General features: G+C 35.2%; 2 protein-coding genes, 1 long non-coding RNA gene and 1 pseudogene across 4 annotated transcripts; 2 read left to right on the top strand and 2 right to left on the bottom strand.

Annotated features, from left to right (window-relative positions):
* The first annotated feature begins 1,008 nt into the window (after positions 1-1,008).
* LOC105179297 (NADPH-dependent 1-acyldihydroxyacetone phosphate reductase) lies at positions 1,009-8,647 on the top strand. Of its 2 annotated transcripts, none has more exons than XM_020691276.1 (3): positions 1,009-1,398; positions 1,839-1,998; positions 8,099-8,647. In XM_020691276.1, exons 1-3 carry the CDS (start codon positions 1,062-1,064, stop codon positions 8,448-8,450), a joined length of 849 nt encoding a protein of 282 aa, XP_020546935.1. In that variant the 5' UTR covers positions 1,009-1,061; the 3' UTR covers positions 8,451-8,647. The 2 variants fall into 2 exon arrangements, with proteins under 2 accessions (XP_020546935.1, XP_011101208.1); XM_011102906.2 differs by having other exon boundaries at positions 1,016-1,398; positions 8,114-8,644.
* Positions 8,648-11,074: 2,427 nt separating this feature from the next.
* Positions 11,075-20,455, bottom strand: LOC105179296. Its single transcript, XR_849259.2, has 4 exons — positions 20,180-20,455; positions 18,072-18,498; positions 17,320-17,490; positions 11,075-11,211 (listed from the first exon to the last, which is right to left on the bottom strand). It is a non-coding gene; the product is annotated as an uncharacterized LOC105179296 (long non-coding RNA).
* Positions 20,456-33,541: 13,086 nt separating this feature from the next.
* On the bottom strand, positions 33,542-36,054 carry LOC105179302 (annotated as a pseudogene).
* Positions 36,055-63,799: 27,745 nt separating this feature from the next.
* Positions 63,800-64,460, top strand: LOC105179301 (mitogen-activated protein kinase kinase kinase 3-like; the record flags this gene model as incomplete). Its single annotated transcript, XM_020691278.1, has 1 exon — positions 63,800-64,460. A coding segment is annotated over one exon (624 nt), but the record flags the coding sequence as incomplete, so codon positions are not given.
* Positions 64,461-72,089: the final 7,629 nt, after the last annotated feature.

The raw sequence follows: 72,089 nt of genomic DNA, 5'->3' as shown, positions 1-72,089 counted from the left end.
ATAAAATTAATGTAAAAAATTAATTGTTTATCATGATTAATTAATATTTTCTATAATTTTTAGCTTCGATCAAAATTATATCAATGACTTTATATTTTGACCTCACTTGCAAAACAACGATTGATATGTCGATGACTAATTTGTATTCATCATAGTTTTTTTTTTAACCACAACAATTAGCTGTATTGAAGAATCATCTTTTCTTTAGTGTGATTACTTATATAAATTACATAAATTCGTTATAGATGAATTTTCGAGATAAATACCAATGCTACTAGATTCTAGAAAAGTTGGCATATTTCTGTTCATAATATTTTTAATATCATTCAATATATTCATAATATAAAAGAAATATCCAACACATCGGCAATTTTCAAATAAAAAAAATAAATTATTATAAAATAAATGAACACCCACGTTCTTGGTATTCAAATTCAGAGACATCTTCCCCTTTCATAAAATTTAGTAATTTCTGATACGCCACATGTTTACGTAACTTTTATAAATACCATTTAAAATAAAATATTTTTATATTTTATTATTTAAAAAGGTATATTTAAAATAATAAGTTAATATCAAATTTATAAAAAAATAAGGATAGAAAAAAATGAAAGATTATTTAAAAAAAGAAATGAAATAATTATTGAGGTAGGAAGTCAAATAAAAATTTAAAAATATCAAATTAAATATAAATAAAACCTACCCAAAAACGAAGAGACACCAAAGATGTGTTCTTTATTAATATCAATATAGTTAAATAAATAAAATTTAAAGTCTTCTAATTAATTGTGGAGTCCCGATTTACTAGTTGAATAATACCTCATTTACATACACGTCCAAATTCTTTAAAAAAAATAACTAATATAGAGTCAGAGACTACACTAAAGACTCAAACTGTATATTTCTAAAAGAATATGAGAAAAAGTGTAATAAGTCTTGTAATATTGACCCAAAAATTGAATTAACCTAATTTTTGGGGGGTGAATTGATATTTTCCAGTAATAGTTACCATGTCATTTGCCCTTATCCTTATCCAGCAGTAGCAATCCCTGTGAAGTATCATGGGCACCGACGAGAAGCAAGTGGTTGTGATAACGGGGTGTTCCATCGGAGGTATAGGCCACGCACTCGCCCTCGAGTTCGCCGCCCGGGACTTCCTCGTGGTAGCGACTGCCCGTTCGCTTTCCTCCGTCTCCGACCTACAGAGAGACCCAAGGTTCTTCCTTCAAGAGCTCGACGTGTCCTCCGACAAGAGCGTCCGCCATGCTCTCTCCACTGTTCTGAAGAAGTTCGAGCGCATCGATGTCGTGGTGAACAACGCTGGAGTCCCGTGCGTGGGGCCCCTCGCTGAAGTGCCACTGTCCGCCATTGAACAGACCTTCAATACCAATGTTTATGGTGATCAAAAGAGTGTTTAATCTTTGAGAATTTTACTATCTTAATTTCTTTGTCTCTGTGGTGTTTGGATGCTCACTCTGCCTTCTTTATTTTTATAGCTTGTTGGAACCCATATCTGATGATTCTGCTTCAAGAAGTTTAGGTAGATATATGTTTGCGGAAAATTGGGTGCACTTTTGGTTAAAAAAAAATAGTTAGAATTAATTAGCAAATAAAATTTTTATGGATCTATATTATTTGATCCAAAATTAAAAATTGGTTGGTAAGTTTGCTTGATCAATATTGTAGTTAAGGATGTAGGATATATTTAAGCTTTTGCACTATTTCATTGTAGTAAGTTCCTTCGCTTGTAGCCCTCTGTCTTGCATTTCGATGGATTCTAGCATGTGTAGTTGTCTGTTTTGCCTGATGATAATGTCTGTATTCCTCTTAATTTTAAGGTGCATTAAGGTTGATTCAAGCTGTAGTACCTCACATGGCATCGAGGAAGAAGGGCAAAATCGTTAATGTTGGAAGCGTCACGGCTTTGGCCCCTTTGCCATGGGCAGGTGGTTATACTGCATCCAAAGCTGCTCTACATGCAGTTACTGATACTCTCAGGTGTGTCTGAATGTTTCCTATCTCCAAATTCGTCCATAAATATTTTGTCTGAGCTTCCATTTCTATTCAAGATACGAAACACCTTCCTCCTGTGTAAGCAACGACAAGACTGTAGCTTGATCACTTGAGTAGCCTTATAGGGTGTAAAATTGGCAACGGAAACTATGGACAAATTCATTGAAGAAAATGAAAGGAGAATCAAAATCCGCAAGAAAAGAAGTTTCATTCAAAAGCTCAAGTTTCTTCTCAGTTCTTCTTGTTCTATTTGATGAAGAAGACGTACACAGATATATATAGAGTTGCTATTCTCAACTAACTAAAACTAACTTGCCTTTTAACAAATAAAGGCGTGCGTGCGCTTTTAAGAACAGAACAATTTCTAATACAATACACAACTAATAAAGTCGCTAGCAACTAATAGAAGCGCAACTTTGTTTTATTACGTTTCTTCTTATCACGATAATGAGTCAAGCCATCCTTCAGCAACTGAGTAACAATGAGCATCCAAACCGATATAAACCTCCATTGAGCATCCAAATAGTGAGCAACAGTGGAGCTTGTCACTATGTTGACAAGACCTAACTTGGATATCAAATAGTCGAATCTAGGACCTGGTAAAGCTTTTGCGAATAAATTTGCAGGCTGCAATTTTGAAGAGATATGCATTGGTGAAATAAATCCTTGCTTGTATTTATCCCTAACTAAATGCCACTCAATTTCGATATGCTTTGTTCTCTCATGGAAGACTGGACTAGCTGTAATGTAGAGAGCAGCTTGATTGTCACTGTAGAATTGAATAGGTGTAGGTGGATGTATTTGAAGGTCTTGAAGCTGATTATGGATCCATATCAGTTCACGAGTAGTAGTGATAATACTTCTGTATTCTGCTTCGACAGATGATTTTGAGACCGTTGTTTGTTTCTTTGTTTTCCATGAAACTAAGACCTTTCTAAGAAAAATGCAGTAACCTGTAAGTGATCTGCTTGTGTCTTTGCAGCTTGCCCAATCAGCATCCAAAAAACTTGCAACTCAAACTCATCGTGTGCACTGAATAAAAGACCTCTATTTGTTGTACCTTTCAGATACTTAACTAGGTGAATAGCTACGTCCCAATGTGACTTATTAGGATGCTGCATATGTTGGCTTAATTGTTGAGTTCCATGGCATATATCAGGCCTTGTGAACCCCAAATACAGTAGCCTTCCTAATAATCTCCTGTAAGCCTCTGGATTCTGCATTTGCTCTCCTTCAGTGTTTCTTAGTTTGATCCCTGCTGGAAGAGGTGTGTTTGTAGACTTTGCTTGAGATAATTCCACATCAGCAATAATGTCATTTATGTATTGGTTTGTGACAGCATAATCCCATCTCTTAACCTGCAGATTTCCAAACCAAGGAAAAATCCGGCTTCTTCCAGATCTTTAATAGTGAACAGGTTATGCAGATAACTTTTAATGTCTGCTATAGTCTTCTTGCATGGTCCTGCAAGCAGGGCATCATTGATATATACTAGAAGACAGAATAATCCATTTTCAGTTTGTTTTGTGAATAAACAATGATCAAGCTTGGATTGTATGAATCCATAATTCACTAATTGGGATGTAGACTCTTGATTCCATTGCCTAGAGGCTTGTTTAAGCACATAAAGTGATCTTTTAAGTTTACACACATGATCCTTAGGGACTGAATACCCTTCATGTGGTATCATATAAATCTCTTCATCCAAAAAATCATGCAAGAAGGCATTGTTAATGTCTAATTGGTGTAAATACTAGTTATGTTTTGCTGCTATTGCAAGTAAAACTCTTATTGTAACAGCCTTTGCAACAGGTGAAAAGCTGTCTAGGTAGTCTACACCTTCTATTTGGTTATATCCCTTGGCAACTAGCCTACCTTAATATCTATCTATGGTACCATCTTGTTTCAACTTAAGTTTATAGATCCACTTGCATCCTATAGGTCTTTTATCCTTTGGTAATATGGTTATTTCCCAAGTTTTGTTATCTTCTAGTGCTTTTATTTCATTTGTCATACCATCTACCCATTCCCATTTCTTGATAGCTTCATTAAAATTACTAGGTTCCATGGGATTTTCTACAGGGTGTATGTAGACATTTGTGTATATGAGGAGAATGAATGATAGAAGGCATGTCTAAATCAGATTCTGTCTGGGAGGGAGATGTAGTCTTGAAACCTTATAGGTTCAGATGTTTGTTTAGAAGATCTTCTAAGGATAGTGATATTATCTTGTTTCTCATCTATATGATCATGAACTTCAGTATCTATTATTCTTTCTGGTTCTTTAGCAACCTCTGTGTCATCCCGGTTATTTTCAGATAGAATCATTGGCAATTAACATGTTATAGGATCATTAATTTTTTAGCAAAAGGGAACACATCCTCATGAAAGATGATATCCCTAGAAACCATCATGCATTTTTTTGTCATGTCATACACTTTATAACCCCTTTGATTGGGAGCATATCCTAAGAAGACACATTTCATGGCTCTTATGTCAAATATGGATTTGTTAGCCATATTGTTGGTGGCAAAACACATACAACCAAAGATTTTAAGAGAAGAATAATCTGCAGGCTTATTAAATAAGATTTCATAAGGAGTTTTCCAATTCAATATAGGAGTTGGTGTTCTATTTATGAAGAAAGTAGAAGTTAAAATGGCCTCAGCCAAAAACATTTTAGGTACGTTAGCTTGAAACATTAAGCACCTAGCTACTTGCAAGAGATGTTTATGCTTTCATTCCACAATGGCATTTTGTTGCGGGGTGTATGTGCATGTAGTTTGGTGGATAATCCCCTCATTTTTAAAGAAGTTTTGACATTGTTCCCCATGAATTCAGAGTCATTATCACTCCTAATTTTCTTAATTCTAATGTTGAATTATGTCAAGATCATCTTGTGAAAGGTTTCTAACAGTTCTAAAGTTTGAGATTTCTGTTGCATGAGATAAGTCCAGGTTCATCTAGAGTAATCATCTACTATAGTGAACATATAAGTACATTTAGGTAGAATACTCATTGTAATCACCCTATAGGTCAACATGTAGAAGCTCAAAACAATGTTTGGAGATAGAAGTACTGATAGAAAAGGGTAATCTCTGCTGTTTAGCTTGTGGGCATATTTCACATGTGAAATCATGATTCTTATCAAGTTTTGGTAATCCAGTATGCAAGAGTACATTGTGGGACAAATGTCCTCATCTTTTGTGCCATATTTCTAATGATACATGAGAAGTATGAAGACCAAGTTCACTATGATTGTGGATGGTTTCTTCTATGATTTTTTTGTTAAATGACTGTGAGTTCAAGACGTAAAGTTTCCCTACTAAGCAGGCCACTGAAATGACTTCTTTAGTCTTGTGGTCCTGCATAACACAACAAGATTCAATAAATTTAATCTTAATACGAAGGCTACCACATAATTTGCTGACAAAAAGTAAGTTGAATTGTAAACCAGGGACATATAGTGTATCTTTTAAGGTAATTTTGTTGTTAAGTCTAATGTCTCCTGATTTTTCAACCTTATGTCTAGTTCCATCAGCCAAGTGTATAAAGATATTGGATAGATTGGTTCTTTTATTAGTAAACATTAATTCGTCATTGCTCATATGAGATGTGGAACCACTATCAATAATCCAAGTATTAGAATTTCTGGTATTAAAAGAATCAGGTTCTGCAGTTTTACCTATGAAATCATATTTGTCTTCATCTGTTATTGTCAATGTTTGGGGCTTTAGTTCTCCAAGAATCTTGTGAAATTCGATTCTCAACATCGCAGTTTTGGCTTTTCCATCCACACCACCAGTTCCAGTATTTTTCATGTCAATGGCTGCAGCTGCTTTATTTGCTGTAAGTGCAGTGCCTTTTCTCTATTCCACAAACGTCTGGTACCAGTCAGGGTATCCATGTATCTCAAAACATGCTTCCTTGAGATGCCCTGACTTCCCCCATTCCTTACATATCTGCAGTCTCTTGTCTGGAAAATTTTTCTTTCTTTGGAATTTTTTCTGAAATTCTGGCTTTTTGTACACCTGCATTGCCATATTCTGGGACGTATTTGGCTGCTTCTTTCTGTTTTTCAACTCTGAGAATCATTGCATAAGCTCTACTAACTCCAGGCATTTGATCCATCATGAGGATTTGATTCCTCTCGTGGTCATGTATTTCATTCAATCCCATAAGGAATTGAATGGTTTGATAATGGCTTTTGATGTCCACGGTTTCTTTTGCCGCCCCACAGGTACATTTTGGAGTGTAGGTTATGCAAGCTAACTCATCCCACAGTTTCTTTAATTTTGAAAAGTAGGCAGAAACTGTTAAAGATCCTTGTGACACACCAAGTTCTTTCTTCAATCGATATTCCAATGGACCATGACTCTGTCCAAATCTGCTTTCAAGATCCACAACTCTCTTGATGTGTTAGTACACATAAAACTCTCAACTATGTCTCGTAAGATTGAGTTCAGAATTCATGAAGTCACCATGGAATCTGTTCTGTCCCACTGCTCCATTTCTTTCGTATTTTCTTCAGGTTTCTTTGTATCTTCACTGATGAAACTCAATTTCATCTTGGCTCTTAGAGCCAATTTTATTAATCTGCTCCAGGATAGAAAATTGGTTCCATCTAGAAGTGTAGTGACTAACCTCAACCCTGAATTGTCACTGGGTTGTAATTTGAGTGCTTCTGCATCATCAACCATTCTTGAAGCCTTTTCTGATTCTTGAAATCGACAAGGCAGTGATCTTGATTTTCTTGGTTTCAAAGCGAAAGGAATCAGAAACCATCAATGATGGCTCTGATACCATGTAAAATTGGCAATGGAAACTATGGAGAAATTCGTTAAAGAAAATGAATGGAGAATTAAAATCAGCAAGAAAAGAAGTTTCATTCAAAAGCTCAAGTTTCTTCTTTGTTCTTCTTGTTCTGTTTCAAGAAGACGTACACAAATATATATAGAGTTACTATTCTCAACTAACTAAAACTAACTCGCCTTTTAACTGATAAAGGCGTGTGTGCGCTTTTAAGAACAGAACAAGTTCTAATACAATACACAACTAATAAAGTCACGAGCAACTAATGGAAGCGCAACTTTGTTTTATTACGTTTCTTCTTGTTACGGCAATGAGTCAAGCTATCCTTCAGCAGCTGAGTAACAGTGATATAAACCTCCATTGATGCTGTAATTTTACATAGGGTCCATCATATCTACATCTCATGAGGTTTGCCTCAATTAATATATATCTCAATTAGATTGAAAACCACAATCACCCCATTTAAAGTTCGTAAAACCTTATAATATTTGATGGAGAATTGGGCAAGTATAAAGATATCTTTGTTCCGATGTGATTTGGGTAATGTGCAAAATATCTTCCTATGAAAAAAAATATATCAAATTCTCTCTCTGTATTTTGAAAATTAAAGCAATTTATCCTCTTAGGAGGGCGTCTGTAATACACTCGCTCCTATTGCGAGTGTGCATAGTTTTTTCTCCAAAAAAATTATTTTTATATTAAATATCTAATTTAAAATATATACAAATATTTATAAAAAGAATGAATATACTATTTTATATATAATATATAATAGTTTTAATAATATCTACATTTTTATTTAATAATAAAAATAATAAAATCAACCCCTATCCACCAACCTTCAAACCAGCCACTGCCCTTCCACTTCCCAACATAGTTGGTTTACATGCGAGTCAGATCGATCTTTTTGTTTCAATATTTCAAAAAAGAAGCATTGAACCCGTTCTGCCTTGTTGTGGTCATCACTATTGCATTTTGCAACTGTTTTCATATTTTTGCTTGTATACTACTTATTTTTCCCATACTTGCTAACTATAAGAGCCCAAATACTAAACTATTAGTGTGTTTTGCTTTCTCTGTAGATCTAGCACAAACACTGTCATTCTTTGTTACTTAATTATGAGTTTAGGAAGATAAAGGATCATTTGTGTTGCACATGTAAATCCTATTTGATGGACTATTAGTAAGAGTTAAACGAATTATGTTGAAAATATGATCATAAAAGTTAGCAAAATATATTGTCCAAGAGGACATTGAGACAACTGAGAATCAGTAAATATTTGTGCAGACTGGAACTACGACCCTTTGGGATTGATGTGATCAATGTTGTACCTGGTGCTGTGAAGTCCAACATAGGAAACTCTTCCATAGCAACATACAATAGGCTGCCAGAATCGAAGTTGTACAAGAAGTTTGAAGAAGCAATTCGAGCAAGAGCAATGCTTTCCCAGAACATTAAATCAACGCTTGCAGAAGAGTTTGCAAAGAAGACGGTCGACGCAGTGCTGAAGCAGAATCCACCTGCTTGGCTTTCCTTAGGCCATCTGTCCGGAGCAATGGCAATCTTGCACCATATGCCCCTTTCCATCAGAGATTTCCTCGTCAGGAAGAAATTCAACTGTTGATATATCTTGCTATGTCCCGCAATAACTTGGCTAGTTTCCTCTTATAACCCCGTGATATATGATGCAGATCCGTAGAATTTGAATTTTCAATTTTCAGATTATATTATATTTTTTATTTTATTTAATATGTAAAAATTATGTTATGTATTCTATATCAAGAAAAATGAGACGTAGTGTGCATCTATAGTATATATAATTGAAGAGCATCCTACCGGTATTTTTAATTTATTGATGTGTTACTTTTTTATTTTTTTTATACTGAATAAATGTTTTTAACTTTTCCACTCATCATGATTTTTCATAACTACCTTTTGATAGTTTTTTTTCTCTCATTCATTTATATTTTAAATATGTATTATATTATATATTTTAGATAATTTTTAACTCTATAAAATTTAAATAATATAATTTTTAAAAATATTTTATTTTAAATATTTTATAATAATTATGCACATACTTAGAATGAGTCGCACTCACGAATATATTAAATGAGGTATAAGATATAATAGTGTGAAAAACAATTCATTCCCATGTGTTGTCAAAAAAGATCAAAAAGACTCCCTTATACTAAAAAAATAGCAAAAGAACCCTCTTTGGAAAAATGAACAGACAAAATACCCCCTTGGACTGGAGTTGTGGTACACGCGCCAATAATATGTGGATTTTTTGTTTTGTACATGTATAACGACAAAAATGTCCTTGTTTACTACCCACCGTTAGTTATTATTTTATATGAATCAATGGTTTATATTTAAGTAATACAAATCAAAGGGCCAAATTTGTCAAACTAAAATCGAACGGTTTAGATTTCACTTAACGAGACTATGATTTATATTTTATTTGATCAAAATGAATGGCTCAGATTGTATTTAATTTGAATCAAGGCTTTAAATTTAAAATTGTATATATAGTATATATGTATATAGTTAAAATTATATATATGTAATATATATACAATTAAAAGATATATATCTAATATATATAGAAAGAGAAAGAAGAGGAGGAGGAGGAGGGGGAAGCGATGGGAAGAGACGACAGCTGAGCGGGAGGCTAGGAGCTATGAGCGCGGAGGGGGAGGGGGAGGAGGAGGCGGTGGAAGGGAAAAGGGGAGGAGAGAGGGGGAAGCAAAGCTGTTCAGAAATTGAGTGATTTGAACGTAGAATTCAATGAAGGAGAACGTCATTCTCAAGTGCAGAAATCAAGATTTCATTCCAAAGAAAAAATGTACAGTTTCTATTAAATACAAGGGAGAAGACGATGAACAGAAACTCAACTAACCACTTACCCAAACCACTAATCCACACCAGCACTAGGTGGCATACACGTCATGCCCCGTCAACAACTTATAAAGGCAGGAATTACAATTACAAAGAAAACAAGAAAACGTTAACACGCATCTTCTTCCATGGATGATTTCTCCTCTGTTCCTGGTCTGCTACCACTATGATCAACCAGCCACAATCAACCAGGATGCCATTCAATATTCACAACAAAGGCTGCGTCAGAGAGGGGGGAAGATGGCAGTGGCAACGAAGACTGAAGAAGACAACGGTGGTGGCAACTGAGGACGAGGGAAGGGGGGCTGCCTTGGGTGAAGGGAGAAAGCTACAAGGTTATTTTTTTTATCTTTTTCCTTTTACATTTTAAATGTAATTTGAATTATAATTCTTATTTTTTTTTTGTAATTTTTAATTATTTTATATTAAATATCAAGTATTTCATAATTTTTGGTTATCTTTATTAATATATATATATATATGTATAAATAAAAGAAATAGAATCTTCATCATTGATTTTAACTAGTTAAGAGTCGACGGTCCATAATAAAGGGTAATAAATATGATTATCTAATTAAAAAATAAAAATACCTGAAAATGGAATTGTGTACCCCAAATCCTACCCCACAAGGGTATTTTCCCTATTTAATTTTTTCATAGGTGAGATTTTTGCTAATTTATTTATCATAGGGAGATATTTTTTTATCTTTTTTCATAATATAATAAGGTAAATTGCTTTTTACCCAAATATAATATATAAAATTTGAAATAAAAAATTCAATTTGAGGAAAAAATACAAAAATAACAGCATAATACCTTTGTATTTTGCCAGTATTATAGAGGCATTGAACAAGGACCATTGAAGTGGCAACAATAATATTGTTATTGTGTACAGTTTTGATGAATATACTAGTTGAAGGGGTGACAGGTATTTATGAATCTTCCGTGCTTGTCCCATAAAGGTTTGATGAATTTGTTTATGTTTGCCTAGACATGTGCTTGCATGAAAGACAGAAAATTATCGTTGTGCTTGTTTTCATTTTCATGGAGATGGACCGAAACATAATAAATATTTTGATAGATTTGACCCAGCTTAACTTGGTGTGTTTTAGTTGGTATTGGACATTTTATCCTTTGTTTGGTACTTATTATGCAGTCAATTTCCATTTTTTCTCCTTTGTCTAAAACAAACCTTACCCCTAAATCCGAGTCAGATATCACTCCATCCCATTTCTATGTGGTCCACCTAGCAAAACCCCCTCCGGCAAGCGCACGCCTTTGCCAGTCGCCTGATGTTGTCTAGATAGATGTCGCCCGCGAGACATGTTTGGCTTGTATAGTCCACATCCAGTGGTTTCAAATGTCACAGCTCGCGGCCGCTGTCCGCGATGCCCAAGAACGCGTTGCAATCCGTGAAAGTGGCACTCCCCCTGATCCGGGTCGCAGGTCATCGGCTACCTCGCGTCCTCCAAAAAGTCTGGTACCTGAGAAAAGAGAGCAGATCATTAGGCTTGTTGGGACATCCTCAACTAAAACCCTCTGATGCCTAAATCATTGAAGGAATTCGAGATAGAATAAGCAAGCTAAATGCAATCTCAAGCAAACTAGTATGGTATTCATTGTAATTAATATCTTACCATAAATGAACTGTATATGGGGTATTTATATAATATCTGAATGGATCCACTTGCATGCTTGGAGTGGTTCATTCACATTGCACCACGTGTCCTGATCTTGATTCATAAGGTGTTAGAATAATCAATGGTCCCTCGTAATGGATCTTGGAGCCAAATTGTGGATACGGGTCAGGTTTTGGGACCAGACTTGGATGTGCAGGTAAACATCCTAAAGTGGGTCGTTCGGTCAGGTCGCATATCCAGGTCGGCTCCACAACCCGACCCAGAATCATAGTTCGCAGATCCCGGGGGTAGAACCTGTTAATAAATATCTACTCTAAGGTGTATGTATGTCATTTTCATTAATAATTACTTAAATCCCCGTCAATACTCGCTCAATTGTTCTTACTGTGTGAAACCCACTAAAAGAATTTAAACAATCACTCATTCTGAACCCCTGGATCTGTTTATAGTCCTTCGCATCCCACCATCCATTTTAGCGCGCCTTTCCACCTTCCATCGCCTATATATATGCCGACCTATTGACTTGTTCCATAAACCCTTCATGTGAGCTGCTTGCCTAGGTGTGATCTGTTGAGCTTAAGAGGCCCGTTCTCTAGGTATCTTTCACGATCTCCTTCCCTTAATTCTTTTTCATTATATCTTCAAATCCTGGTTCGAGCTCAGAGTCTAGCCCCAAATCCAATTCTTCGAGGTCGACCGCAACTTCGCCCCAACCAATTCCTCATGGAGTAGGTCCTTGCGTTGTTCCTCCGACTAAGGCTGGTCCTTCAGTCGTTCCTCTAACTAGGGTAGAAACCGACTTAGAAATAGTAGATCCGAGTGATAAAAACATAGAACAGTATGAAGTTATGATGTCTAGGAACCTTTAGGTTGGAGTCGTTAGATCTTCATACATTTCTCCCAGAGCGATTAGCAAAAAGTGTTATATTCCCAATGAATTTGAGATAATTCTTCCTCATTCTTCTGTTAGAATGCATCGACCTCCTAAGGGCTTTTGCATAATATCTACGGTTCACCTCGAAGCAGGTCTTCGTTTTTCCACTTACTCAACCCACATCCAAAATATTAGGTCGCTTAGACATATGCCCTATGAAGCTAGCCCCAAATTCGATTCTTCATATACTCATGTTTATATTAGTTATGCGTTATTGTCATCACGAGCCTAGTTTTGATAACTTCTAGTCCCTTGATAAGTTTGTGACCTCGAAGATGTCCGGGGATCCGTGCTTCTTCTATGTTACTGCTAAGTCAAACTGTAAATTTTTAGATAAGCTCAAATCTAATGTAAGCCCTTGGACAGATAATTTCTTTTTTATCCGTCCTCCACTTGGTCAATCTTAGCCTTTTTCCCTACGAATGGCGCGGCACAAAGCCCGAACCCAAGATTTATGGGGGGAGCTGGTGTTAGGATAGATGACCAAAAGACCAATTAGATTGGCCTTGATGTATTCTACTATAACAATTAATCGGTATTATGTAATATTATTTTAAGTGAATAAAATGAGTATTCGTTTGTTGTGCTCATATTGTATGTTTGCATCTGTTTGAACAACATAACAAAGCTCACAGACCAATTGGCAACCGTGCAGTTAGGTCGGGTATTAGATGGTGGTTATGAAACCAATTTTCAAACGGTTAGGTCTGAAACGTTCCAGGTCGAGAACCTCGAGATTGGGCATCGAGAGTCCTATTGAGACTTGCACTAAGAGTCGCATTCAATTAGTGAGTACCGTGTTTCATCGGTAACAAACATGGGGTGTTTATGTCTTAGTAGGTCAATCGACTAGGTGTCCGAATCAACTGAACTAACTCGCAGGGATCATCATATGGAAGCATTGGAGGCTTGGTCGGTACGACTTGAATCCCCGGTTCCAATACTACAGGAGTAGTCCTCACACTTAAGGAACCACAACAATCACATGCATACGATGACTGTATCTTGGATATGTGCGAGAGGTGATTGTGTTGCAGACATGATCATCATAAACCTCGTCGAGTGCAATCGGAGTATGTATCGAGGATGGTGAGTTCCAAGAAAAGGATCCATCCCCTATCAATATCTGGTAGAATTGTCTCCTATGTACTTGAAGACGCGCTTACACCTTATGAACCTGTGGCCATAGTGGTTTATCGAATAGGTAAGGAGGTTGCTATGTTAATCAATTAAGCGTTGCGCAGTCTCAAGTATTAAAGCATAGAAGCCTAGTTTAGGATGGAAATCGATACCTAATCCCATGCCTTAGACTAAGGCCGGGAGACGGTAGATCGAAGAATCGTATCTATATGGAATCGAGAGCTTAAATATTTACACGGACATTCACCTGGTCTCTAGTGCCATGGACCGTTGCTAAACGGCCACCCATAATAACGGGCTTTCTTGATTAAGAGTTAATCAAGCATTATTAATTAAATTAGATTTAACTAATAATAATTTTAGACACTACCCCGAGTTTAGGTGAAAGATGAACCTAAAGAGTCACAGACAAATCATCGGGAATGGACAAAGAATTAATTTGAAATTAATTCCATAAGTTATTAGATTACCTTATTATTTAATAAGTTGGATCTTGATAACTAATGAAGACAATAAGGGTTTATGTATTTAATTAGATTCAATACATATTAGGAAAATAAATTAGAATAATATTCCCAATACATACTAACATTTTTACATAATAATGTAAATAATCACAAAATTAATCTGGTCCAATTTCTCCAATATTAATATTTTTACATAATAATAAAAAGAATTAGTATATTCTTTTTTCTTAACATATTAATGTCTATAATCCAACGAGCTTTAAACTAATACTTTTATATAATTTTTGTAGATAATGTCTATTGGTACACCGTCTCTATCGCGTGGTCGTGGTCGTGGCCGCGGTTGTGGCCCTGTACTGCCACTAGTACCATTAGATGCTTCTCATATTGGGGAAGCATTCCCTTGACCACCCACACCCCTGATACGCTCGCACTGTCCCCTGTCCCGCAGACTCCAGATGATGCTGGTATATCTGGTGCTGCACACCCCAGCGGCTGCTCCACCACCACCACCATTAATCCCCCCACTATCAGCGCACCAGTACATCAGCCTCGATAACGCAAGGTAAGTTTGTTAAATAATCTTTCTATTATGAATAATTTTATCCTGAAAATGTTAATTAATTATTTAATATCAAACTAAATTAAGATCTGACCTACAGTTCCACAAGCGTATCAATGTGGTCGTGCGGGAACATTTCCCCCACCTGTGGTCGTGTCTGAAGCAAGTGCCGGAGCACTAGCATTTTTGGTTTGACAGCATGAAGGTAATTAGTTTTAAATTAATTTTTTTTAATCTAATATAAAATCTAATTGTTTAATTTGTTTAACTAGTGTTTTAAAAAATTTTATTACTACAGATGACCTCCTGGTGGGACTGTGATGATGAGTCCACATTCTGGGTCTTTCACAGGTCGGCTGGGAAGTACATCCGGAAGACTTTTTCCATCACCTGGTCTAGCCTGGTCAAGCCACTATGGCTGGCCAACGAGGTCTGGCTCCAGCTCCAGATGTATTGGGCCAGCAAGGACTTCCAGTAGGAGTTCTCCAAGAATAAGGTGAACCCCACAGCGTCCTCGATGGTGTACTGAGGGGGTCTTCCTCAATCGACATGCACAAGAGCAAGTTGATAAGTAAATAAAAATTATTTATGTATTAAATTATTATTTTTAATTATGATGTTAATTAGTTAACTACTTTTTTCTTATACAGGAGACAGAGCTTTGTAGGCAGCCCAAGTAGATGGAATTATTTGAGCGGTGCTATAAGAAGAAAGAGGACGATGGCGGCGGAGGTCACGGAAAGTAGCTAAATATTTAATATTATTCTTTTAATAATTAATTCTTGATTTAATAAAGTACTAATAGTTTTGTTTATTTTGCAGGAGATGTTCCAGAAGATGCTGGAGGATCGTCAACCACAGCCCATGGTCAACGATCTCGATGCTCCCGTCGAGTTCGAGGCTTCGGTGGCGATGATGGAGGAACAGATGTGGTTGGCTGCAGTCAGGGGCAAGAACAAGGGTCGAGTATTCGCCGCACATTCACATCACCATCACCACCGCTACCACCAGATCCAGCCATGGAGGACTGCATCGGCCATCTCGAGATAATGATGGGTGACATGATGGACATGATGCAGGCCTCCTCGTCCACTGTAGCACGGCCTCTGACGATCCCCAGGCTGAGAATCAGGACGACGCTGATGAGGACCATTTAGATTAGATTTTATATTTTTTTTCATTTTTGTAATTACATAATTTTTCATATTGATATAATATTTTAAACTATTAATTATTTCATAATGTTGATTAAATTCCATCATTTTATATTTATTCTATTAATTAAATTTGTAGATAAAATTAATTCAAATTTCATTAAGTTAATTGTAAATTTATTAAAATGTATAAATTTATTTATTTTTCAAATTTATTAAATATATTAATAATTTATATAAAATTGTAAAACTCAAAACTTATGAATGGGTTTAGCAATGCTTTAAAAAGTATTACAAATTTAATAAATACTCATTCCTAATCATGTTCCAACGACTGCCCCAAAAAGTGTTCCTAAATTGGACAAATCATTCCAAATTAATATATAACCATTTCAATTAGAATTATTAATCAGTATCTAATATGTGTTCCAAGTGATTGAAAGTATATTAAGTTAATTACTTAGAAATATGAAGAACAACGCTAAATTGGAATGTATTGACTAGATCAGCAAAAGAGGAGCAAGAAAGCTGGAAAGCTTGAAGAAGGGTAGTTAGTAGTTTATTGCATAGTTTTCTCTACACATTTCATCTTCCTACAAGCATATTTGTACTAGATGGTGGAAGTTTCTTGATTATACATTTGTGATTGTAACTAATGGCTTACTCAACAAACCATGAATATCCAAAAGATTTGTCAAAGTTATTGAGGTTATTTTTAGGTTTCTTTAAATATCTAAAATATTACTAAAAAACACAACAATTTTAATACTCCCTCTTAATGTGTTTATGTGACGTCTACATAATTTCATACATAATTAAGACATTAATTAATAATTTTTAAGAAAATTTAATCATAAAGAGTTATAAATTAAAATTGAAATATATTAAAACTTCAATGGAGCAAATTGAAACTCTAAAGCTCAGACCACAGGCATTTGGCACACATGTTTTGTAATAAAGTACCACATTTGCAGTATAAACACTGCCAATCATCTGTTGGCACAGTAAATGTATCCGTGTCTTGCGCCATAGCTACATAATTTGGAAAAAAACAGAACAAAATAATTGAGGGGGATATTATGTAAAAGACAAATATATAACATCTTTGCATCACATAATTTATTACAAAAAACCCTCATAACTAAGTATCACATGAAAACCGCAGATAATAACATCTACAGTTGCATTAGGATTACATTCAAATCAAGGACTCCAATGGGACCTTAATAGAATTAAACAAACCCATTTTATTGTCATCAACAATTCTGTTGTATTATACCAATTTACATCAGTTCAGTCACATAACTTTACTTGTTCCATCTTTTAACACAAAATAGCATAAAAACATGGTACTCTCATTACTAAAAGTATCAGCCAAATTCAAATGAATTATTAAACAATCAGTTCAGTAAGAAACTTATTCGAGCCTCCACCTTTGATTTGTACCATACAACCATTAGAAGAATCAAGCAACGATTAACTCTCAGCAGCCGACTCCATCTATTATAACAAAACTATTACCTATATCCGCAGCAGAAAACATACCTAAACATATCACTAAATTACAAATAAAAAGAAACACTAGAAAAATAAAAGAAGCCGATTGTAAAAAGAAAAAAAAGAAACATTACGCACAAAACCACGTAATAGAGAATAGAAGAACAACAAAGAGAGCTACTACAAGAGAATACCTACCTTTTTGTGAGCCTTTTTTGCAGAAATCCGATTGATGGTAGCTAGGGAAATTACAGAGAGTTGGCTTCGCGCAACAACGATTAACAAATCTTATTAATTGACTCACTTGAGGAGTGATGACGAATAAAGACTCTGGCGGTAGAACTCAGGAGGCGGTTGATCGCGTGCCGGCTGCAGACAGAGAGGTAGGAGTTGAATAATGATGTGCAATGAGAAAACAGGAAGGGGACGCAATATTTGCTTGCTGAGACGTCACTTTAGGTTTGCTTTGTTGGACTGTTGAAACAAGACTTTTTAGAGCAATGGTTGAATTGGGCTAGACAACAGTATTGGGCTTCAACCATTATGTTTTTGGGCTCGGCCCGTTTCAACTTTCTAGAATATTAATCGGGTTGGGCCTGTGACTACTATACTAGCCCACAGTTGGCATGAATGTAATTGCAATTGTTTAATTTCGTATATCTATACTATATAAAAAGAAAAAATATTTTTTTCACACAAACGGCAGTTAAGGCCCCGCAATACCAATTTTATTGTATTCCTAATTATACCCCTAAGTTGATTTTCTTTTTTTCTTTGTTGCTTTCTTTCTTTCTTTTTTCGGTAAAGGTAAATTTCATTAAAGTAAAGCAAAGGTACAGAGTGTATAAAGCAAATGGCGATCTTAGTATGTCATGATATCCACCATACTCTATACAAAGTAATAGTACTATGAGGTAGTTCAACACTCAGTATAAGGAGTCTAATCTCACCAAGAATAATCCGAGCGAGGGATAATGCATCACGATCAGTTGTTGATATCTCCGTCGATTCTATTCTTGTCAAATGTGATACACAAGGAATGCCAAAAGACTGCGATAAGCAGCATTGATAACATGCTTCCCCCTCCATCTCCGTGCAGCAATCAATACGTCAATGGTTCATCCTCTAGTGGTCTAAGAGAAGCGGATCTCACGTCGCAACAGTCGAACACACTGTCTAGTGTATGGGCAACAAAAGAATAGGTGTTGCTGAGTCTCAAGGGTGCCACTGGAACATAATACGCACTCACCATGGAGGTGATGAAGCCACGGCCGATCCATGATGGAGAGTCTCTCATGCAATGCTAATCATAGTAGAAAGGTGTTTTGGGGAATCTTGAAAGGCCCATAAATAGTGAAGATCAACCTACTTTTGGGCCTGAATGCCGAAAAATATCATAAACTGTTTTATTAGCATAAGAACCGCCATCAAGGAAAATAGAATCTCAAACACCGCTAGTCGGGGGTAAATCCTGTGTGACATCGAGCATGGAAGTATCCCTCATCCGAGTGCTTTCTTTCTTTCTTTCTTTTTTCTTTTACAAATATAATATGTTGGTTTAGATATATTTTTTCTTATTCGTAATATAGTTTAAAATATAAAATATTGTTTATTATATACACGCAGGGATGGTCTGCCACGATGGTTAGTTTTTATAAAACAAAACACATTGATCGTACCAACTTTTATTGTCCCATTTTACCCTTTTCATTAACTTTAGTCTTTCAAACAAAATTGCTCATAATAATAATTTTAATACTTTTTAATTATTTTATGATTATAATTTTTTTCGACTCAATCCACCACTCCATTTTTCGCTCTCATTTTCTCCATAGTTTTTGTCCTCACAAACTTCCAAAATTTTAATGAACCATATTACAATTAACTTTTTCTCTCGCACATTCTCCATATTTATTTTTTCTTACAATCTTTCATATTTCTAATAAACTCATAATTATAATTTATTTTGTCTCTCTTACTTTACACCATATTTCTTTTTTTTTTCTACATATTTCTTTCTTTTCCATCACTTCACTACGTTTGAGTTGTTTATAGTTTTTTTTTCTCTATCTCATACTCTAATTTTCTATATGCTCACAAAAATCGTGTACACCAACAAATAGTTTTATATTAAAAAAGGGATTGGTGATTGAAAGAATATCAAGTTGATTATTTAGAAATATGAAAACAAGGCTAGACTAGAAGGTGTTGGATAGACCAATAAAAGAGGAGCAAGAAAGCTAGAAAGCTTGGAGAGGATAGTTAGTAGTTTATTGTATAGTTTTTCTCTACACATTTCATCTTCCTACAAGCCTATTCGTACTAGATAGTGGATGGTTCTTGATCATACATTTGTAATTATAATTAATAACTTGCTCAACAAATCATAACTATCTAGAAGATTTCTAAAAATTATCTAAAATATTTTTAGGCTTTTTTAAATATCTAAAATATTACTAAAAAGCACATTAATTTTAATACTACCTCTTAATGTGTTTATGTGACATCCATATAATTTCATACCTAATTGAGACACTAATAATAATTATTAAAAAAATTTAATCATAGAGAACTATAAATTAAAATAATAATATATTAAAACTTGAATGGAGCAAATTGAAACTCATTAAAACTCGGACCACAGGCATTTGACACACATGTTCGCCGCATTTGGTGGCATTACCAATTTTATTGTATTACCAATTATACTCCCATTACTAAAGTATCAACAAAATCCAAAAGTATTATTAAACAATTAGTTCAGTAAAGAACTTATTAGAGTCTCCACTTTTGATCTGTACCACACAACCATTAAAATAATCAAGCAACGACTAATCCTCAACAGCCGACTCCAACTATTATAACAAAATTATTACCTATATCCCCAATAGAAAACTTACCCAAACATATCACTAAACTCCAAATAAAAAAACAAACCACCAGAAAAATTAAAGAAGTCCGATGAAAAAAGAAAGAGGAAAAGGGGAAAAAATAAAAAGAAACATTATGCACAGTGATAGAAGCAACACAAAGAGAGCTACCACAAGAGATGACCTACCTTTTTGCGTGCCTTTTTTGCAAAAATCCAATTGATAGTAGCTCGGGAAATAACTGAGAGTTAGCTTCGCAGCGACCTTGTGTTTTAGGTGCGGTGTTCGTGGAACGACGATTAACAAATCCTATTAATTGATTGACTTGAGGAGTGATGTTGGATGAGGACTCCGGCAGTAGAATTCAGGCGATAGTTGATCTCGCGCCGGCTGCAAACAGAGAGGGAGGAATTGAATAATGATTTGAAATGAGAAAGGGGAAAGGGATAGCGGTATTTGTTTGTCGAGAAGTCGGTTTAGGTTTGCATTTTGGGCTATTGAAACAAGATGTTTTAGAGAAATTGCTGAATTGGGCTGGACAACTGTTTTGGATTTCAACCATTATGTTTTAGGCTCGACCCATTTCAACATCCTAGAATATTAGTTGGGTTGGTTTGTGACTAATAAACTAGCCCAATGCCCTCAGTTGGCATGAATATAATTGCAATTATTTAATTTCGTATATCTATATATATATAAAAAAAAAGGCATTTTTCTCTCACAACGGCGGTTAAGATGCTGCAGCATCAATTTTATTGTTAGACCAATTATACCCTTGAGTTGATTTTCTTTTTTCCTTTATTGCTTTCTTTCTTTATTCCGTTTTTCTTTAAAGAAATATAATGTATTGGTTTAATATATTTTTTCTTATTCATAATATAGTTTAAAACGTAAAATATTATTTATTATATGCGCGCAGGGACAGCATGCCACGACGATGAGTTATTATATAAGAAAATCCATTGATCGTACCAATATTTATTGTCACATTTTACCGTTCATTCACTTTATATTTTTTTTTGGGTAAATATAATTTTCATTAAGTAAAATAGTTGTACAACAAGGTGTTCATCAGTTGGTTTCTCCCTCGGCTGTCCAATGGGTACGCCATAATCTATATAAAGCACTTGTACTAACAGAACTGGCAAGATTAATGCTAAGAATCATATGTCTGACATCATCCACGATCAAGATAGCTAATGTGACAGGCGTCCTCTCTATATGCTCAAATCGCCGGATGTTCCTTTCCCTCCAAATGTGATAAACGTATGAGGCAAGTAAGGCTCGAAACGCTATGTTGATGATATGCTTACCTCTCTATTTCTGTGAAGCCCACTGAATGTCTGTTCCCAATCCCGGTTAGGCTATATAAATCGAACCAGTCTTCATACCTCTGTAAGGCATCTCCTGCTAAAGCGACACCGAAACAACAGGTGAGTGTGTGTCTCCGTCACCCCCTCGTTACATGACACACAGTTTCCAAGATGGGAAAGCCAAGGCTCATCCGTCGTGGATAGTTTGCCAAGGATTGCCATCCACAAGATAAATAAATGGCGAGGGATCTTCAAAGAGCCCGAAAGTAGTGCAGCCCAAGCTATTTTCGTCCCCGACGACTTCCATAATCTGTAAAAGCCTTGTGCTGTGTGGGTCTGCCCTTCTCAAAACGCCATGTGATACGATCATTCCCTCTAAGGATTGGCGGCAGTGCCTCTGTAATCTCTAAGCACTCAATGTCAATGATGATGGGCCAGTGTCATTACCCCTCCTTGCTAACACTGCTAAGCTTCATTTCGCCCAGTAGCTCAAGAAGATCTAGTCCATGTGGGAAGCTATCAATGAGGGGGCCGAGGTGGTGCCATGGGTCCTTCCAAAGATAGAAGCTCCGTCCATCACCAATTTGGTAGTCTGCCATAGGTCGAAGCACACTGTGTAGTCATAGCATCTTCCTCCAGCCCCACGATCCCCCACGATCACTAACAGTCCAAACGGAGGTATCCCGTAACCTCCCGTGGTAAAGCCACTCCATCCAGATAGAAGTCATGTCACACCGGCTGACGTCACACAATTTTTTGCACATTAGGACACGATTAAGAGTGCCAATATGTTTAAGCCTTAGTCCACCCTCCTCCTTCGGCTTACATACCTCCTGCCATGCTACTATTGCATAGCCACTCGTTCCCATGCCTTATCCTCGGCAATGTCAAACACTGCCTGCTTCACGTTATCCAGAGTGAATGGCAGTAATAATTGGCGAGTCTTATCATCTGTAAGTACATGTCTCGTCCACGGTCTAATATATCTTATATCCACTGATACTCGCTGTCTGGTACCGCCTAAAAGACTCTGATAGTATGAGACAAACTCATGGATAATCTCCCCTGGCTCTGTGTGGACAGTACCCTACTCATCATTAATCTGCAAGATTATCCTTGCCACCCGTCTCTGAGCACTCTTGCGGAAGAAAACCCGGGAGCATCGGTCACCTCCCTTCATCCTCTGCATCTTGGCTCTCTACTGCAGCATAATTTGTTCAAGTTTCGCCGCTTTGGCATACACTAGGCAACAACAATGTTCTAAGCACCAGTAGAGCTCATTATGTCTGTTAGAGCCCAACAGGTTTTGTGCTTCTTCAAGAAATTCTTTAGCCAATTGGACATTGAGCATCAAATTCCCCTTACTCCTCCTCTGCTATTGGAATACAGGTTTCAGGGCCTTAAGTTTACGTGTGACCGCAAACATAGGCACGCCGACCACCTCATGTTGCCAAATATTTTGCACACTGGGGATGAAATTAAGCGAAAAGAGTTAGGTAGTTATCAAAGCGAAACATACCTCTGAATTGCCGTTGTCTATCTCCATATAAGACTAATGGAGAGTGATTAGAAGTCCGTGGCGTAAGGCTATACTAAGATGAAGTAGGAAACTGTGCCAACCATCTATCATTAATGAGAAGCCGATCCAACCGCTTCCATAAACTCCGCGGGCTCAAACTGCGATTATGCCATGTATACCATTCACCTTGCATAGGCAATGGCATCAATCCAGCCTCCTGAATACCAGCATTAAATTCTTCCATGTCCGTCCTTATATCTCCAGAAATGCCACATACCTCATTAAGATCTCGAACTGCATTGAAATCTGCCCTCACCAGCCACGGATCCAAAGAGCCCGACGGTCAACCACCTTAGATGCACCATAAACAACAGTAAACATAATGGATTCATTGACAACCCTAGTAGTTACACAATAGTGCATAAATTGTTCTCTCAAATCAAGTACATGGACATCAATAACATTATTATCCCATGCAAGGCATATACGATTTCCAATAGAAGAATAATCGACAAACCATTTTCATTGAGGTAACAGAAAAAACTGTATATGCATAACATTATTAATGCGAACGCGAGTTTCTAAAATGCCCACAAAATATAACGCTAAATTCCGAGACAAGGTCCTTTAATACGAGTTGATGGTCCTATTTATTCAGCCCACGATATTTTATACAACGGCATTCAACATGGATCACTACTAACGAGGTTGCATGTATTAGAACCCCTAGCAGGCTCATATGTGTCATCAAGTAAATGTAAAACGTCAAAGGCATTATAGGTGACCACTGCCTTACCCTTATTGTTATGATTGGAGACATTGCGTCCAGCAGGGACATTGCTCGCCTTGGGTCTCGATACCTCAACAACCTCACAATCTGGACCTTGTGATCTTCTATCCTTTTTCCAAACCGTGGCCGGTGGCTATCGGGGAGCGTTTCTTTTGGCACGTATACAGTTACCGGTGGCTGAGTAGGTTTGTTGGATTTATTCAGAGAACAATCCTTCGCAGTATGTCCCAATGCCATTCAACCTGTACATTTCGTTGGGAGCCATTCATATTCAACATCAACTTTGCAAGATGTCTCCCCTCCATCTTCATCAGGTGTCATGATGATAATATGTTTTGGCAGCTTTTGTGTAACATCAAGCATCACGCATACACGAGCGAAATCTAGTCTCGTGCATGCTCTCGTTATCTCATCTGGGTAAAGGGGCGTACCCACTTCACTCACAACGGTACTCAATCCTTCCGTTGTCCAGAATTCCATCGGAAGGTGCCTAAGTTTGATCCAGACAAGCACCTGTGTATGCTTCAACTTCCTCATAGCCATGCCCGGTTCACATTTCTGGAGTACTACCGGTTGTCCTTGAAACAGCTACGGACCCCTCTCTATCACCTCTTGCATCTCAATAACAGGTTTAAACTAAAAGAAAAAGAAGCCATTAACAGTCACTGTGATCGCACGTAAAGCTGGCTAAACCGAGTGAGCAAATTCCTTCAACTTGATAATACAGTCGTTTCCCCAAAATATATCCTACTGTTGTAGATTTCCATCATTTAGACCCATCACAAACTGTGTCCAAAGACGGACGAACCAAAACCTCCCCGTTTTGCATTGTTGGGGTAATGTATGATGGGGTTTTATGGGATGTATTATTGAATGCTTAAGCAATTTTTCGAACTTGCATGCAGCGGTATATTCCCAACAAAAATACCCGTGTGATCAGGACGTACCTTCGGGATCAAGTGATCACCAAGCGATGAGTCCGACAACTCGCCATCGCCATTCATCAGAGAAGTCATCGGCAGCAGCTATTTTGGAGCTGCAGTCACCATCGAAGAAGTCTGAATAGTTACAGGTGGTGATGCAATGTCAACAACAGTCGCCGAAAACTGGGCAGACGTTCAACGCGCCTCCATCGCAGAAATCCGATTGGAACACGCCGCTGCTAGAAACTGAAATGACGCAGCCTTCAACCCATTATTTTCAGTCGTCTGAAACCTACTCGCCGGCGTCAGAAGCCGTCTGCAAGCCTGCCTGAATCCTCGAGCAAGAGGATGAGCGTCCACTTTCGTCACAGTCGCCGGTGTTCGAGCAACAGCCCCAAATTTCATCTCCCACCATTTCTTCAGGTCCTTGAGAGCTTCCATGGCATAGGTATCTCCTTTGTCAACAACCTTGTTTGCAAGGATGAGGATTCCTCGAGGTTAAATTCAAGCGAATGAACAGTCGCCGATTTTTCTCCATTCACGTTGCACATGGCAGTGCCAAACCCTAAATCCGAAGGCAACGAACCAGCAGTCAAAACTCCATCTTTTCCGGCCAAACAACTTCTTCTCCATCCCCAAAGCCTATTAGGCAAGTAGAAGACGAAACGTCGCCTGTTGTAGCCTCCAAACAGTCCCCCGACTGTCCGTATTCCGCGGTAGAAAGTGGCGGTTCATGATGAAACTCCACCATGGCAGTCTCCCTTTGTTGTCCTCCATCCTCCTCCACTTCACAGTCAACCGCCGGCGAGTCGCCGCAGTCTCCCGAGTCGCCTGCCGGTGAAGAATGAGCTAGGAAAATATTTGTGTTAGTGTGTGTATTTTTTGGTGTGCTAGTGTGTGAGAGAGAAGAGAGAATTTTGAGTGTCCATTGTCTCTACATTTTTTCTTGTTATTTACCTCCTCATTCAATTTATTATTTCAAAAAAAACTTGATCATAAATAATTTTAAAGGAGGTATAATACAACAGTGCTCGAATGATATGTTATCCCTCGACAGACCAAGGGATACGCCATAATCTATAAAGTGCACTAGAGCTAACAGAGCTAGGAAGATTTTTGCTAATAATCCATAATCTAACATCCTCTATGATTAAGCTAGCTAACATAGCCGGCGACCTCGAAGTGTGTTTGAACCATCTCATGTTGCGTTCCTTCCAAATGTGATAAACGCATGGCCCAAGTAGCGCACGGTATGCCATGTTAATAATGTGTTTGCCCCTCTAGTTCCTAGAAGCCCATTCAATATCCATCCGCCACTGTCTGTTAGGCCAGAGAAATCGAATAGTTCGTCTGATAATAGTCAAACAACGTCTACTATACTGATAATGAAAGAACAAATGCGTGTGTATCTTCAAGTTGTCCCCAATACATATGACACATCCTCCTAAATGTGATAACCATTGCTTGTCCGTTGTAGCAAGCTTTTCCTGAATATCGAACCAGAGAATGAACATGTGCCGAGAAATTTTTAGAGGTCCAGAAAGTAGTGAATATCAGCTTACTTTTGAACCCAGGGGATCAAATAAGCGATAGAGGGCTTGCGTGGTGACAATGTTGCCCGAGAACCGCCACAAAATTCGGTCATTACCTCTGTGAATGATAGGTAGTACCTGCAACATCTCCAAACATTCGAAGTCAATGATAGAAGGCCATTGCCACTAACCCTCGTAAATGACAGCCCACAACCTACTGGATTTCTGCAATTCCGTAACAATAGGTGCATGGGAACTCTCTGAATAAGAGGGCCTAGATGGTGCCAAGGGTCCCTCCATAAATAAAAATCCCGCCCATTACCGAGGCGGTAAACAACCTCTGATCACAGCCATGCCCTTAACCGTATAAGTTTCTTCCAACACCATGAGCCTCTATTTTCAGATATATTCCAAATAGAGGAGTACCGAAGTCGTCCTTGGTGTAACCATTCCACCCAAATTGATGTCATGTCACAACGATAACATCGCACAATTTTTTATACATGAGGGCCCGATTCATCGTCTCAATGTCTTTCAATCCTTGACCCCCCTCATCTTTCGGCTTACACAACTCCCTCCAAGCAACTGTAGCATACCCACTACTCCCCGTGACTTCCATAGGAACTTTCGTAAGCATTTTTCAATTTCATTAATGACCGTTTTTGGGAGAATGAAAGCCGAAAACCAATAAATACTAAGGGACGAAAGCACAAATTCAATAATTTGCACTCGTCCTGCATATGATAAAGCCAACCCCTCCCATCCAGCAATATGAAACTCAATTTTATTCAGCAAGGGTAGGCAATCAGATATCGAAAGTCTAGATGATATTAAGGGGAGTCCTAAATACCTCATCGGCAGTTGTCTCTCCTGGAACTCAAGCATCGTCAGCAGCTCCTCTTTCATTCTTTGAGCCGCTCGGGACAGTATGAGATAACTTTTTTGCTCATTTAACCGAAGCCCCAACCAATCACCAAAGCGATGCAATCCGTCCTTGAATACACGTATAGAGTCCACCGCTGCTCGACTGAATAAGATAACATCATCGGCGAAACCCAGTTGGAAGATATTGGAGGCTTCACATTTCCAATGAAATTGGAAGCGTCCATCTTGCTCAATAATTTGTTGGAAGACTAAGTGCATCACTTCCATAACAAGGACAAAGAGGTATGGAGATAGAGGATCACATTGGCGAAGCCCTCTTGAGCCCACAAAAAAACCGTGTGCCTTCCCATTCAAGCCCACCGAGGATGATGGTGTTGTAATACACTCTTCAATCCATCTCATAAATATGATCAGAAACTCGAATAATTGAAGTATGGCAAGGAGGAAATCCCACTCCACAGTATCATATGCTTTACGTATGTCCACTTTCGAGGCACACCGTGGAGGTAATCGCTTCTGATTATATCGGTGAATAACTCTTGTGCCATTATGATGTTATCCCCAATACTCTTGCCAGGTATGAAAGCCGCCTGACAAGGACTAACTAGCTTGCCCAAGACCACACTCAAACGTTGGACCAGTAGCTTAGCAATAACCTTATAAATCACATTGCAACAAGAAATGGGACGAAAGTCAGCTACAGTAATAGGAGAGTGTACCTTGGGAATAACCGCCAAGAGTGTACAATTGACCTGTTTTAAAAGTTTCCCCATAGCAAAGAAATCCAAGACAGCTCTAGTGATTTCATCACCCACGACTGTCCATGCAGCTTTAAAAAATCCAGACAAATAGCCATCTGGCCCTGGAGCTTTGTCCTCTGCTATATCAAACATTGCCAGTTTCACATCCTCAGCCGTGAAGGGCTTGATAAGGTGCGAGGTTTCGTCCTCGTCAAAAAGATGTTGCGCCCAAGGTCGCAAAAAATCGGAGATCCAGCACTTCCCGTCGTCGATTTCCGCCAAGTAAGTACTGATAATAGGAGACAAACTCCTCACTCACCGCATTAGGATCGATCTGGGTGACTCCATGACCATTGTTAATCTGTAACACCCTCTTCACTGCACGTCGATGTGCAATCTTGCGAAAGAATACACGTGTGCACTGGTCTCCTTCCTTCATCTACTGCATCTTTTCCTTCTATTGTAACATATTTTGTTCCAACTTGGTTGCTTTTGCATACACTAATCGACAACAATGCTCTAAATATATGTAAAACTCATCATGTCTGTTCAAACTTACCAGATTTTGCGCCATGTCAAGAAACGCTTTTGCAAGCTGGACGTTATGTGAAAGGTTCCCTTTCTCCCTTCTTAATTCATGAAAAATAGGTTTTAAGGTTTTCAACTTTCGAGTGACCGCATACATAGGTATACCAACTATCTCATGCTGCTAAATCTGTTGCACTCGTGAGATAAAAGACGGTGAGAGCGTAAGGTAGTTATCAAATCGAAACATACCTCCAAACTGCCTCTGACAGTCCCCAGAAATCACCGAGGGCGAATGATCAAACATACGGGGGGTGAGGCATGTATATGACAACTCGGATATCTCAACATCCAAATATTATTCGTGAGGATCCTATCCAGCCGCTTCCAAAGGTTGTGCGGGCTAGCACTGTAGTAAGCCAAGTAAACCATTCACCCTGCATAGGCAATGGTAAAAGTTCACTATTCTGAATACAGGAATTAAATTCCTCCATCGCTATCCTTATATCGCCCGACGTACCACAAACTTCACTAAGATCTCTAACTGCATTGAAATTCCCTCCAACCATCCATGGGATATCAACACAATTTAGCGCTAGAGCCTCCAAGGTACCCTAAAAATCCCTCCTAGCAGCTACCTCATTAGCACCATAAATAATAGTAATGATAATAGGATTATGCGAGGCTCTAAATGTAATACGAGCATGGATAAATTAAAATCCCAACGATAGCACATTAACATTAATAGAGTTATCATCCCATGCCAACCAAATACGGTTACCAACAGTTGCATAATCCACAAACCATTTTCACTAGGGCATTAAGAAAGACTGAATACGAGCAACATTATTCAACTGAACACGAGTTTCAATAAGACCAAATAACTGTAACCTGAACTCCGCAACTAGATCTCTGACAGCTAGTTAGTGGTCCCGCTTGTTCAGCCACGAACATTCCATATGCCAACATTCAACATGGTTCAAGGCACAAGGGGCTGTGTGCTTTAGGACCCCCAAGAACTTCATCTGCTTCATCAATCAATTGCAAAACATCAAAAGCATTATAGGTAACAATGGTCTTACCCTTTCCACTCAACTCAGCCTCGTTTCCTTCGTTAGTATGTCTCGATTTTCAACTTGCTCGCTATAAGCTAACTGGTTAGTCCCCTTCTCACAACCATCTCGAGCAGGACCCAATTTGCGTACATAGACAGTCACCGGAGGCTTGTTAGATTGGACCACTTTCTTCACCCCACACTCTTTTGCACTATGACCTAACGTCATACAATTGGTACACTTTAGCGGCAACCACTCATACTCAATGTCGATCTTACAGGTCGATTCTCCTCCATCTTCATCAGGACTCATCATGATAATATGTTTTGACAGTTTAGAGCTGATATCAAGCATCACACACACACGAGCGAAATCCAGTCTCGTGCATGCTCTCGTAATGGCGTCCGGATACAACGGTTTCCCCACACCACTAGCCACCGTGCTAAACCCTTCTTCCGTCCATAGTTCCATTGGAAGGTGACGTAACCGGATCCAAACAGGAACTTGCTTATGCTTGAGCTTTCTCATCACCATACTTGGTTCCCACTTTTGCAGGACAATAGGTGTACTGGAACAACCACGGTCCCCCTTCAATAACCTCTTCCATGTCAATAATCGTTTTGAATTGGAAGAAAAAGAACTCATTTGCAGTCGCATTGACCTCACGCAAAGCTGGCTATACAGATTCGGCGTACTCCTTCAAGTAATGAAAGTAAGGCCGTTTCTCAAGAAAATATCTCACAGCCATAGATCTCCATCGTCGAGAACCCTTCTGAATGGAATCCAATGTCGGACCTGCAATGATCTCACCATTTTGTACCATCGGAGCAATATACGATAAAGTTTTTCAGGAGGAATTATTAAAAACATCAGCTATTTAATCATCCACAACAGGCTCAGGACATGCATGCAACGGAACATTGCCAATAAATAACTCGGTGGGACCAAATTGTACCTTAGGGGCTTATTTGTATGCCATCTCATGAACTTTATCCACATCATGCACCCGTTTCTCCAACTGGGCAGCAGCATTTATCGCATTGTTCGAACCCACGCAGTCCACCTCATCCTTCCCACTACTCGCCATGTCAGCCTCCACGTCACCACTTACGTGTGCCACCTCAGCACACTCATCCACATGAAATTCAACCTGATTATCATCGTCAACGCACCGCCTTCGCTGATCGGACAAATTGAACAGTAACCTGGCCGCCGGCCCATCTATACGGCCCTTCGTCGGAACAGTCTGAAAGCAACCAGCCGGAACCTGCTGCTTGTCGCCGTACTCTGCTGCAACAACATCTTTCGCATGTTCAGGCACTGCAACCCTCTTTTCCGGCAGGATATGTATTTCTCCCGTGCGTTTTCCGGTCATAGACATTGGCACTAGCGTTTTCCATGGCTGCTGACGCATAACCGGCGCCACCACCTCCTGTCTCGACCCACATCACCCAAATTTAGCTTCCCACCACACCTGCAATTTTTTCAGTGCATCCATGGACGCATAGTCACCATCGACCACTTTGTTCGCCAGATTCAAGAACTCCTCAATATTGAATTTAGCCAGCGACTGGTTTGCATCACTTTCTCCATTGTCATCGCTAGGGTTCGCTTGGCCAAACCCTAGATACGATATATCCCCCCACATCATCAAGACTTCTCTTTTATCCATAGGAATCCGACCTCCATCCCCAATATTGCTAAAGCAATTGTCTGTGACCGGATAGGAGCCAATTTCCGTCATCTTCCTCCCCAGCGCCGCGTCTCCCATGCAAAACCCTAATTTCGAAATTCAAAACCCTCGACTTCTTGGATTTTCAAACACGGAATCTTCTGCTATAGCAATTAATTTGGACTCGCGGCCTGACTGAAACAGCACAGCAATTCAAAATCAAACACCACTGCCCCAACTTGTGATTCTTGCTGTTACTTTTTAATTATTTTATAATTATAATTTTTCCCTACTCAACTCACTACTCCATTTTTCTCTCTCACGTTCTCCATATTTTTGCCCTTACAAACTTCTATAATTTTAATGAACCCTATTACAACTATTTTTCCTCTCCCACATTCTCCATATTTATTTTTTATAACGATCTTTCATCTTTCTAAAAAATTTATAATTATAATTTATTTTGTCTCTCTTACTTTACCCCACAATTTATTTTTCTACATATTTCTTTCCTTTTCATCACCTCACTACGTTTTTGAGTTGTTTATTATTATTTTTTTTTGTTCTATCTCACACTATAATTGTTATATACTCGTAAGAATCACGTGCACCTACAAATAGTTTTACTTTAAAAAAAGGGGATTGGTGATTGAAAGAATATTAAGTTAATTACTTAGAAATATGAAGAACAAGGTAGATTGGAAGGTGTTGGCTATATCGACAAAAGAGGAGCTGAAACAAGAAAGCTTGGAGAAGGATAGTTTGTAGTTTATTGCGTACTTTTTCTCTACACATATCATCTTCCTACAAGCCTAGCTGTAGTAGATGGTGGAAGGTTCTTGATCATACATTTGTGATTGTAATTGATAACTTGCTCAACAAATCATAACTATCTAGAAGATTTCTAAAAATTATCTAAAATATTTTTAGGTTTCTTTAAATATCTAAAATATTACTAAAAATCACATTAATTTTAATACTACCTCTTAATGTGTTTATGTGACATCCATATAATTTGATACCTAATTGAGACACTAATAATAATTATTAAAAAAATTTAATCATCGAGAACTATAAATTAAAATAATAATATATTAAAACTTGAATGGAGCAAATTGAAACTCATTAAAACTCGGACCACATGCATTTGACACACATGTTCGCCGCATTTGGTGGCATTAAAGTACCACATTTGAAACATAAACCACTACCAATCATCTGTCGCACAGTAAAACATACACATGTCTTGTGCCATAGCTACATAATTAAAAAATAAAATAAAATAAAATAATTAAGGAGAATATTATGTAAAAGACACAGATATAACATCTTTGCATCGCATAATTTATAAGAAAAACCCTCATAGCTAAGTACAACATGACAACTACAGAAAATAACATCTACACTGGCAAAAATAACAATTGCGTAAAGATTACGTTCAAATCAAGGACTCAAATGCGACCTTAATAACAAGTCATTTTTATTGTCATCAACAATTCTATTCTATAATACCAATCTAGATCAGTTCACTCGCATAACTTTTCTTGCTCCGTCATTGAACTCAAAATAGCAAAACAACTTGGTACTCCCATTACTAAAAATCCAAAAGAATTATTAAAGAATCTGTTCAGTAAGAAACTTATTGGAGTTACACGTTTGATCTGTACCACACAACCATTAAAAGAATCAAGCAATGATTAACCATCAGCAGCCCACTCCAACTATAATAACAAAATTAATACCTATTTCCCCAACAGAAAACTTACCCAAACATATCACTCAATTACAAACAAACAAACCACTAGAAAAATAAAAGAAGCCTAATGGAAAAAGAAAAAGGGAAAAAAAAAGGAAATATTACATACAAAATTACGTAATAGAGAATAAAAGTGAAACAAAGGAAGCTACCACAAGAAAAAATCTACTTTTTGCGATTAATTTGATCCCGCAAAATCTTATTCGAATAAAAAAAAATTAAATTTGTTGTGTATCGATACACAAGGTTGGTAACCTTCGGCCCTTAACCACCATTCCTGCATTACAAAAGTTAAATTTGGTCATATCGTGATACATATTTACCATGAATTTTGCCCCCACGTCCGTTTCCTTTTTTCATTTTCCTTGTATCTTTTTTTAAATTTGAACTACAATCCAAAGGAATTGAGCTGCACATATATAAATATTAGTAGATGTTTGATGATTTAGATTGGTCGATTGTAAATCAAAAAAATAAAGAGAGGTTAATAAGTGCTCAAGCATCACTTAATTCTTTTTTCCAATTAAACAAAATAGTAGTACAATTTGGTCCCTTCGATTATACTCATCGCACATGAACATGTGCAGCATGACCCATTTGCATATTCCATGCAACGAGACATATTGCAAAAATTCAGAGTCTCTATAATAGCAGACACTACAAAATGGCAATCATAATCATTACACATATACATGCACCAACCCATGAAAAATCTTGCCTAAAATGTATGATGCAACCGATACCGCCCATTTAGCTACATCAATAATTCTCAAATACCAAGGAAATAGCTCACTTCAAATTTTGAATCAAAGTATTGGATTATTTAATGTTAACCACAGATGATTGTGAATGAAGTTCCTCCATAGATATGGATAACAAAATTCAGCGGCAGCTACAAAAGTCATACATGTAAGGAAAGGAAAGAGGAACTCTAAGTGGGGGCTACCAAAAACATTAAAGCTCAGATTTCTATTACAAGAATCTCCAGAAAAATAAATATATGAGGCAGAAGTTGGGTATAACTTCCCATGAGAACATATCAACAGAATTTCAACACCTCCCTTGAATTTGAACACAGAAAGAAACAAAGGTAAATCTGGAGCAGCTCTTTTACCACTTCCTTGAATTTAACCTATAACTATGAAAGTAAAATGAAGCCAAGAAACAATTTTAAGGTTTCTAATTCATGCTTCACAAATCTTCTTACCAATAATATCAGGAGTGATTTTGATTTGAGAGAAGTCTATCCTAAACAAAGCATCAAGAAACATTAAACCATACAGCTTATCAAAAAATGCTTACCGCGCCCTTCATACTATCATTATCACCATCACCATCTTCTTCCTCATCACTTAAATCAAGATCTGCAAGCAACTCGTCTAATGGAACAGAAGGAACATCCTCACCATCAGTCATAGAAGCCATTTCTGATGGCTGGTATTCTTTGTTGCGGTAAAGGGACAGATTAAATCTTAAATCAGGGTTCTCCTCCAAATCTCTCAAGAACTGTTCATACTCTGAATTCATCTTCTCCTCATTATCTTTACCTCTGGAGGTATTATCAATCTCCATATTGAGAGACTTAAGCTTCCAGGAACGAGGTTTTCCCCGCCTCTTTTGGCGCTTCTCTTCATAGCTCTTTTTAATAAGTATCACATCTGGGAGCACAAGACCTTTGTACTTGTCCAATTCGATATCATTATTGTTGGCACCATATAAGTCATAACCAAGAGCATAATCGCCGGGATTCAAAATATGTCCCAAGTGTGTCCTCACATTAAAAATCGTGTCATTCTTTCCAAAATCAGATAAACGAGCTACTTGGGCATCAGCTAAAACATACTTTAAGCCACCAACATTGACTTCAGAAGAAACAGGCTCCACATCCAATACTATGTATTCAACCAGCTGCTTACTCGACAATAAGGCCTTAAATGATGATCTCCAATATTGCTCAGCATCCAGGAAGCTTTGCCTAAGGGTGAATGGATCTAATAGAGCTATGCTGTTGGTCACTTTGTTGCATATTACAAGTGGTCCGAAGTTTCCCAAGCTGACAGCAAGTTTAGGTGGAAGACAAATCAAATCCTCACGACAAATAGGGCTGATTTCAACCGAGAAAGTATACTTATAGTTGTAATTATTGCTCTTTGGATCATGAGACACAAGTTGTTTGTCATTACGACTCCTAATTGGAGTTACTTTGAGTATTGCTCCGTTGAGAACCTCTTTCTGGACCCTCAACTTGACTTTAATCCTCTTGGAGTGAGGTTCAGTCCAAATGAACTCTGCATGTACCAAACGAACCTTGTTCAAGTTCTTCAACCTCTTCACACAGAAGGTCAGTAGCTCTTTCGATTCCAGCTGAGCTTTGATCCAAGTCCTTGGTGGTTGCAAGTAAGTGTCACATTCAGGGCAATGGATGATAATAACATGCTTCTGAAGGCCTTCTGTTATGTCTACTTCGGACCGCAGGCATTTGGCACACATGTTCGCCGCATTTGGTTGCATTAAAATACCACATTTGCAGCATAAAACACTACCAATCGTCTGTGGCACAGTAAACATACCCATGTCTTGCGCCATAGCTACATAATTGGAAAAAAGAATAAGATAAATAATTAAGGGGATTGCATTGCATAATTTATAACAAAAAACCCTCATAGCTAAGTATCACATGACAACTGCAGATAATAACATCTAAACCGGCAAAAATAACTATTTTTCTTTTGTTTGATAAACTAGATTTGATGAGATTAGGGCAGACCTCTAGATGTTAGTGCAAATAAAAATAGCGAATGTTGCACAAAGATAGCAACAATTGTTCCTACGCCCTCATATGCCATACGAAAAATAAAAATCACCAATTTAACACAATTCATATAGTCTTTGGCTCAAAAAATCACAAGTAATAAACAATCTGACTGTAACACAGCTTACGTCCGTCAGGCATAATACGAGTTGATGGCAATTCCTTGAGCCGCTGCGCCGTGGCGGCGCTCCGTCCATTATTGGATTTAGTTATGCCGCCATCTCTGTTAACATCCAACGAGTGCTCCGGCTTCCCCGAAACGTTCACCGACCCCTCTTTCTTCTTCGCCATTTTCCCCAACCAACTCCACCAAGAAGGCGTAGCCGACGCGGGGAATAGAAAAGGGGTGATATGGGGGTCAGTAGGCTGGATATTCCCTAGGATTTCAATAGGTCGGTGCCAACAAACGGAAAAAAGAATGGCGACCTCCAGAGGTGGTGGCGCTTCTGAGAAGGAACTGGAGGAATTAGGTTCTAGTGAACTGGAGTTCTTACCGTGGGTTGTTTCACTAATTCAGTATTGAAGTTTTGTGGCTTGTTGGTTCTCTGGCTACGTTAGTTTTTGTTGACAACGAATTGGGCCTCTGGTGCCATATAAGATGCTTAGTACGCAGCACTAGTGGATGTTAGCCAGATTATAAAGATTTGGGACCTTAAGCCCAATTGGATCTTTAGAAAAAGTATCTAGAATTTGTAAATTGGATGGATCGATTCCCCCTTTTTCCCATTGATTCTGTCTCTAACAAGGGCCCAAACACCCTTGATCTCCTGATTTAATGAAGTGCTACTTTATGAATAAAAAAACAAAGTCCATGACTCGACACCATGGGGTTCAACGTTCAAGTGTTTAAGTCAAAATTAATAATCTGAACTTAAATTTTTATTATATTTATTAATTAAATAAAAAATGTAATAAAGATAGTTATTTATGCAAAAAGTAAGTAAATAAAGGTGTTTCGAAAGCTAAGATCAAACACACCCCTTAATATAACCAATGTACTTGCTGCAATATGATTTGAAGTTATTTCTCCTATAATAAAATGATCAAAAACCTTCAATACCCATACTTTAGGACCTTATAAGCATGTTATATGAAAAGTACAAAAAATAAAGCCAGCCACGACATTTAATATAGGATGGACAAATAATTATTTATAATTAATTATAATGAATAATAATAGAACAAAGGCTTAATCCACATTTTTAATCTTAAAAGTTTTTGAGTTTTAGATTTGTCATTTGAATGAAATTCATTGTTGTAACAAAAATTATTCACATTAATCTAATAATTCTAAGTTTTATAAACATAGAAGTGATTAAAAAAAGTTGATGGCTGATAAACTATAGTCTTCACCTTTACTTGTAAATTAAACTTCTTAATTATATTTGTGACAGTGGAAAGATATTCGCTAGGTAACATTTAACTTAAGATATTTTAGTCTAATATTTCACAAATCTTGAAAAGGGACTCTACATAAAATTAAATTAGCGCTCCAACGCTCTAGTCCATAAATGATGATGAAAACAAGAATTAAACTGAAAAAAACGTGATGTAAGGTAAGAATTCAGTGGCACACTATTTTTCAATAATGATTTTATGCTTGTGATATTAAGAAAATATTACTTTTTACTGAGAAGAGAGAGACCTTTTTATAACCCTCGATGATGGAGGCTTATCTCTCCAGATAAGGCCCCCTTGCTCAGAAAAGCTATCCTCATTATTTGTAGGGCAATTACAACAATCCGAACTTCTTCTATAAATATTTATGTTTCCTTTAGGGGTACTTCCCCTTTGAAGTGTTTCAATAAGGTTCATCCACGTGTCATTAAGGTCTTCCTTATGGCTAACTTGACTGCTACATGGAGGGCTTGATGGGCATCCACAATCCGTCTTGGGTTGTCTTAATCCCTTCAAGGCTCCCAAGGTCCTGCTAGCGGGTTGGGACTCCTTCGAAGGTTGATGGTAAAAGCCCCTTTTACTTTTAGGTTGTTGGGGAATTGTCTTTTTCATTGGGTTGTATTTCAAGTTAAATTTAATTTGACCTCCTGTAATATGATACAATATAAAAAAATTCCTCGTGAAAATTTAAATATAAAAGTTCACCATTATGTTATGAACAATGACTCACAATGTCCCTTGGTCAATTTAAATCTATTTTCTTTTAGAGACAACAATTAAAATGTCCCTTCAAGTCAACCTGGTCAACCTAAGCCTATTAAAATATACCTATAATATATCTATAATATATAAAAATTATTTAAAAAAAAATTTATATGAAAAATATATAGAAAAAAATTTATATAGAAAAAATATATCTATTAAAATATACCTATAAAATTATGTATATTCAAAGTTTTTATAGAAAAAAATAATTCTTTAGTCCGTTAAACATGCTTAATATTAATTTTAGTCCAATAATTAACCCATTTTTTTAATAAATTTATTAAGTTTTAAAAGATGAAATTTAGTCATTCAGTGGCCGATTTTTTTTTTTTTGACCGAAAATTGACATGGCATGCTTATATAGAAAAAATATATCTATTAAAATATACCTATAAAATTATGTATATTCAAAGTTTTTATAGAAAAAAATAATTCTTTAGTCCGTTAAACATGCTTAATATTAATTTTAGTCCAATAATTAACCCATTTTTTTAATAAATTTATTAAGTTTTAAAAAATTAAATTTAGTTATTCAGTGGCCGATTTTTTTTTTTTTGACCGAAAATTGACATGGCATGCCAAGTGGATATTTTTTTTATAATTTTTAATCCTACATGGCTTTAGAAAATGAGTTGGATCACAAGTTGGATAAATGATATTATAATAATTATTATAATTTATAAGAGTAAAATTATTATTTGAAAAAATAATAATCAAACCCCACCCCAGCCCATAGCCCGACTGGCTTCCCCTTCCTCCACCCATCAGACCCTAGGACTGCCCTAACCCTTGCCCTACCCCTCCAACCCCTCCCCACAGCCCCCGTCTGGGCGACGTCGTTGCCCTGGCTATTGGGTGACTGTCGTGCCTAGGAGTGAGGAAGGCCACGACGGCTTTTTTTCTTAAATCAATTTAATTAAAAGAAAATATTGTATTAAAAATATTAATATAATTATATATTTACGTATAAAATAATATTTATATATTATTTTAAGATTTATTGAATTATATATTATATAATATATCTATTAATATATATATATATAAGTATATATATATATATATATATGAATGAAGTGTTTTTACCCCAATTTCTCAATTGTGACCAAATATAAATTTTCTATAATTTTGAATTTTTATTAATTATAAAAATTCTCTATTTGGTAAGTAGGCATTAATAGCATAAGTCATAATTTTCAATCCATTTGACATATTTAATATGTGATGTTGATAATATTTATTCTAATATAATAAGATAAGATATAGATATAAATTCCAATACCCCGCATATATATTTTTAGTGCACATTATATATCGATTTTATTTTATAATTTAATTAAACTTTTACGCTGCATTCTAATTATTTTTCTTTAATGCGAAGAGATCTTCACTTCATTTGCTTATTTGAATTAAAAAATATAGCTAATTAACTTTATTTATATTTACTAACATTATTTAATTTTAATTCATACTTTTGAAATGAACTTTTCAGAAATTATTATTTTCAAACATTACATAAATATATATTTTTCAAAATTCTAGAAAATATGTAAAATTTTCAGAAATTACAGCAAAATGCACAAAAATTATCTTTTATTATTTTTTGAAATTTATATTTTTGATATAATCATCTTTATTCTATCTCAACACATATTTATAAAACTGAAATAATTTTTTAAATTGGGCATATCTATTATTATTTATATTTGACCGCAATAGTTTGACAAAATTTCTAGAATTAATCGTACAAATTGTTCTATTATTATATAGATTTGTCCTCAATTGGTCAAATTGGATCAAAAATCTAATCAATTGGTTTAATTTTAACAAGAATTAATTTATTTAAAAATATCAGTTAACAAAGGAACTAAATACATAAAATTTTGATTGTCAGTTAATTTAAACTGTGGATTGCTTTTCAATCTTAATATTACTTTTAAATATATTATACTAATTTTCTAATGTACCTATAACAATTCTTTAATAATCTTTCACTTAACTTATGTAAAAATAATTATAAAATATTATTTTAATTGTAATTAAATTGCACGGGCAACACACTAGTTATACATATATTTAATTTTGACTCTTTTCCAATTTTTATAGAATTTTGATTTTTATTATAATAAATATTCCTATTGGTTGGTTTAAAATTGGTAAGGTAATAAGTGTTTTTTAAAATACAAAATTTTAATTAATTTAGACCATCAATGTTATTGTTTATTATTTATATTACCATATTTAATTTACTTAATCATTCTACGTTTTGCAATGGAAATCAGCAAGTTTTAGCATGCCTTAAAATTAGCAATTAATGTTTTAATCTTGCATACTTTTCATACAAATATACTACATACACAATCATATAATTATATGATTTTAGATTCATATAATTTTACATCAACGTTAACTGCCTTAAAATTAGCCATCACTATTTTAACATTGCAAATTTTCCATAAAAATATACCATATTTTAATTATTCATTCTATATTAATTATTGATTATAATATTAGTTACTATGTTGCAATCAGTAAGTCCATTAGTTAATTTTAGCAGAAATTCTGTTTTTTTTACAAAGTTCAGTTACCAAATTAAATTTATATAATTTTGCAAAATTTGCATGAAAAAATCTAATTGATTGATTTAAGTTTAGTAGAAATGATAATGTTTTTTAAGGGAATGTTTTTTTTTGGTCCATTAACTTTGTTTGCGATTACTTTTAGTACACTAACTTTCGTTGTTATGACATTTTGACCAATAATTTACAGAAATAAGTCATTAAGCATAGCGGCGAATGGAAATTGGATTTTTTGCTGGAAAATAGTGCACATGCTCTTTAATTTGGGGATTTTTAGTCCCATGTGGCACTATAGTGTTACATGATACTTGAGGTGGCAATTTTTTGGGGGGAAAATGTTAGTTTTCCCTCTCAAAGCCAATTACCAACTAATAAAAAGAGAAAAAATACCATTTCTTCCCCATTTTGCTTTCATCTGTAAAACTTTTCATGGAATTTCTATTTAACTACTGTACATGGAAATCAAATAAATTCTGTAATATCCAAGAACTTGACAAATCATAATTTTCACATAAACATAAACTCTTACCTTGATCCATTACTTGAAATTACTTGCAGATCATCGAGAACTCTTTAAGTGTAGATTATCCTCAAGCCTCTCCTTTCAGTTCTTCTTGATGGTTAGAAGTATATGTTAGACTATGGAATTACATAAGACCTTTTTACTTACAACCATTAGTCCAACCTTTACAATTCTTTATGAAGTAGAGAAGAGGGTATCTGGACCTTTGGTTGTAATCCAATTCAACGCTAACTTAACCATCAAAGTTAGACCTTTCAATTACCACCATAAAATATTCTTAATGTGCACTCTACACTTTATGTCACATGGACCACAATGATTGTAATATAAAATATTCTAACATTCTCCCACTTGGTTCAAGTGACAGTTTGAAGCTTTAGGGAAAAGTGCATTCTGAAATTCAACTGTAATAGAATTGAAACTAATGGATCATGGCGGTCACATGTTACTACAGGAACATGATCCCTTCCATGTACCACAAATCAATTTCAATTCAAAATTTCTTTTGTTTTGAGAAATACCATAAGCTTCAACTTTAATGTCTTGTAAATAAGACTCAACATGTTATCTTACAATGCATGTGTATAACCTTTCTAGATAACAAGATAAATATAATAGAAACAACACTTTAATCGAATTCAGAGTATCATACCATCGTGAGCAACATCATTTTACTGTATGCATATGTTAATAACTTTATGCTAACAAGAACTTTGCTATTATACCCATACTTTCAACATGTCCGGAAAATATCTTAGGTGGTAAACCCTTAGTCAGTAGATCCACTACCATAAGATCTGTATATTAGTGCTCAATTGATACTCGATGTTTCTGCACCTCTTCCTTTACTGAAACGTACTTTAATTCCATGTGTTTTGCACCTTTAGAGTACTTGTCATTCTTTGAGAAGAAGACAACTGCGAAATTATCACAATAAATTCTCAACGACTTGGCTATACTATCAACAATCCCAAGTCCTGAGATAAAGTTCCGCAATCACAATCCATGAACAGTGGCCTCAAAGCATGCCCCAAATTCAGCCTCCATAGTGGAAGTAGCAATGACAGATTATTTTCCACTTTTCCATGATACAGCTCCTTCAGCTAATAGGAACAGTAACCGAATGTTGATTTTCTGGTGTCTACACATCCGGCATAATCTGAATCTGAATATCCAATTACCTCAAGATAATTGGATCTTCTGTACATTAACATGTGGTCCTTGGTTCCTTGTAAACCGAAGGACTTTCTTTGCAGCTTTTCAGTGGTCCATCCCGGAATTACTTTGATATCGACCAAGCATACTAACAACAAAATTGATATCTGGTAGAGTACATGTTTGAACATACATGAGACTCCCAACCAATGATGCATAGGGAAATGATTCCATTTCCTTTCGTTCCAAATCATTTTTAGGACATTGCATTTGATAAATTTGTCCTCTTTCTGTATTGAAACAATCCCTGCGGAACATTTATCCATTTTGAATCTTTATAAGACTTTGTGATATAACCTTTCTGAGACAATCCCAACAGTCCTTACAATCTGTCCCGGAATATTTCTATTCCAATCACACAGGATGCCTTACCCATATCTTTCATTTCAAAGTTCTTAGAAAGAAACTTCTTTACATCATGTAACATACCAGTGTCATTTGTAGCAAGTAAAATGTCATCAACATACAGGACCAAAATAACAATATAGCTCCCACTGAATTTCATATAGATGCATCGGTCAACAATGTTCTCTATAAATCCATAAGATGTAATGGTATTATTAAACTTAAGATACCATTGATGGGAGGCTTGTTTTAGTCCGTATATTGATTTCCTCAACTTACACACCATAGTTTCTTTTTCTGTGGCCAGAAAACCTTCCGGTTGTTCCATATATACTTCCTCCTCTAAGTCACCATTCAGAAAAGCGGCCTTTACATCCATCTGGTGAAGCTCTAAATCGTAATGAGCTATCAGAGCCAAAATAATTCTTAAGGAATCTTTCTTAGAAATTGGAGAGAAAGTTTCCTTATAATCGATACCATCTTTTTGAGTGTAACCTTTAGCAACGAGTCTGGCTTTATACCTTTCAATGTTGCCTTTCGAGTCCCGCTTAGCCTTAAAGACACACTTATAGCCAACTCGTTTGTAACCTTCAGGCAACTCTATCAAGTCCCAGACATTATTGTTACTCATTGACTTTAATTCTTCTTTCATGACATCGATCCACTTTTCAGAATTACTATATTCTATGGCTTGTTGGAATGTGACAGGATCCTTATCAATGCTCAAATCACATTCATGCTCGAGAGAATAAATCACATAATCATCAGAGATAGTTGATCTTCTTTGCCTTTCAGATCGTCGTATCATGGCTTTCTTTTGTGATTCATTTATCTCCGACACACTATTCATTTGTTCATTGTGTATACATTCAAGATATGGGTTAGGAACTTCTATTTCTTGTTCCGTAGTGTCGCGTGACTGTGATGCAACACAGGAACATGAATAACATCATTAGATATAATGGGTGAAGATGCTTCAACCCGTATCTCATTGATGTCAACCTTTTGTAGTTCCTCACTCCCACAAATATGTCCATTCTCAATGAACCGAGCATTGCCTGTCTCAACTATTCGTGTACTATGATTAGGACAATAAAATCTATACCCCTTAGATTTCTCAGGATAGCCAATGAAATAACCACTGGTTGTCCTATCATCAAGCTTCTTTTCATGTGGGTTATATATTCTCACTTCAGCTGGACAACCCCAAATACGGAGATGCCTCAAGCTCGGCTTCCTACCAGTCCACAGTTCATAAGGAGTCTTAGGAGCTGCCTTACTAGGAGCCCGATTGAGAAGATATGTAGCAGTCTTTAAAGCATACATCCACAATGAAAGAGGTAAAGAAATATTGCTTAACATACTCCTAACCATGTCCATTAATGTACAATTCCGCCTTTCAGCTACACCATTATGTTGAGGTGTACCAGGCATTGTATACTGTGCACAAATGCCTCGACTTTCAAGGAACTTTGCAAATGGACCAGGATTTTGTCCAGTCTCATTAAACCTTCCATAATACTCACCACCCCTATCAGATTTCACGATTTTCACTTTTCTATCTAGTTGTCTTTCTACCTCATTAATGAACACCTCAAGGATGTCAACTGACTGAGACTTGTCATGCAGCAGATATAAATAACCATAACGTGAGAAATCATCGATAAAAGTGATGAAGTACTTTTCGCTACTCCAAGAAGGAACGTCAAAAGGGCCACGTATATCAGTATGAATGATCTCTAATAGCTGAGTGCTTTTTGTGGCTAGTTTCTTTACTGTATGTGTGGTTTGTTTTTCTTTTATACATTCCACACACGCCTCTAGATTAGTAAAATCCAACTGGTGAAGTATTTCACTTTTCACTAACCTCATGATTCTTTCCTTGGAAATATGACCTAGTCTTTGATGCCACAATGAAGCAGAATTTTCATTATGTGCACTACATGTAATACCAATACTGTGCTTAATGTTAAACAGGAAATCAGAGAACTTTTCATCAAGATTAAAACGATACAATCCATTAAGCAAAGTACCAGAACCACAACAGTACCTTTTCTTTAACAACTTAAATGTACCATGTGTAATCTTAAAACATAAGCAAGTATTATCCCGTACTGAAACAGAAACTAAATTTCTAGCGCACTCAGGTACATAGAGACACTTTTCTAGATCTAAATGACACTCAGTGTCCAATATCAATCTGTACGTCCCTATACCCTTGATGCGTGCCTTCATTTTGTTTCCCATAAACAAGTGTTGTTCAGTTCCGTTTATGGGCTGGATTGAACAGAATCCTTGTGTAACATGAGACACATAAGTAGTAGCACCAGAATCTAACCACTAGGTATTAAAAGGAACTTCAATAAGATTTGATTTGAAACATACAGAAACATAATGTATACCTTTCTTTTAGAACCAAACCTTCTTTTCGGGCAATCTTTCTTTACATGCCCAAGTTTTCTACAGAAGTAACATCTCTGCTCTTTATGGACATGACCCTTATTGACCTTCATTGGGGTCTTTCCTTTACCCTTACCCCTTTTTCTTGGTTTTTCTTTACTGCTGCTAGCACTATCATTAACTGTGAGGTGGACAGAGTGTTCCTTTATTTTCTTCAATCTCCCTTCCTCCTAAATCAACATGGCTTTAAGCTCTTGAAAGTTCCATTTTTCTTTTTATGGTGTTATAATTCACCTGGAACTGGCCAAACTCAGTAGGAAGAGAATTGATAATAAACTGTACTAAGAATGAATCGCTCACATCCATCCCCAGAGCCTTCAACATTGCTGCTAGATTTGACATCTCAATCACATGATCATGAATGCATCACAACCAATTAAACATCTTCGTGGTCAGCTCATTCATGAGGCTCCCAACAATGGACTTATCTGAAATGTTCGATTTGGGAATACTCCTTTAGTTTCAGTCTTAGGCATCGATGGCTTTACTGATTCTGCCATGGTCATCCTCATCAAGTTTAAGCCCAACCAATTAGACTTTTCCCAAGCCTCAAAGTATGACTTTTCGGCTGCCGTGCTGGTATCAGTTATGCTTTGGGCTTTCCTTCAGTAACTACCGCTAAATCCAAATTCATAACACCCAATTGAAAATGAATTTGTTTAGACCATTCAGCGTAGTTAAGCCCGTTATACTTGATAACAGAGTTACTCGATGCGAACATGTTCAGTGATGCTGCAAGACATTAATACATCTCAATACTGTAATGCATTGAGTTTAACTGTACTAGATCCAGACAATCATACACCAAAACTTTAAACACATATTCAAGTTAACCTATGGGTTTTCCTTAAATTCACAGATAACTATAATAATGCCGAATAATTTTCTTTTATGGATAATCAAATAAACATGAATATTATCTTTGGATAAAAAAACATGTCTATTGATTAATCCCTATAATGTCATTGATTATATTGCAATGATCCACCTTTGGGTGACCTCCAAGCAGCATAATCAAAAAACCTAATTGTTCAATCAAAACTTTAATGGCATCCTGAACAATTCGAATAAGTTTAGTTTATATGTTTAATTATCATTTCAACCAGGCCACTTTGGTGACTAACAAGCTAGTGCTTGAATATATACAAACCGTACAATTTGTGTAAACATATCACAAATATAAACTTTACATGTAAAAGCCAAACACATGTATGTGCATAAATTAATATCCATTAAAATGTCAGATATTCATAACATTCATCAAACATTAGAAAATATTATGTCAAAACAAATATGACAATCCTGAAATAATGGGAAAACAACTAACTTCAAATCCTTTTGGCACATACATATATATGATAATAGAAGCAAGCATTTCATGATAAACTGTATCAAATCAGAAACCTATATGCATCAATAATACCTTAAATATTGATTATCAAAGATTAAATCGCAGGGGAATACGATTCATAAACTATGATGGATCAAAATTTTCATTAGAACATTAAGACTTGTTAAATAATCGGGCTCTGATAACACATGTAAAACTTTTTATGGAATTTCCATTTAACTACTGTACATGGAAATCAAATAAATTCTGTAATCTCCAAGAACTTCACAAATCATAATTTTCACATAAACATAAACTCTTACCTTGATCCATTACTTGAAATTACTTGCAGATCACCGAGAACTCTTTAAGTGTAGATTATCCCCTCTAGCCTCTCTTTTCAGTTCTTCTTAATGGTTAGAAGTGTATGTTAGACTATGGAATTACGTAAGATCTTTTTACTTACAACCATTAGTCCAACCTTTATAATTCTTTATGAGGTAGAGGAGAGGGTATCTAGACCCTTGGTTGTAATCCAATTCAATGCTAACTTAACCATCAAAATCAGACCTTTCAATTACCACCATAAAATATCCTTAACGTGCACTCTACACTTTATGTCACATGGACCACAATGATTGTAATATAAAATATTCTAACATCATCCTCATCCCGTCTTCAAAACATGTCTACCATCTTAAGACCAATTTTGTGCTACTGTGGAAAGGGAGCTATGGTTAGGACTTCATGGACTAATGAGAACTCAGATAGAAGGTTCCGTTCTTGTGACGATTACAAGGTTATTCTCTCATTTTTCTCCTTGAAATTTTCATTTTTCTTCTCGATTTTTCTGCATTTTTTAATTGGTTTTCCTCGATTTTTTTTGCAATTTTCTGCCCATTTTTGTCAGTTAAATGTTTCTCATTTTTCTGCAATTTTTTGCCGATTTTTCTTAGTTAAATGCTTTCATTTTTCTATAAAATTTTGCCCATTTTTCTCAGTTAAATGTTCTCATTTTTATGCAATTTTTTGCCCATTTTTCTCAGTTATTTTTCTGCAAATTTTTCCTCATTTCTTGTGTAGACCAAAGGATGTGGATTTTTTTTATTGGAAAGATCCACCAATGTGTGCTCGGGCAAAGGTTGTAATCCCTGAATTGCTAGCAAAATATTCCGGATACGAAGCTAAGATTGAAGAAATGAAGAAGATTGAGCAGGATTTTGCAAAGCTGAAAAGAAAACGTAGAAAATGGAAATTAATTTATGTATTTGTCATTCTTATTTTCTGCTTTAGGTTCTACTTTGTGTAGGATGTGTGTAATTTAAGTTTATTTTAGTAGGGTGTATGTAATTTAAGTGTATTTAAGTAGAATTTGGTATCAAATGCTTTTGGTGAATGTATTTATGAATTGTTTATCAATCTATACTTTTTAAAGTTTGGTGTTGATTAAGGGATGGGAATGGGACTGTAATTGCATTTTCAATTCCTGCCAATTGCATTTTCAATTTCTGCACACATACACAAGTTTCTGCAATTGGAACAAAAATTACACATCAAATTTCTGCATATATACAATTGGGATATGAAATTTCTGCACACATACAATTGCAACATGAAATTTATGCACAATTTCAATATCAAATTTCTGCACACATACAATTAGAACATGAAATTTCTGCACATCAAATTTCTACACAATTAGAACATCAAATTTCTGCACATGAAATTTTTGCACATCTACATTTCCAGTTTCATAACATTTTCCAAACTATACAGTTTCAGTACATTTCTGCCAATACATTTTTGCCAAAAAGAATACAAGTCTCTACCAAAAGATTATTGGTTTTTTGCCAATGCATTACAAGTTTTAGGCATTTTTCTTGCCTTTTTGCAGTTCACTTATGGCATTACTAATATTTGATAAAAGTAACAAATTTTTCCCCCCTTTGACAATAGATGGGGTTGATCCTGGACTCTCTTACTCATCCACTGAATTTCTATCCACTTCAGCATCAACAAAAGAAGCTGGCTCCTTAATTTTCATTCATTTCTGGCACTGTTGAAATTGCTCAAACACACTTGGTGCAGTTGCAGATGGTTTTGGAGCTTTTCTATTATGAAGTTTTGTAGTCACAGGAGCAGTAATTGGGATATGTCCCTATATAGAACCCACACACAACCATTAAAACAACAACACAAGAGCAATAATTTTGGAGATAATGAAGCAAATAGAATCTTACACTTCTTGTTCTCCTATGCAATATAGGTTCTGCTTCTTGCATGATTGCCTTACCCTTTCTTCTAACCTATAAAATTTTACAAAAAATTAAAAAGATTAAAAAAATGACAGAAAATATGCCAAAATAAAACAATTACAGAAAAATGTACCTGCATTTTCTCTGGTTGTCCTGTTGGAGGGACTTGGCTAGAAGCATCAGGGATACACTCATTTGATGCAGTTTTGGTAGCACAACCTCTAGCATTATGTCCTTGGCAGCCACATTTTTCACACTTACAGTGGTTTCCACCCTTATTAGAGTTTAATTCGTCACCACTCCATATCAAATTCGACTCACCTGACAGGTTACCTAAATCCTCATCTTCCATGACCATTCCTGCATCTATGTCCTCCATCCTTGCTTCATTCCTGATCACATTATCTACTAGTTCCTCCTTATCCTCCTGAATTGGACAATCATCATTTTCAACTGCCACATCTTCCTCTTTATATTGATCTTCTTTCATTTTATATTCATACTCACTGTCACTATCATCAAACTCCTCACCCCCTGAAGAAAACTCATTGTCATCTAAGCCAACCACAACTTCATCCCCCTCAGACTCATTACCCTCCTGAGCAACTATCTGCCCATTTATATAGATATCTAGCTCCCTCAAATGCTGAAATTTAACAAATATATCATTCAAGGCTAAAGTTGAAGTTATTTGTTACAGCACTTTCCATTCTTTTATAAAATAAGTCTTATCCCCTCTAATTCCCACATAGTTGCCTAACTCATTCAATGTACCAAGGACCATATATTGTACTCAACATTATCAAATTTATAGGTTTTCCCTCCCATGTATCCTGTTTTTCTCATACTCTCCCATAATGAATACTCATTGTAATGAGCCCACTACTGTTGGTTGGAAAAAAGAAAAACAAAGAAAAAAAAGAACAACAGAAATAACATTGTCAAAAAAAGAACAACAACAAAAATAATACAAAAAATCATAGAAGAAAACACAAACGTGGAGGGACCAACATGCATACCAGCACACAACATTTAATAATAGAAGAAACCACACAATAATTCAACTACAGATAGCTACTACATAGCCCTAGTTTTAATAGAATAACATCTTCAACCATCGCCCGAGTGAGTTTATTTGAAAGGCAGTAGAAATTCCAACACCAAAATATGAGCAGAAGGAGTTGCAGTTTTGCACTTATGAAGAACTAAAAGTCAAAGACACATATGTGGTCCTAAAAAAGAAAGAGGATTTAGAGTCCTAAAAAGTGCATGTGGCTGGAGGTGAGATCCCAGTTATGAACAAATTCCAGAAAAAATATAGGAGGAAATTTACAAGATAATTCGCATCTACGCAAATAACAAATAGAACAAAGCCAAAAATCCAGATAACCTAGTTCTAGCATCCATTACATATGAATTTAAAAGAATTCCTACTCAAGAATGTGAATTATTTCATATCCTCAATGACCACAACATTCAAACTGCTTTTATAGTTTGCAGGACATGCAAAGGACTATACTAATAAATGTATCTTTCCAACATGTACCAACACACAACTTTTAATACATGAAGGGACCACAATCTGCCAACATGCTTTTAATAATAGAAGAAACCACAATATGCCGATATGCTTGTCGAACAAAAATAAATTTAAAAGTACAAAACAAATTAAAAAAATAGTGTTCACATGTGAAAAGACAACACCTGTAACACTAAAAACAAACATCATTCAACACAATTTTTAGTCATGGGTGGTTGACAAAGACAATACACAAAATCTATTTATAATCTAGTAAAAAACTACGCTACTTAGGGATGAAAACTAACCGTAATCGAAAGAGGATCTCCATTGAGGGATGGATCTCTCATCACCACCATTTTAGTAGCAAAAATTTTAGATTTTACACAATAATAGAGTGAAATCGTAAAAGAGGGGAGAGAAATTAAGGCTAAAGAATTTGGGGAGTTCTGCTTCTGTTCGTTCTGTTTTTGAAGAATTTAACTGAGAAGAGTCACGTGCTTTGCACGTGATTTATAATTTAACAAGTTGTACATGTCATTGTGTATGTGGAAATACACGTGACCATACTGGCTGCTTTTTCACCATGGCCTTGCCAAATCAGCCGGACAATTGGCATTATAATCATAATTTGTATTTTATTGACCCATTTCTGTAAATTATTGGTCAAAATGTGATAACAACGAAAGTTAGTGTAGTAAAATTAATCCGGACAAAGTTAATGGGCCAAAATTTTTTTTTCCCTATTTTTTAATTTTAAAAAGTTCAATTGCCAAATTAGATCCTAAAATTTTGCATGAACGTAAGGAAGCCCTTGTTACCATATTTTATAACACCAAAATTAAGGAATAATTAATGGAATCTATTCAAAATTTCATAATATAACAAAAGCAACCTGTTGAAATTGTGGTCTATGACCATTTAAGTAGGCCTAAAGTCTAGCCCCTTCTCAATTGGATGGCTCTTATCTTGCCAAGCTGCTCGGCCCACTAAGCAAAAAACAGCCCATCAACCAGCCCGGTTCATTATCCTCACCCGACCCGAAACATTTTATTTAAAGGTTTCTACCCTAACCCTAACTCTCATTTGCCGCTCTCTCCTCTTCTCTTCTTCTTTGGCAGGGGCCAATTCTTAGTTTTCTCCCCCATTCTCTGGTTCTTCTCCATTTTCAGTTTGCAATGTATTTGGAAGCTCCTTCCACCGCCCAAATCTCCTTATTTCTCTTATATTTTACATTTATAAAATACCTCATTGATTTGAAATTAAATAATAACCAACCTACGAGAAAAATCGAAAGTTTGCTAGATTTTTGTGATATTTTTTCTTAGTGGCTGAAATTGCTGCTTTGTGAATATCACCTTGGTGGGAATATTGAGCAACCGTGAGTTGGTTGCTGACCTTTTATGGCCGCGAGCTTGCCACTCTGGATCTCGGCTCTCTAAGCCTATTTACCACTTTCTTATATCCTGTTCTTATTTTAGTTGCTTATTCTTGTATTGTTTTTAAATCGATTTGCATATTATAAGGGTTGAAAAACCCAGAATCTCTGTAATAGTTGGTCAGGGTTAAAGTTTTTAGGCTACAGCTGAAGAGATTAACTCCTAACAATGGTATTAGAACCATAAGGTTCTGATTTTTTCGGTGGCGATAATCTCTAAAATCTCTCATTTTATTTTCTGCAAAATATTATACTGCTATTTTTTGTGTGCTTTGAAGAAAATATTTTTCTGCTGCAATTTGAGTATTTATGTCGCTTGGTGAATATTTTCTGTCAATTAATATTGCTATAGTTATGCCGAAAATTTTCTGTCGATATTGCTACATTCTACTGTGAAAATTCCCTGTTGATTAATATTCTGGAATTATTTTTCTTGGTGCGAAATGTTGAATATTATTCTGCTTCTATGATATTATTATGCTTAGTGCATTTTCTGTAAATCCAATACCTAAACTCCCTATCAATAACTCACCTAGCCGAACCCTTTAGGTCGGCGGGTATCTAGTTGAGCTTGGCCTAGGATCCCCTTATTATTTCTGTAATATCTTTTAAATTATTATCTATATTACTCCTGTTATATATATTTTCTATTAAATGTCGGGTTACAATTTGCAACCCTTAGATTGAGAAATCTGATTTTGCAATTTGACAACAAAAAATGAAAAGGATTTTGATTCAACAAAAAGTATTTAAAGTCATTTATGAAAAATATACAGATAAAAAGCTTGAAAATGATGAATTTTCTTATTCCTCTATTATTTTAATTTTTTCTGATATTGTATTAAGAAAGGTAGGTTAGCAAGACTCTACAAAAGACTTATGGAATAAATTAGAAGAGCTTTATATAGAAACCTCATTACTTAGTAAATTATTTCTATTCGAAATTTTTAATCATTATAAGCTAGACTTATCTAAAAAATATAGAAAAAGATATAGATGATTTACTAAATTAATTTAAGACATAAAGCTAACTGGTGATAAGAATATAGATGACTATACCCCTATTAATTTATTAAATGCAATTCCTGAAACTTATAGTGATGTTAAGAAAACAATAAAATATGGTAGATATAATATAAGTTTCGATATAGTAATTAATGGTTTAAAAATAAAAAAAATAAATTTAAAAACTAATAAAAATAATCAGTCTCAAAACGAAGTTAATTTTGTTAGAGGAAGAACTAGAAATCAAAATTCTAATTATAAGTACAGAAGATATGGAAAAAGTAAAAGTAGAAGTAGGAGTAAAAGTAGATCTAAATCTAGAACTAGATAAGAAAAATCTAGAGATGATAAAATTAGAAGATGTTATAATTATGGTGAAAAAGGGCAACTTATAAAAGATTGTAAGAAACCTAAAAGAGATAATAGAAATAATAATAATAAAGAAAGTGCTAACATTCTGACTGATGAAAATAATGGTGAAGTTTATATGCTTTGTAATGAAAAATCATCTATGAAAATAAATGAGTCGGCTTATCGATTCTAGTTATACATTTCACATGAGTCTTTTTATGGAAATCTTTTTACAAATTATAAATCTGGAAATTTGGGCTTTCTATCCATAGTAAATGAAAAATAATGTGAAATTAAAGGTCTTGGTGACATTTGTGTGACCTTTGGAAATGGTTATACGTTAACCTTAAAAGTTGTTCGACATGTCCCTGATTTGTGCCACAATTTAATTTCATGTATTGCACTAGAAGAAGAAGGGTTAGAAGGTAGATGGAGAAAAGGGATAATGAAAATTATAAAAGGTTCTATATCTATTTCTAAAGCTGAAAGAAAGAGAAATTTGTATATTTGCTCTATAAAGTATGAATCTTTTGTTGCTACTGCATCTAAAAATAGTAAAATCAACTTATGGCATAAAAGATTAGGCCACATAAGTGTGAAAGGACTTGAAATGCTGCATAAAAATGGTTTTTTATCTGATAAAATTGAAAAATTAGATTTCTATGATGATTGTGTCTTAGAAAAACAACACAAGGTGCATTTTTCTACATCATCTTACCTAAATCCCTATCTTCATTAAGTATTCTTGATTATGTGTATGCTGATGTGTGGGGACCTGCATATTGCTACTCACGGTGACAATAAATATTTCTTGTCTATTATTGATAATTTCTCAAGAAAAGTCTTTATCTTTTTTTAATGAAATAAAAATCTGAAGCTTTTGAGAAATTTAAAAATTGGAAAACATTAGAGAAAATCAAATAAGCAAGAAGTTAAATGCATTAAGAACTGATAATGGTTTAGAGTTTTGTGATCAACAATTTACTAATATGTCTAATGAATTTGGAATCAAAAGGCATAAAACCACCCCCTATACACCTCAACAAAATGGTGTGGCTGAAAGAATTAATGAGGCTTTATTAAATAAAGTTAAATGCATGCTTATTAGTTTTGACTTGTCAAAATCTTTTTAAGGTGAAGCTCTTAAGGCTGCTGCTTATTTAATAAATAGGTCTTCTTTTGTTCCCTTACAAGGAAAACTTCTTGAATGTTTGTGGTTTGAGAAACCTGCTGATTTTTCTAACTTATGTATTTTTGGATGTTCTGCATTTGCTTTACAACTTGGTGATAAACTTGAATCCCGTTCCCAAAATGTGTTTTTATTGGTTATACAGAAGGTGTTAAAAGTTATAGATTATGCCTAAGAAATCAACATGGCTTTAAACTTATAATATAAGTAGAGAAATAACTTTTAATGAATCAGAAATGCCATGTCTCACTAATACACCTATGGCTTCTAAAGATGTAAATATAGAATCAATCTTTAATAAGGTGGAGGTTCCTTCAGCGGATAACCAACAAGATGAAGAAAATGAAAAAAATCAACAGAATAATGAAAATCTTAATGAACTTAGTCTACAAAACTATCACCTTGCTAGGGATAGACAAAGAAGAGAACGTAGACTTCCCTCTAGACTAAAAAATTTCCATCTTGTTTTAAATGTTGTTGAAAATTTTGAACCAAATACTTACGAAAAAGCATTAAGCTATGTAAATTCAAAAAATTGGGAAAAAGCCATGAATGAAGAAATGAAATCCTTAAATGATAATAAAACATGGGTTCTTGTTCCTAAACCTAATGATTGTACTGTTGCTGACTGTAAATGGGTGTTTAAAATTAAACAAGAAAATAACTTAACACGTTTTAAAGTTAGATTGGTTGTTAAAGGTTTTACTCAAAAAGAAGGTGTAGATTATACTGGAATTTTTTTTCCTATTGTTAAATACACCAGTGTTAGAATTATTCTTGCTGTTGTTGCTCAATTTGATTGGGAATTGAAACTAATGGATGTCAAAATTGTATTTTTGCATGACAATTCAGAAGAAGCTATTTATATGCATCAACTGTTTGGCTTTATAGATAAAATCCTGATCATGTGTGTTTACTTAAAAAATCCTTGTATGGCCTCAAACAATCACCTAGGAAATGGACTAAAAAATTTGATGATTTTATGTAGTCTTTAAATTTTAATAGAAATACTTATGATCATTGCTTGCATTACAAATATGACCAATCTGTTCCTATATTCCTTGTTCTTTATGTAGATGACATCTTAATTGATAATCCTAGTTTAAAATTAATCAAGGATTTGTAAAGTAACTTATGGAAAAAATTTGAAATGAAAAATCTAGGTGATGCTAAAAAAATTCTAGGAATGTCTATAAATAGAAATAGAAATGATTCAACAATTTTCTTAAATCAAAAATCTTATATCAAAGCAGTGTTAGAAAATGTTTTAATGTCAAACTCTAAGCCAACCTGTGTTCCCTTAGTTGCACACTTTCAGTTAACTAAAGAACAAAATCCTAAGTCTGAAATTGATAAAAAGAAAATGAAAAAAGTTCCCTATTCAAATGCAGTTGGTTTGTTATGTTCTTGATGGTTAGTTCTGACATTGCTTATGCTGTAAGTTGCTTAAGTAAGTATATGTCTAATGCTGGTTTACCTCATTAGGATGCTCTTAAGTAGCTATCTAGATACTTGAATGGGTCAATGGTTTATGGCATAACATTTTATAAATGTTATGATTTAAGTTGATTGGATATGTGGACTCTAATTATACTAAAGACAGAGATAATAGAAAATTTACAACTTCATATGCATTTACTTTATGTGGCTCATGCCTAAGTTGGAAATCCCAACTCCAACATTTCGTTGCATTATCTACTACTAAAGCTGAATATATTGCTACTACAGAAGCTTTTAAAGAAACAATTTGGTTAAAAGGAATATTAGATGAAAAAGGTTCCCTAAAAGAAAAAATAACAGTATTTAGTCAATGAGGAATTCAACTTTGTAAAAATCCAGTTTTTCATGATAGAACAAAACATATTGATGTTAGATACCATTTTATAAGGGATATAGTTGGAAAAGAAATAATCAACTTAAAAAAGATATACACTGAGCTAAACGCTGCGGATATAGGGAACCAAATGTTTACCTATAAAAAAATTTAAAACTTGTCTTCAAATCCTAAACTTAGGATAAATTTTTTAACCCATATCTGTGTTTGTATATCTCTTTGTTTTGCAGGTACCTTCCATGACAAACAATGGGTATGATGATAACCGAGATCTGACCTTTTGGCCTAATTCTCTTTATGGGTCCTGGTCCAAGATGGAGACATTTAAATTTTCCTTTTCGACTGATGTAGATACTAAAAGATTAATTGATATGGTTAAAATAGACTTTCTTTTAGTACATTCGTTCCTTGGTCATTGATTAATTAATGTTATTTATCAAAATCCTTAAATTATACTTTGTATTTTTTATTTTCAAATTTAAGAAAATCTGAATTATGTGAGAATTTGGGTGATTAGTCGATATTTTACTTGTTAATTATTGTTTTCTTTTTCTAATTTCTTCTAAAATTGTGTAATATGATTTGGATTTTTCAATAGCATTGTGGGGTTGCTCTATTTAATCTTATTAATCGTATAAATCTTCTTGAATTTTGTGTGATGAATCATATGTTTAATTTTCAATGAGTTAATGATATAAGCTACTAAATGCATGTGATGCATGATTGTTAATGAAAAGTTTTATTTTAAGAGTTAAATTATGTATATTGATTTATAGCGGTTTAATAAATCTTTATTGCAACATTGCTTGGATAATCATAACGAACTTAAGCAAGTTTTCAAAAAACCTTGAGTTTTTATTAAATAACAATTTCTCCATTTTGTATAATTTCAAAAGTCTAAATGATTATGAGGACTAAATGTAGCATCCCTTAACGACACTATGACTACATCTCCTTAAGTACTGTACTTAGAATAATTCATGTTTATACATGTAATTATGTATATAATTCAGTCTTTCCGGAGTGTATATAATATACACATGTAATTCCCTCATCACCACAAGAACAATTGACTCCTCATCCACAAAGATATATATATGCATATAAAACACCACAAAATAAAATTTTTATAATTAATTTATACATCACCTATATTTTATTACTTCATACACCCTAAAAACGTGATATCCATTTCTACTACCGAGCAAGGAGAAAACTACATACTGGCCACGACCTGATTGAAATGCAAGACTTGGACTTAGCCCTCAGTGGGTAAAGATCTATAATTAAAAAATATTAGCAGAGAAATGAGCATGCAACTTAGTGAGCAAATAACTGGCACATATATGTATATCAAATATAGTCCAGACAAGACACAATGAACAACATATATAGATCATTATCAATTTAATCCAAACATAACAAACTTTATTGCACAACATAGCCAACTCACAATATAACAATCAATTAAACTCCTCTTATTCTAGTCTGTTTACCAGAATGTGATATAATGTTTTTTCCTACCAGCTCAATCTCACCTTTATATAATATTTAAATGAACCCCCTTGACACGTCGGCTCATCAATTTTATTTCGCATCATAGCACTTTTAGTATGGCATTATAGCTCTTTTCACATCGCATTATATAGCTCTTTTAATATCACATCATAGCTCTTTTTTTTCATTGTGCCATACAGGCTATTCAACAACGTCAAGGGGTTTTCATACCACAATTATGTTTAATTCCACCACTCCCTCAGTTCCACCGATCTAAACAGCTAGTAACGTAAACCGTACATCGATATATTTTTATTTACGAGCACTCACAACACATAATCCAACAATGGAATATTTCAATGCATTTTTCCATCTCACGTTCACAATATAATCATTCATAAATTATCCACCACTCATATGTTTCATATAAATCAGAATATAATCACTCCTAAATCATCACTACTCATATATTCCATATAAATAAATTTTAGCACGAATCACATAATTATTTAAAGTAATACCACAAGAAACGAAATATATAGATAATGCTAATCATTTACTTACCTCGACCTTACAACGACTTAATTATCAAATAGACAATTATTCATTCCTTTCACTTTATCCCGTATCCTATAATGGGTTATAACGCATATAATTAATATATCAAAAATAGTGTAGTTTTTAAATAGAATATTAAATATTATTCTCACTCTTTCTAAAAATTCTTTAATATTTTTTTTCAACCGAAATATAAATCTTTGACCTAGTTCCTTTTAGTAACTAGACAATCTAGGCTTTATAAAGATATTTATAATTTATTCATTAATTCACAAGAATTCATTTACTCAAACCCCTCATATTTTATAACTTTCATTCTTAACAACAATTACAAATGAAATAATTTCAAAATTCTCATTTTTTCTTTTTAATAAATACAACAATTCCAAAATACAACTTTCTGATATTTCTTAAATATAATATTCGAATACTTTTATAAATTTGCTATCAATTTTTTGCTGCTATAGAATTTAATTAAATACCAATACTTATAGCTAACCATTTGGTCATGGGTTTGACGAAACTGAGTAAATTAACTATAGTAAAAATTAAATCTAATAAATTTAGTAATTTAATTAACCAACTATAATATTTTTATATCAAATGTAATATTCAATTTGATACTATTTTAAATAATTAAAGTCATAAAATATTTTGATTAAATAGTACATCGATCAATATAAACTATATTTAATAATAATATTAATTAAATAATATAATTATACTAATCAATTAATAATTAAGAATATAAATCCTTACCTATCGTGTGTCTGGCCAAAGGAATAAGATTAGGGTAGGGGTGGCAGATGAGTCGAGTAAGCTCGCAAGTTGGCTCGATTTTGAGCTCGATCTGAATTGTGTCTGTTCATGAGCTTGCGAGCCTTTTCTATTTTTTTATTTTTTATATATATTTTTGTTTTTGTTTTTTTATATATTTAATTTGATCAATTTTATAATCAAAACTGACCATATATTATAATTATTAATCAATATCATATCTTTTATTTTGGATAATAATAAAATTATGGTACTTTTATTTATAGATTTAATCTTTATACAAAAATAAATTTATTCAACAACTTACTAAATTATAATATTTTTTGTAATTAAAACTATTATTTGATATGACATATATAAACTTTATGTTATATTTTAATAAATATTTTATTATGTTATATATATTTTAAGTTGACAAGTAATTCACTTATGATTTTTTATTATTTATAAATTTATGTCAAAATTTAGTAATTCCTATGAATTAATCTAAAAATAATAATAATAATAATAACAACAACAACAATAATAATAATGATGATGATGATGATGGTGATGGTTGAACAATTCTAATTACTATCTTATTATATATATTATGAGATTAAAAAGTTTAATCAGTAATTGCAATATCTTAAAATCTCGGCACCCGATTCATATAAAATTTAAATATATACAAGACTGTGTCCATTAGATCATATCATACGGTATGATTTAAAATCACATGGCCTGATTCAACGATACACCGTTTTGAATGATTACTCTTATGTTTCGAGTACGATATCTCGACATCCGTATATCCAATAAGTCTAAAACTTTACCAAATGTATTTTTCTGTAAGTTTGATCATATATAATGGTCTGATCTGAATTTTGATGGCCGATTAACCCATATTGTTCGACAATATAAGATAATAGTTACATCAATGTTATACTAACATTTATAAATATATAAATTTTGCAGATTGTGAATATATATTAATTTCAACTATATCTATGTAAAAATTTGAGATCTCATGATTTAAAATAATAATAATAATGATAATAATAATAATAATAATAATAATAATAATAATAATAATAATACAACAAAAAGTCAAAAACCCATCTCTTTCTCTCTCTTTTTCTCATTTCTTCTTTCTTTTTCTTTCTCTCTTTCTCTTTCTATCTCCATTCTTACTCCTCTCTCATTTCTTCCCCAAACCCATCTCTGAGAACCCTAGTCCCAAACTCACGGCAACAAGGACGGCAAGTCGGCAATGAGATGGCAACGAATACGGCAACGAGTACGATTTCTAGGTAATCCTTCTTTCTCTGTTGCATTTTACTTATTCTTCTTTTTCTTGGGTTTGGGTGCTCTTTTTTTATAACCAAAACAAGTTGAAGAAAGGGTGAAAGTTGTGAAATTTCATGACTGTTGTAGCAGTTTATAGGGTGCGAACTTCAGTTTCAGATGGTTGTCTTTCTCCTCCAAATCCAACAAGCTTAATAATAGTTTAGAATTTGGTCAGTTGGTAAGAGTCAAAGTAGAAATAATGAAGCTCTTTAATTGTATTCTGGTGGTGTAAATCCAAATGCAAATAGCGAGCTCGAGTTCAGCTCATCGACTCGAGTTCGAGCTCAAGCTCGACAAAAATGGTCAAGCTTGACTCGTTGCCACCCCTAGATTAAGGTGTAAGAGAACATTGATTTGATTTTTTTATAAATTGATATTTCAAGTGAAAGTGCACGTCGTCCCTTGGAAATGGCAAGGTACACATGCCCCCACTACCCATTATTATCAATTTTATTATTTCATATTCAAAGGTTCCTATTATGCCTTTTTCTCATTAATATATTTTATCAAAAAAAATTTCTTAAGAAAAGGTATTCCAAGAATAATATTATTATTAAAAATAATTAAGGGTTCCTTGGGTTGTAGGGTTAAATTATAATTATAAATAAAGTCTGCATTGTCATCCATGCTCGTTGTTGCCAATTATGAGGTGTTTTTGGGCTTTTGTGATGATGTTTTGGACTAAGTTTATACTTATTAGTTTAACAGTACGTAAAAAGATCCCTTATTAGTTCTTCCAATTTATTCATTTTCTCTTTAATTTTTTTTATAATTTATCACCTTCCGCCTAAATGATTGAATATGTGGATTAAACATAAGTTATATTTACGATTATGATACTCATAATAACAGTTAATTAATAAAAAAATAATTTATTTGGAATTTTAATTGTCAATAAACTAAAATACAGTTAATATTTCAATATCTTAATATTAATTAATCTAAATAAATTTAAGTAATCAATATTAAATATCAAATAACTTTAAATCATAAAATATATACACCTGCAAAGCACGGGTTAGTAACTAATTTATACTTAAAATTGAATATAATGAATTATAAATATAAATTAATAATTAAAATAATATTTTTACGTGGATCGTCATCAGAATTTAATTTTAAAAAATAAGTAATAATTGTAAATAAAGTCATAGTTTCATCAGAAGCGAAATTTGATATATTTAATCAACCAAACTAAAACGAGCACTTAAAATAAAAATTTTTGATGGAATTTGTCCTAATTAGAATTGCAAAATTTCTCTGCACTTAATTTTTATGAAAGAAAAATAATTAAAAAATACAAAAATACTTTTATGTATAAAAACCCCCAATCCAAGTAAAACCCCCTGCTCCCCACTCCACCAAATGAGAAATCCTCCACCGGTAAAAACCCTGAAAATCACAGCTCCCACTCCACTAAAAGAGAAGAAAGCCAAATCCTCCTCCACCGATAAAAACCCTCAACACCATCGCTCCCACTCCACCAAAAGAGAAGAAATCCAAATGTTCTAAAAACCCCCAAAATCACTTCCTCTCCTTCTTCCTCCTCCCACCGTTTCACCATCTCCTCCACTATGCTGTTTTTGAGAGAGAGAGAGAGAGTAATTAGAGTAATATTGTGAATTTCAAGGTGAAAGGGTGCAACATAGACCCTAACTTCTACTCCTATTTTCTATATGTAGATATATACACGTGGTCGGACAATGTGTTTTCATTTTCATCTGAAGTCCTGATTCTTTGATTTCTTACTATTTCAAGTTCAGGTATGAGAGTTTTTGAATCGCCCGTTTGTGATTTTCCTGGATTCAGCCCGATCATTTATATTTTGATTCATCTCTCTCTCTCTCTTTTTTTTTTTTCGTTTTTCCTTTTCTAATTTGATATGATTGTAGTGAGTTTTTTTTTCTATTTGTGGTTTTATATTCTGGAATTATGGATGTGATTGAATCTATGTTGATTATAGCTATGAACTTTGCCTAGTTCTTCTTCTTGTTCCTTTTTCTTTTTCCCAGATGAATTTTGTAATAAGAGGGAGTCAAGTTTAGAAATAGTTGGTATGGACACTTTTGGACGAGCCTTTTTTTCCATTTTGGCTGATATTATTGGTTTATATCTTGTTTGACTATGGGAAGAACCACTCTTGCCCTTTTATTTTTTTTCTTCTCGAAAGCCTTAGGTTCGAGAGATGCATGATGATTTTACAATATCTATCAATAGTAAGACTCTTTTCTGCATGAGATTGTAGTCTAGTATCTTTGTGCGTGAGATGGAAGCAATATTTTTTATTTCTCAATGAAGATGCACAAAAATAAATGGATTTATGACACTTTAACATTTAGAATTAGATCTGTGAATGTTAAATTAGTTCTTTGAAGGACATTATTCTCTTTTAAGGTTTATGGGTTTTCTTCATCTTGATAAATTTGGTTGTCTGCTTTTATTTCATTGTAATGTTCCCAATGTTGAGAAGTGAAAAAATAGGTTTCTGGAACATGGGTGCAATTACAATCCTTATGCTTTTCTCCTTCTTCGTCTTCTCTATTTCTGGCTCTTAGAATTTTGCTTGTACCTTTTCCCCATTAAAATTTTTGGTTCCAGAATTGGATAGATAGGTCCTTACTTTTTGTTTTTGTGTCATATTTTGGCATGAATGATGTCTCTAAAGATACTATTTGTATTTCTTGTTCCCCAAAATTTTTAGGTCCACTTCTTAAAACAAGATAGAGAAATCCTTGCTTTTCGATTTTCTTTCACATTGGGCCTAGATGCGGTCTCCCAGGATACTGCTTATGCTTGCTTTTCTCCCAAATTTTAGGTGTACTTCTTAAACCAAGTAAATGAGTCCTTAGTCTTTAAGGTCTTGGTATGTGTTAGTACGTTGATTTGTTTTTCTTATAGCGAACAGTTTCCATCAATGATCTAGAAAGTGGTTACTGAAGCACGTGTCTTGCATTTATACGGTTTTTAATAATTATAATGCATTCTTTCATGTCTACTATCATACCATCATATATTATGCACTCTTTCTTGTATATTAAAAATCCAGAATGTACTTTGTATTATTTAATTCGTAAGTTTCTGTCCTTTGTCCTTTTTCCTCTTCTGATGATAACTAAATGATTCCTTCATGATACAAAAAGTTCCAACCACTTCTACACTAAAGCAATTTATGACCAACAAGAAGTTGAGTTAATTCGGAAGTAATATATGGTTGAGCCGTCATCTATTTGCACTACCAATATCAGTTAACATAATAGACCTATGAACACATTGTAGGCTATACAGCTTTTGTGACATCCGTAGAATTTTTCAAGTAATTGGGAGACCAATTGGTAATTATTAAAAATTTCAATTTAATTAGTAAATAAATTATAGATTAAATTTGGAATATAATAAAATTTGAACGGGTTAAATTGGAGTTCGTTATAATATTTGGGGGCAAATTATAGTAATTAAGAAAATTAGTAGGGACGTGAAAGGTATTTTAAAAAATTTTAATTAAATAAAATAATAATAATATTATATATAAAATAATATATATACATAACTATATATATATATAATAATATACATATATATCTAAAGTGAAAACAAAAGAGGGTGAGGATGAGGGTGGGGTCCATCGCCCACCCCACACCTCTCTCCTCTCTCCTCTCTCTCATTATATATAATATAGGGCAAATTGCAATTTTTGTACAATTTCTTAGGGGCGTTGGCGTTTTCAGTCCAGATCTTTTTCAAAATATAATAGTAGAACAATAATTAAAATTTTTTGGCAATTTCAGGACAAATAACCCTAAATCGGCCGGAATTGTGCACGAGGGAGGCACTTGAGCATCTGAAAGTTGGGGGAAGCTGACATGTCTGGTTAAATGGATTAGGTGTAAAAAAAGGGGGGGGGGCAACATGACGTGGAAAAAAAGGCCACGTCAGCTTGCCAACGTGGATTGCAATTTGGTGCTTTGGGGACAGTTGTTCGTATGAGAAGGGCGAGAAATTGTATAATGTGTTGTTGGAGTATGCTCCAGGCGGCGCTTTGGCTGATAAGCTTAGGAATTCCGATGGTGGGGGGATGCCGGAATCTGAAGTCCGAGTATACACAAAGGCTTTGCTCAAAGGGAATATCTATATTCACAAGTTCGGGTACGTTCACTGTGATATCAAGCTTCAAAATATTTTTTTAGGCGCGAATGGCCGCGTGAAGATCGGTGATTTTGGGCTTGCGAAGCGGGATGGAGGGAGAAAAGGAGCCGCGACGGGGTGCGAATTGAGGGGCACCCCTTTGTACATATCGCCGGAGATGGTTGTCGGGGGCAAGCAGGGGCCTCCGGCGGATATTTGGGCACTTGGGTGCGTCGTGGCGGAGATGTTGTTTGGAAATCCGGCGTGGCGGTGCTCAGATATCGCCGGATGGATGATGAGAATCGAAGTAGGTGAAGAAGTGCCAGAGATCCCCAGAAGTTTATCGAAGGAAGGCAGAGATTTTCTTTGTAAATATTTCGTGAAGGATCCAAGCAAGAGATGGACGGTGGAGATGCTCTGACGTGGCCTTTTTTTCCATGTCGGCTTTGCCACGTCATGTTGCCCCCCTTTTTTTTACACCCAATCCATTTAACCGGACACATCAGCTTCCCCCAACTTTCAAATGCTCACGTGCCTCCCTCGTGCACAATTCCGGCCGATTTAGGGTAATTTGTCCTAAAATTGCCAAATTGTTTTAATTAACTGTTCTACTATTCTATTTTGGAAAAGATCTGGACTGAAAATGCCACCGCCCCTAAAAAACTGGACCAAAATTGCAGTTTGCCCTATAATATATATAGGATTTGCATTATGTAACATCATTACATCTTTAGGGAAATTTGCAATCTTTCACTGCGGCGGCGAAGAAACAGAGAGGTCAGAATTTATATTTTAATTTTTATTAATTTGTATAATTATATTATTCAATTAGTTTGTTTATTCAATATTGATTATATTGAGCGATGTACTGTTTAATCGGAGTATTTTATACTTTTGGCTATTTAAATTGACGTTGAATTAAATATCACATTTGCTATAAAAATACTATAGTTGGGCAATTAAATTATTTGATTTGTTAGATTTAATTATTATTATAGTTAATTTACACAATTCCATCGGAATGATTAACCAAATATGTAATTCTATGTATTATTGCTTAATTAAATTGTATAGCAACAATAAATTGACAGAAAATTCATAGAAATGTTTCGCAAAATTATATTTAAAGAATATTATGTTATGAAAGAGAGAAAATGAGGTTTCAGTAGTAATATGATTTACGAATGTTATTAAAAATGATAGTTATAAATATATAAGTGGTTTGATAAGTGAATTCTTATGAATTATTTGGTAAATTAAATATATTGATTATACGTATAACATTCTATTATAGGACGTGACGATAAAGTAGAGGGTTGAGCAGTCCCTCGTGAATTGAAGTATTTTGGGATTTACGGTAAGTATAGCTAATTGGACTTATACATATATATATATGTGTAGTGTTGTATATATTATATATGTTGGTTTCTTGGATGTGGTCGTGAACCTGGCTTTATACTTATGTGGATTTCGTATATTGATTGTTTATATAATTAGTTGTGTATTATTTGTTAGATTTTCTTAATATCGGTGGAATTGCTACTATCTGTCATGTGTGTTTGTAATGGATGGACGTGAGAGTGGTTGGATTACGTAATCGTATAATTGATTGTTGTATGAAATCAAATTGGAAGTTATTATCTAGGAATTAATTATTATAAAGAACAGAATGATGATTGTGAATTGAAATAAAAGATACTGCTTACCTAGTTGGGAACACAGACAATGGTTTATGAAAATGTGATTGATGATAATGTGATTGATAATGAGATATGAAAAATATATGATTTAAGCTAGGTACCATAGCGCGTAGGGTACCGGGGTATTCCGGGGCAGCGGGGAATATCCTGTGCTGTTAGCTACACACTGGGGTGGTGTGGGGGTACCATGTTTGTTGTGAGTTAGCTACACACTGGGGTGGTGTGGGGGTACCATGTTTGTTGTGATGTCCTGTGCTATATTGCTACACAATTGGAGTAAAAGAGTGTGGGGATATCACACAACGGGTATCCTGTGTTATATATAATATGATGATGGCCGGCGAAACCATTGACTGATGTATACCAATTAGAGTAAGTGGGGCCCTTAACTAATAAATGATAACAAATGAATATTATGTCGTGGATTGATTTACAGCTGTGAGTATGTATTGTTGCTTATATCTGATGTTGCTGTATGACGAATGACTGTTGTTGGTGTGACTGCATGTACGTGAATCTTTGTTTGTGTTATATATATAGACTGATCAGCTATACTTATTGAGTAGACAACTCATTTCTTGCCACGTACTTTTCAAGAAATAGGTCACACTGATTAGCCACATTGGACTTTGAGCGGTGCCATCGTCTTTATTAGGTGGGTCAGCCATGACTTCTGAAACTAGAGTTTTTGATTGTTGGGTTGTTAAATATTTTGGCCTTTTATCGGGATTTGTATTTTAAGTTGTGGTATGATTTTCCTTGAGGTTATGTACATGAGAACATCTAGTGAAGGTGAATATAAACTTTCGGAGGTATCTATTATCTTTTGTGGTATATATATATTATTAACAAAGTAGAATTTATTTTACAAGTTGAAAGAGAATTACTTATAGAATGAGTTCTGATTAAAGAAAGGATGAAATAATAATAATTAGAAGTAGCGAGTAGGGGGTGCTACATTGGGTGGTATCAGAGCAGGTCTACGTTTCTAGGGTAATGATTGTGAGATGTCCCTAATGATTGAATTGTTTAATGTAGGATGGCTTCTCATGGTACACGTGCTAACCCAGTAGCTAGTAAGGAAGAGTTAGCGGAGTCCGGAGAGGGCTTAGTGGCACCTGCAGGTAGGTCGAGAGGATATTGGTGCTGAGGCTCCTATTCCTCCCGGTGGTGCTCTAGTGGTAGGATTACCACCAGAGTTTGCACAGATATTTCAAATGGCTTTTCAAGCCCAAGTGCAGTTACTTGCACAGGCACACGCATCCACTCCAGTGCCAGCACCAGTAGTCCCTACAATTGATCGTAATTATGAAAGAATCAGGAAGATGGGGGCTGCAGAATTTGAAGGTACCTTAGACCCAGAGATTGCTGAGAGATGGTGGGAAAAAGTTGAAGATGTGATGAACTTGGTAAATTGCACTCCAAAGAACCGACTTAAGTATGTTGTTTCTTTGTTCGTGGGTAATGCCTTGATTTGATGGAGGTCTGTAAAGAAGGGATATGAGCCAAGAGAAATAACTTGGGCTGAGTTTCAGAAAGAGTTTGATGATAAATACAGACCCAAGATGTACCGAGACAAGAAGAGAATGGAGTTCCGAAATTTAGTGCAAGGGGATAATCAGACGGTGGCAGAATATGAACTCCGTTTTGCGGCACTAGCCAAGTATGCACCAGAAGCAATAGCGACATAGGAGGATCATTGTTACCATTTTGAACAGGGGCTTCGACCGGAGATCAGAAGAGGCCACACAGTTCGAATTACAAATTTCAAAACTCGTGTTGAATCAGCAGACCGGATAGAAGAAGCAGTAACTGAGGACAAGAAGAAGGGGGAAGAGAAGAGAAAATCAACGTATACAATAGGGAATCGAGTAGATTGACCAAGAGGGGAACCGGTCGCTCATTCTAGCAGGAAGTGGGAGTTTTACATGGTGGTCCCATTTTTCGAGTAAGTAGCGGACAGAGGTTCGGGGGATCCACGGGCTTTAGCAGAGGTTCATTCGAACGCAGCTTATTTGTTACGCCTTCTACTGGATCAGGAAGGGGATTTGGACCGAGTTATGGTCGAGGACCAGTTTTTCCTCCGAACTATTTTAACTGTGGAAGACAACATCAAGGGCCATGTTGGAGATGAGATGATATACCGAAGACTTGTTATCGTTGTGGAGGTAGAGGATACATAGCCAGAAATTGTTCTAGTCAGACTATAGGCGTGGTTGAAAGTGTTGCTAGCGGGACCCAGAGCCAAAGTAGTGTTGGGAGCAGTAGCAGGGGAACTAGCAGAGCTAGAGGCACAGGCTACAGAGATAGTGGCCACGCTATTAGTAGCGGTATGAGGAGGGCTGGAGCACAAATTACTCAGGAACAGACCCAGGCAAGGATATATAACATTACCAGAGAGGAAGCCCCAAAATCGAATGATGTGATATTAGGTACGATATTGTTATCTGACATTGTGGCTTATGTTCTGATTGATCCTGGTTCTACACATTTATATATTTCATCCGAAGTTGCATCTAAAATACTGGGAGAGAATAGTCCGTTGGGATGTAATTTGATGGTTTATTTGCCTGTGGGAGGGGGTGTGGCAGTGAACAGTGTTAGGAAAGGGAGCTTAGTGAGAATCGGAGATGTAAATTTACCTGTAGACCTTATAGTGCTGGATTTGAAGGAGTTTGATGTGATTCTGGGGATGGATTGGTTACTGCAACATAAAGCAATAGTCGACTGTTATAAAAAGGAAGTGATGATCGAATATTGCAGTGAATCAAAAGTAATATTTGTAGGGGATCGTCAGGTAGTACTAGTTTGTGTAATATCAGCCATGGAGGCAAGACGATTGATGTTAGAGGGTTGTGAAGCATATCTAGCCCACGTGATACATATCGAAAAGGTTAATCCAGCATTGGAGGAAATTTCGGTAGTGAAAGACTTCTCTGAAGTATTTCCTGATGACTTACTAGGTTTGCCACCACATAGGAAAGTGGATTTTGCCATAGAAACTCTTTCGGGAGTTGCCCCAATTTTTATTGCGCCGTACAGAATGGCCCTAGTGGAATTACAAGAGCTCAAAAAGGAAATCGAAGAATTATTGGGGAAAGGGTTTACTAGGCCGAGTACTTCACCGTGGGGAGCACCAGTGCTGTTTGTGAAGAAGAAAGATGGGAGTATGAGGTTATGTGTCGATTACCACCAATTAAATAGGGTAAGAGTGAAGAATAAATATCCATTGTCGAGGATTGATGACCTGTTAGACTAGTTAAAGGGAGCTACAATATTTTCAAAAATCGATTTGTGGTCTGATTATTGGCAGTTGAGGATAACAGAGAATGACATACCGAAGACAGCTTTTCGTACTCGTTATGGTCATTATGAGTTTCTGGTGATGCCTTTTGGGTTAACAAATGCACCAGCGGCATTCATGGCATTGATGAATCGTACATTTCAAGGATATCTGGATCACTTTGTTATTGTGTTTATATATGACATTTTGATATACTCGAGGGATAGACAAGAGCATGAGCAACATTTGAGGATAGTCTTACAGATTTTGAAAGAGAGAGAGTTATATGCTAAGTTAAGCAAATGTGAATTTTGAGTAAATCAGGTGGTTTTGCTTGGGCATGTAGTATCTGGTGATGGGGTTATGCCTGATCCTTCAAAAGTAAAGGCTATTATGGAATGGAGAGTGCCAAAGAATGCCACTGTAGTTTAAAGCTTCTTAGGGTTGGCTGGATATTACAGGAGATTTGTTGAGGGTTTCTCTATAATTGTCGGTTCTCTAACCAAGTTGCTCAGAAAGGGGTAGAATTTCAGTGGACGGAACAGTGCCAACAAAGTTTTGATGAGTTGAAGACCTGACCTCCAATCCGATTTTGGTTTTGCCGTCTAGTAGCGGTGGATATATAGTGTATACAGATGCTTCTAAACAGGGTTTGGGATGTGTGTTGATGCAAAACAGAAAGGTAATTGCTTATGCGTCCCGCCAATTGAGGAACCATGAGTTAAATTATCCTACACATGACTTGGAGTTATCCGCAATTGTGCATGCACTGAAGATCTGGAGACATTATTTGTACGGAGAAAAATTTCAAATTCTTGCTGACCATAAAAGTTTGAAATATATCTTGACACGGAAGGAATTGAATTTGAGACAGAGAAGATGGAGAGAACTGCTGAAGGATTATGATTGCACTATTGACTTCCATCCAGGGAAAGCGAACGTGGTAGCAGATGCCCTGAGTAGAAAGAGTTCAAGTACATTAGCCAATCTGGGGAGTCATAATCAGACATTGCTACTGGAGATGAGGTCTATGAATACGGAACTGGAGGTTGATCAAATAGCGGGTTTATTGGCAGCCTTGCAAATTAAGCCACACTTTGTGGATCAGATCAAAGAAGCACAGACTCGAGATCCTTTCTTATTACGAATGCTGGAAAGAATAAGACTTGGTAAGAAAAACAAATTTTTTGATAAGAGTTGATGGAGTAATAGTGAATGAGGGACGAGTTTGTGTGCCTGATGCGGATGGATTACGCGAAGCGATTTTGCGAGAAGCTCATAATGCACCATATGCGATACACCCTGGTACTACAAAAATATATCGGAATTTAAGACCTTATTACTGGTGGCAGACTATGAAGAAGGATGTGGCTGAATTTGTGGCTAAATGTATGACATGTCAATAAGTAAAGGCAGAACACCAAGCACCAACAGGAAAACTGCAACCTCTATCAATACCAGAATGGAAGTGGGAGAAGATCACTATGAATTTTGTTGTGGGGTTGCCACGAACATTTAGAAAACACGACGTTATTTGGGTAATTGTGAATAGATTGACAAAATCTGCTCATTTCTTGCCGGTACGAATAACTGATTCTCTGGGTAAGTTAGCTGGGTTATACATTTTCGAGATAGTGAGATTACATGGAGTGCCTGTATCGATTGTGTCAGATAGAGATCCCCGATTTACCTCACGCTTTTGGGAAAGTTTACAAAGGGCATTGGGCACAAAGTTGTATTTCAGTACCGCATTTCACCTCAAACAGATGGGCAGATAGAAATAACAATCCAAACCCTAGAATATGATGAGAGCTTGTACAATGGAGTTTAAGGGCAACTGGGATGATCATCTACCTCTAATGTAGTTTTCATATAATAACAGTTTCCACTCTAGTATCGGTATGGTTCCATATGAAGCTTTATATGGAAGGTGTCGTAGTCTGATTTGTTGGGATATAGAAGGATTAAGACAACTAGAAGGTCCTGAATTGGTGCAGGAAACAGTGAAAAAGGTACAAGTAGTTAAGAAGTGCTTGAAAGCAGCATAAGATCGACAAAAAAGTTATGTTGATCAACACCGAAGGGAGATGGAGTATGAAGTAGGTGATAAGGTTTTCTTGAAGATATCTCCTTGGAGGGGAATTCTGAGGTTTGGCAGGCAAGGAAAGCTGAGTCCGAGATATATTGGACCGTATGAAATTATTGAAAGAATCGGACCATTAGCGTACCGACTAGCATTACCAGCAGAGTTGTCACAAATACATGATGCTTTCCACGTTTTGATGCTGCAACGATATCGGTCTGATCCTAGCTACATTATTCGTAAGTCGGAGATAGAGATTTCTGAGGAATTAACATATGTGGAGGAGCCTGCAGAGATTTTGGATAGAAATGTAAGGAAATTAAGAAATAAAGATATACCGATGGTAAAAGTGAGATGGAGTCATCATTCCCCGAGTGAGGCGACTTGGGAGGTTGAGGAGCATATGAAAGAGAAATATCCCTATTTATCCCATTGAGCGAGTAAGTTACATAAATTTCGGGGATGAAATTTTATTAGGGGGGGAGAATTGTGACGTCCATAGAATTTTTCACGTAATTGGGAGACCAATTGGTAATTATTAAAAATTTAAATTTAATTAGTAAATAAATTATAGATTAAATTTGGAATATAATAAAATTTGAATGGGTTAAATTGGAGTTCATTATAATATTTGGGGGCAAATTATAGTAATTAAGAAAATTAGGAGGGGTGTAAAAGGTATTTTAGAAAAGTTTAATTAAATAAAATAATAATATTATTATATATAAAATAATATATATACATAACTATATATATATATATATATATAATAATATCGCACATTCATACACACACAGCAACGCACACACACATTCGGAAAACAGAGGTATGGATATTGAATTTTAATTTTTATTAATTTATATATTATTCAATTAGTTCGTTTATTAAATATTGATTATAGTAAGCGATGTACTATTTAATCGGAGTATTTTATACTTTTGGCTATTTAAATTGACGTTGAATTAAATATCACATTCGCTATAAAAATACTATAGTTGGGCAATTAAATTGTTTGATTTGT

This window comes from Sesamum indicum, unplaced genomic scaffold (genome assembly GCF_000512975.1).
Source record: "Sesamum indicum cultivar Zhongzhi No. 13 unplaced genomic scaffold, S_indicum_v1.0 scaffold00139, whole genome shotgun sequence".
In the NCBI taxonomy this organism is placed as follows: Eukaryota; Viridiplantae; Streptophyta; class Magnoliopsida; order Lamiales; family Pedaliaceae; genus Sesamum; species Sesamum indicum.
Note: the sequence above shows the minus strand (reverse complement) of the source record. Positions and strands in the feature narration are given on the sequence as shown.

Bases quoted from the DNA above. Each gene is read 5' to 3' on its own strand.
- LOC105179297 (XM_020691276.1), top strand. From the start codon at position 1,062: ATGGGCACCGACGAGAAGCAAGTGGTTGTGATAACGGGGTGTTCCATC. The intron at 1,399-1,838 runs GTGATCAAAAGA...CTTAATTTTAAG, and splicing joins CTTCAATACCAATGTTTATG to GTGCATTAAGGTTGATTCAA. The intron at 1,999-8,098 runs GTGTGTCTGAAT...ACTGAGAATCAG, and splicing joins GCAGTTACTGATACTCTCAG to TAAATATTTGTGCAGACTGG.